Source organism: Triticum aestivum, chromosome 2B (assembly GCF_018294505.1).
Source record: "Triticum aestivum cultivar Chinese Spring chromosome 2B, IWGSC CS RefSeq v2.1, whole genome shotgun sequence".
NCBI lineage: Eukaryota > Viridiplantae > Streptophyta > Magnoliopsida > Poales > Poaceae > Triticum > Triticum aestivum.
The window spans coordinates 439,562,420-439,634,508 of NC_057798.1; positions in this window are offsets into that span (position 1 = coordinate 439,562,420).

Below are 72,089 nucleotides of genomic sequence, written 5' to 3' on the forward strand. Positions count from 1 at the left end.
AGCGTCGCCAGTACTTCAAAGGCTTCGCAAAGGACCAAGGCCTCAAGCTCCTCTTCCGAGCGTTCCAGAAGGAGAAGTGCATCATCAACCTGTTGCACGTCAAGTGTTTTCAGAAGCCACTCCTGCTGTGAATGTCTCTGCGTCTGAAGCACCTGCTGCTGAAGACAATCCGGCTGCATGAGCCGATGACGAACGACAAGAAGAACATACCTCTACACCCCCCATTCCTGAAGAAGTTGTTCATGATGTGAAAGTGTCTGTGCCTGACCCTCCAGCTCAGCAAGTGGAGGTTGAAAATCCTGAAGCTGCCACAACCAACGCAAGTGAAGCAGATGACATTGTCATGGCTGAAGCTAATGTGGAGCTTGCAACAACCAGTGTGCCTGAAGCTAATGCGGCCACTGCACCTGAAGCTAGTGAGGCTACTCCTTCTGAAGCACCTGTTGTGCAGCCTGAAGCCTCAGTTGCTGCCACTGCTCCTGTTCCACCACCAAGGCCCTATACAATTGAGCAAGCATATAACCATGGAGAGCTAACAACAGTCAGATGGCCCGTTCTGATCCCTCCGCCTAATGTCTCTGGTCCTCAATTTGACTATCATGTTGAGCATAGGCCTCAGGTCCAGAAGCCCAAGCCAAGACTGCTAAGGTTTCCTGGTACTGCCACCGCTGTCGGGTCCTTCAATGCTAATGGCTTCAAGAGCCACAACACATTCTTTGATAGCTCAAAGAACCCCTACACGAAGCCAAGAATTGCATCAGATCGGTTCTGGAGACATCAGCGGCGAAGCTATTACTCCTGTGTTCTGTATGATCAAGGGCGCATCTTCCCTCATATGCGCCTCGACACTGAAGCCATTACTGGACTCCCCTGCTTAGAAGAAGCACTTGACTGCTTTCGTGATGCTGGGCTGCTCAGTTTTGTCACAGATAAAGAACACTGGAATGAAGAACTATTGCTTCAATTCTATGCCACACTGCACATTCGCGGCTACAACAGAGATACGAAGACTTGGGTTCTCGAGTGGATGACCGGAAACGTTCATCATGAAGCCAAAGCTATGGATATCATCGAGCTTACAGGCCTGTCCACTCCCGGAGAACTCTATGAACCTGGCTGTCAACATCATCGCAATGCCCTGGAAAGCATCTTTCATAGGCCTGAACCCAATATGAGTCAGATGCTGAGCATGATGAAGCCTTTGCCCCGTGATGCTGAATATCCAACAGAGTTCTTTGTTGAAGACCTTGAGTATCTGCCACGCACCATATATCACATCATCAGGCGGACTCTATGGCCTATCAAAGGACATTCATCAGCGGCAAAGCTTGAAGGAGCTATGAAGACTTTGGTCTTCTACATTTTCAATGGCATCAGCTTCAATGCACAAGATTTCTTCATCAGACAACTTGCTGCCTCCGGCTCTGATCTCTTTGGTCTGAAGTTTTATGCTCCATGGGTCATGCGCCTCATAAAGCGACACTCTACTGTCAACTATCAACCTTCTGCTCGCAATCATGTGATTTTTCTACCTGAGGTTGATATGTCAGTTGAAGCTATATATCCTGACCCTGCCAAGAAGCCTCTTTGTCTTCAGAATGCCGAGCACCAAAGCTTCACTCAACCCATTGAAGGTGTTCAAGCAGCTACACGAATCTATCCATTGGCTGGAAATACTCGTCTGCCTCATCGAGCACCTACTGAAGCCACTGAAAGCACCATTGCCCAAAGGCCTCGGAAGCGTTCTCGCGTTCTCAATGATCGAGAACTTCTTGTGGCCCTTCATTAGAAACAGGATAAACATCACTTTTGGCTCAAGATACAGATGCAAAGCCTCTTGGTGGATGTCAATCGCATTCGCAACCTTGCCACCAAGAATGCCTTTGTTGCTCACGAAACTTGCCGGCGATCATGGAAGAGTTTGACCCTGCTTAGTGCTGAAGCAGATCTTCAAGACGATGGCTTCAATGAAAGATTTCAGTTTGACTCCACTCCTCCACGGAATGCTGTCTTACGAAGAACTCCATCTCTTGAAGACTCTGAATATTCTTCCTCCGCGGCAACGGTAAATGCCAGAGTGATCAATGATGAAGATGATGCTACTTCACCACCTCCAACTACTACTGCGCGCATCGACACTACACCAAGTTCATCTGCACCACCACCCAAAGACAACAACCCTGCTGCTTCACCTACTCATCAAGAAGACGAGTAGATGCTCTATGTCTTCAAACCTTTTTGGTCATTACTGACAAAAGGGGGAGAAGCGTATGAGTTGATCGTCTTCAAGCGGGTTCAAATGGGCCGTTGCGTTATATTTTTGCCTCAACTCTTGTGTTTTGAAACATTTGGTTCTCTGAGTTGTAACACTTAAACTTGATGGTCGTCTGCTACTTATTTGCATTTCCACGTGCGATGATAACTTCCGCACTTAAATCATCCTGCAGACGTCCATTTTTCATTATGCATGTCATCCTATATGCTATATCATTTCATGCATGATGAATTATCTTCATAAGTTGAAGTGGATCTCCACAAGTACAACCTGCCATGTGCATTTGCATTCCAAAAGCAAAATTATTTATATGCACATCTTCAGGGGGAGCCCTTGCTACTTATGAAGACAAATTCTTATCCTTTAAAACTTCACATACTTTATCTCCGTTGAAAACTTCAACCAGTTTGTCATCAATCACCAAAAGGGGGAGATTGTAAGTGCATCTAGTGCCACCCCTAGTTGGTTTTGGAGTATTGACGACAAAGTTGGTTGAGGGACTAATGCGTTTGTGAGAATTGCAGGATAACGCAGGTAGTGTCCCTCATTGATTCGGTTTACCTACCGGAGATGACCCCTAAAAATGTATGAAGACATTGACGACAATGGTGGTATGAGAAGATATTCATATTGAAGACTATGACATGAGAAGACATTGCGTGAAGACTATGAAGCACGAAGACTGTGTGGTTTCGTTGTTTCCTTTTCTTCTTTGTTGAGTCATAGGAACCACCGTACTGTTAAGTGGGGTCCAAGTGAACTAAGTCAGAGTGACTGAAGTGATGCTCAACCCAAATCCTATGTCTTCGAGCGAAGACAATGAGAGCAAATCTTATCCAGAGTTGGATGAGTCAGCTTTGCTTGTAGCCCAAGTAAAGTTGCCGTGTGTGTTTGAAATCTGACCGTTGGAACACGTGTCAGTTCCTTAGTGACCCAGGGTCATTTCGGACAAATCAGGTCGGGTTGCCTAGTGGCTATAAATAGCCCACCCCCTACACCATAAATTGGTGGCTGCTCAGAGTTAGTATACGGCTTTTGTCGTTTGAGAGCAACCCACCTCGAAGCATTTGAGAGAGAGAAATCCTTGCGAGGACAAAGCCCAAACACCCAGAGCCAAAGAGTGTTAGGCATCATTGAAGTCTTTCTGTCTGTGTGACCTGAAGACTTATTACACTTGAGGACTGTGTATCCTCCAGCCGGTTAGGCGTCTCGTTCTGAGCATCCAAGAGTCATTGTGGATTGCTGGGTGAACGGAGTCTGTGAAGGTTTGGAAGTCTACCTTGAAGACATACCAGAGTGATTGGGCGAGGACTAGGTGTCCTTAGCTCAAGGGGAATAAGGTGAAGACACGGTCTTCTAAGTTGAATCTCAGCCTCCCTAACCAGACGTACAGTTGTCACAGCAACTGGAACTGGTCCAACAAATCATGTGTCTTCAACAAGCAACTGGTTCTATCTCTTCCCTCCTTTACTTGAGTTTGTCTTCGTGCAGTCATTGCTTATCGTCTTATCTGATTGACTTCATTGGTTGACTACTATTGTTGATTGGCTTCATACTATCTTCCATCATGATCCTACTACCTAGCTGCTATTAATCTTCGAACGTTAATGCTATTGCATACTTGATTATGGCTTGCTTGTTGTAGTTTATCTTCTGCTGCATATCAATTAGGTTGTTTCTATTGTTTGTCTTCGAAACTTCCATGTTTTGAAGACTTTCATAAAAATCGCCTATTCACCCCCCCCCCTCTAGTCGATAACTAGCACTTTCAAATTAACTCGAACCTTGGGTGCTGGAACTCGAGGTGGGAGAGGTTGAGGAAAGGTTTCGCATAAGGAAATAGGACGAGTCTTAGCCCCTTCATAAAGGCGATGAATATCAAACGCCCCCTCGTAGGCCTTAAAACCTGCCTATTCCCAAGGAATCATGCCAACGAAACGGTTGGGTTACCCACACCCGTATTGATGAGAATCCCACAATAAGGGGACACAGTCTCTGCTTTGACAAGACGTGCCAATAGAACCGCATCTTGAAATATGGAGCGGCAGGCTAAAAAACGGTTCAAATAATGACCGAGCGACGGCGTGATGTCACGCTACAAAAAGTTGTCAGCAGATTGGACTCGTGAAATATTATACTCTCTACGGTTGTGTGTGGAATTTGTTTTGTAGAGCCGGACACGTTTCTTGTGTCCGAGGATTATTTTGGAGTATTCGGAGAAGGAACCCGCCTTGCAATGCCGAAGACAATCTGCACGCCGGACACCTCGTCATTGAAGCCTGGTTCAGGGGCTACTGAGGGAGTCCTGGATTAAGGGGTCCTCGGACAGCCGGACTACGTGACATGGGCCGGACTATTGGGCTATGAAGATACAAGACAGAAGACTTCGTCCCGTGTCCGGATGGGACTCTCCTTGGCGTGGAAGGCAAGCTTGGTGTTCAGATATGTAGATTGCTTTTCTATGTAACCGACTTTAGACAATCCTAGCCCCCTCCAGTGTCTATATAAACCGGAGGGTTTAGTCCATAGAGGCAACTATAATCACATAGGCTAGACTTCTAGGGTTTTAACCATTATCATGTCATGGTAGATCAACTCTTGTAATACTCATACTCATCAAGATCAATCAAGCAGGAAGTAGGGTATTACCTCCATAGAGAGGGCCTAAACCTGGGTAAACATTGTGTCCCCCGCCTCTTGTTACCATCAATCTTAGACGCATAGTTCGGGACCCCCTACCCGAGATCCGCCGGTTTTGGCACCGACACCCGTACCCGAGTTGACAAACCCGGATCATCCGGAAGTACTCCCGGATCATCCGTACCTCCTCCCGGATGTTCGGCTAACCCTGAAACTGACTCAGCTGAATTTTTGTTTTCACCATAACTAATTCATCCGGAGTCCGATTTTGACGTTCTTTAGCTCGTTTTGAAGCTCTTGACATCGCCCATCCCACAAAAATAATTCCAACATCATTTGACTCCATAAATTTTTTTGAAATGTGGCATCTTTGCCTAGGGCTTCCACCACATCATCTGCTACAACACCACCGACTTCTGCAACCTAAGCCATTTTGATCCATATAGCATTAGTGGTTGTTTGAGTTGTGATTCGAGTCTCCTAAGATGTTTCGGCTACTTAGGGATGGTTGCTTCTTCATCAATAACCACCACCATTTCCGCATAACCTTGTCCACCAAACATTTCCACCAACCCGACTTAACCCAATTTTGTTTGAACTTGTTTGAGTTGTGGCTTGTGTCTCCTAAGGTGTTTCGGCTACTTAGGGACGGTGACTTCAACTCCAACTCGCATATCCCATCATCCCACTTCCACATTGCGGAGTGCAAACCACCACCGCTTTTCCGCTACCACCATTTGACACTTTCCATTGGAGATTTTGAGTTTGCGGTTTTTCAGTTTCCTAGGGTGTTACGGCTAACTAGGAATGGGTCGACTTCGGCAACACCGCCTCTCATCATCGCCAAGAATGGTAACCTCGATGACACCATTGTATATTCCCCTTGCCATTGCATTGATAACCCCTAGCCCATTTTACATTACTTGCCTATCGAGACTAGCCATTGAGTATTGCCGGCAATGTTACTTGTGCACTGATACGTCTCCAACGTATCTATAATTTTTTATTGTTGCATGGTATTATATTACCCGTTTTGGATGTTTATGGGCTTTACTTTACACTTTTATATCATTTTTGGGACTAACCTACTAACCGGAGGCCCAACCCGAATTGCTGTTTTTTGTGTGCCTATTTAGTGTTTCGAAGAAAAGGAACATCAAACGGAGTCCAAACGGAATGAAACCTTTGGGAGTGATCTTTTTGGAACAAACGTGATCTAGAGGACTTCGGGTGGAAGTCAAGAAACAAGCGAGGCGGCCACGAGGGTTCCCGGCGTGCCCCCTACAGGTGGGCGCGCCCCCACCCTCGTGGGCCCCTCGAGCATCCACCGACCTACTTCTTCCTCCTATATATATCCATGGACCCTGAAAACATCCAGGAGAACCACGAAAAACTGTTTCCACCGCCGTAACCTTTTGTATCCGCGAGGTCCCACATTGGAGCCTTCGTCGGCGCTCCACCGGAGGGGGAATCGACCATGGAGGGCCTCTACATCATCTCCAAGGCCTCTTCGATGAGTTCTGAGTAGTTTAGCATAGACCTTCGGGTCCATAGTTATTAGCTAGATGGCTTCTTCTCTATCTTTGAATCTCAATACAAAGTTCTCCTCGATCTTCTTGGAGATCTATTCGATGTAACTCTTTTTGCGGTGTGTTTGTCGAGATTCGATGAATTGTGGGTTTATGATCAAGTTTATCTATGAGAAATATTTGAATCTCCTCTGAATTCTTTTATGTGTGATTAAGTTATCTTTGCAAGTCTCTTTGAATTATCAGTTTCGTTTGGCCTACTAGATTGATCTTCCTTGCAATGGGAGAAGTGCTTAGCTTTGGGTTCAATCTTGCAGTGTCCTTTCCTAGTGATAGCAGGGGCAGCAAGGCACGTATTGTATTGTTGCCATCAAGGATAAAAAGATGGGGTTTACATCATATTGCATGAGTTTATCCCTCTACACCATGTCATCTTTCTTAATGTGTTACTCTGTTCCTATGAACTTAATACTCTAGATGCATGCTGGATAGCGGTCGACGTGTGGAGTAATAGTAGTAGGTGTAGGAAGGAGTCGATCTACTTGTCACGGACGTGATGCCTATATACATGATCATGCCTACGTAATCTCATAATTATCGCTTTTCTATCAATTGCTCGACAGTAATTTGTTCACCCATCGTAATACTTATGCTGTCTTGAGAGAAGCCACTAGTGAAACCTATGAGCCCCTGGTCTATCTTTTATCATATAAACTTTCAATCTACTTTTATTTGCATCTTAGTTTTCCAATCTATATCATAAAATACCAAAAGTATATTTATCTTATCATATTATCTCTATCAGATCTCACTTTCGCAAGTGGCCGTGAAGGGATTGACAACCCCTTTATTGCGTTGGTTGCGAGTTCTTGTTTGTTTGTGTAGGTGCGTGGGACTTCTGAGGAGCCTCCTACTGGATTGATACCTTGGTTCTCAAAAACTGAGGGAAATACTTACGCTACTTTGCTGCATCACCCTTTCCTCTTCAAGGAAAACCAACGCAAGCTGAAGACGTAGCAAGAAGGATTTCTGGCGCTGTTCCCGGGAAGGTCTTTGTTCAAGTTAGGACATACCAAGTACCCATCACAAACTCATCTCCCTCGCATTACATTATTTGCCACTTGCCTCTCGCTTTCCTCTCCCCCACTTCAGCCTTGTCATTTTCTTCGCCCTTCTTCCGTTTGATCTTGTGTTACCATGTGCCTTCTATTTGCTTGCATCTTCGCTTGCTAAAAATCTATTGTTATGGATCCACTTAAAGTGTTCTACTTGGATCATCTTCGATCCTTATGTGCTCGTGCTGAAACCCCAACTAGCCTAGTTGATGGGAAATCTTTAGATGAGCATGCTCATTTTGTGCGTCACCATTTTTCTGAAAAAGGGAGACTCTTATGGGATCAAATAAACAGATTGTTGTGTTATGCTTGGAATATTTGTGAAATTTGTGATTTTACTTGTTGCTCTAAGAACCCTAAAAAACACCTTCCCTACCTATGTGAGTTTAATGATAATGAAATTTTATCTTCTTAAGAAAAGGGTGTTTATAGTTACTAAGATATCGAACAAATTGAAGAATTTATTGCTTTTAAGGGTGCTTATGAAGTTGCTTCTTTGATTGAAAAGTATGATATTACTCTCTACGAATCTAAATATTTTGACATACTTAAATATTGCTATGAAAACTATGCTCATAATGTCTGTGTCAAAGAATTTATTGAGAGAATAACTGTTTCTTTGGAAGAATATAATGGTATGCATGAATCTATAGATAATGATTCCAATGATTTGATTGAAATATCCCTTGATGAACATGATGCTTGCTATTGTTGTGTCCATGATGCCAATATTTATGAAGATGAATTTTCTATAGTTCCTTATGTTAAACATGAGATCGTTGCTATTGCACCCATACTTGGTAGTTCCTTCAATGAAAAGCATGATTGCAATGATGTTACAATAAATTCTTTTGATGTCAATTGTGCTAATAATATGCAAAACCCTAAGATTGGAGATGTTAGTTTTGTTATGTCTACTAGTTGCAATGATCATGATTGGGGTGATTCTTCTTATGATCTTGAAAATTTATTTAAGCCCCATGATGAATATGAGATTGATAATAGAGTTTGCTATATTATTGAAAGTGGGTTTGGATGAGTGTCAACTTTAGAACCCACATATTTGGAGAATGTTCAATCTTATGAAATTTTTGATAAAAGTGGGTTTGGAAGAGTGTCAACTTCGCATGCATGTGGATCGTGTCGAAAATATTTTATGTGATAGCTATTTTTTTGAATTTGCTTATGATCCTACATGTAATTATTATGAGAGAGGAAAATATGGTTGTAGGAATTTTCATGTTACTAAATTACCTCTCGTTATGTTGAGATTGCTATTATTTCTTTCCGCTTCCTTGCATATGCTAGTTTTTGGTTGCTATGATAATTTGTTTTCCTATAAGATGCCTATACATAGGAAGTATGTTAGACTTAGATGTGTTTGTCACGTGTTTCATGATGCTCTCTTTGTGCTTCAATTCTTGTCTTTCATGTGAGCATCATTGAAATTATCAATGCCTAGCTAGGGGCATTGAACGATAGCGCTAGTTGGGAGGCAACCCAATTTTATTTTTGTTTCTTACTTTTTTCTTCTGTTTAGTAAAAAATAATTCATCTATATTCTTTTTAGATGTGTTTTCATGTTTTAGTTAGTATTTGTGCCCAGTAAAACCTATAGGATAACCTACGGTGATAGTTAATTTGATTCTGCTGAAAAATAGAAACTTTTGCGTGCATGAAAATAATTTTAGTAATTCACAGGAACGTGATTTTTCATTGGTTCTTTTTGCTGTATATCAATAGACAAATTTCCCAGGACTTCCTATTTTTGTAGGATTTTTAGAGTTCCATAAGTGTTCGTGAGTTACAAATTGCTACAGACTGTTCTGGTTTTGACAGATTCTGTTTTTGGTGTGTTGTTTGATTATTTTGATGCATCTATGGCTAGTATTAAGTGGTATGAACCATAGAGAAGTTGGAATAGAGTAGGTTTAACACCAATATAAATAAAGAATGAGTTCATTATAGTAACTTATGTGGTGGTTTTTCTTTCTTGCACTAATGGAGCTTATGAGATTTGCTGTTGAGTTTTGTGTTGTGAAGTTTTCAAGTTTTGGGTAAAGATTTGATGGACTATGGAATAAGGAGTGGAAAGACCCTAAGCTTTGGGATGCCCATGGAACCCCAAGATATTCAAGGATAACCAAAATCCTAAGCTCGGGGATGCGCCGGAAGACATCCCCTCTTTCGTCTTCATATATCGGTAACTTTACTTGGTGCTATATTTTTATTCGCCACATGATATGTGTTATTAGTCTTTGCTTTTTAGTTTTCCACAATCATCCTTGCTGTACACAGCTTTTGGGAGAAGCCCACTTGATTAGAATTTATTAGAATACTCTATGTGCTTCACTTATATCTTTTGAGCTAGATAGTTTTGCTCTATGTGCTTCACTTATATTTTCTAGAGCACGACGGTGGCTTAATTTTGAAGAAATTGTTAATCTCTCATGTTTCACTTATATTATTTTGAGAGTCTTTTAGAACAGCATGGTATTTGCTATGGTTATAAATTTGGTCCTAAAATGATGAGAATCCAAGTTGGGTATAATAAAAACTATCATAGAAAGTGCATTAAAAACTAGGATCAATTTGATGCTTGATAATTGTTTTGAGATATAAAGGTGGTAATGTTAGAGTCATGCTAGTTGGGTAATTATGAAATTGAGAAATACTTGTGTTGAAGTTGGCGAGTCCCGTAGCATGCACGTATGGTAAAAGTTATGTGACAAATTTGTTGCATGGGGTGCTCTTTTAATTGTCTTCCTTATGAGTGGAGGTCGGGATCGCGCGATGGTTAACTCCTACCAACCCTTCCCCTAGGATCCTGCGTAGTAGTACTTTGCTTCGAGGGCAAGTAGACTTTTGCAATAAGTATATGAGTTCTTTATGACTAATGTGAGTCCATGGACATACGCACACTCACCCTTCCACTTTGCTAGCCTCTATTATGCCGCGCAACCTTTGCCGGTATCATGCACCCATTATTTACCTTCCTCAAAACCGCCACCATACCTACCTATTATGGCATTTCCATAGCCATTCTATATATATTTCCATGCAACTCTCCACCGTTCCGTTTATTATGACACGTTCCATCATTGTCATATTGCTCTTTGCATGATCATGTAGTTGACATCGTATTTGTGGCAATGCAACCTTCATAATTTTTCATACATGTCACTCTTGATCCATTGCATATCCCGGTACACCGCCAGAGGCATTCATATAGAGTCATATTTTGTTCTAAGTATAGAGTTATAATTTTTGAGTTGTAAATCAATAAAAGTGTGATGATCTTCATTATTAGAGCATTGTCCCAAGTGAGGAAAGGATGATGAAGACTATGATTCCCCCACAAGTCGGGATGAGACTTCGGACTTTAAAAAAGAGAGGCCAAAGAGCCCACCAAATAAAAAAAGAGGCCAAAGGGCCCACCAAATAAAAAAATGAGAGAAAAGAGAGAAGGGACAATGCTACTATCTCTTTTCCACACTTGTGCTTCAAAATAGCACCATGATCTTCATGATAGAGAGTCTCCTATGTTGTCACTTTCATATACTAGTGGGAATTTTTCATCATAGAACTTGGCTTGCATATTCCAATGATGGGCTTCCACAAAATGCCCTAGGTCTTCGTGAGCAACCAAGTTGGATGCACACCCACTTAGTTTATTTTGTTGAGCTTTCATATATTTATAGCTCAAGTGCATCCGTTGCATGGCAATCCCTACTCACTCACATTGATATCTATTAATGGGCATCTCCATAGCCCGTTGATATGCCTAGTTGATGTGAGACTATCTTCTCCCTTTTTGTCTTCACAACCACCATATACCACACATAGTGCTATGTCCATGGCTTGCGCTCACGTATTGCGTAAGAGTTGAAAAAGCTGAAGCGTGTTAAAAAGTATGAACCAATTAGTTGGTTGAAACCGGGGTTGTGCATGATGGGAGTATTTTGTGTAATAAAAATGAAGCATGGCCTAACTATATGATTTTGTAGGGATGAGCTTTCTTTGGCTATGCTATTTTGATAAGACATGATTATTTGTTAGTATGCTTCAAGTATTACTATTTTTATGTTTCATAAGATGTTATCCTGAATCATTTGGATCTGAACAATCATGCCACAATAAAGAAAATTACATTGAGAAATATGCTAGGTAGCATTCCACATCAAAAATTCTGTTTTATCATTTACCTACTCGAGGACGAGCAGGAATTAAGCTTGGGGATGCTTGATACGTCTCCAACGTATCTATAATGTTTTATTGTTCCATGATATTATATTACCCGTTTTGGATGTTTATGAGCTTTACTGTACACTTTTATATCATTTTTGGGACTAACCTACTAACCGGAGGCCCAACCCGAATTGCTGTTTTTTTGCCTATTCCAGTGTTTCGAAGAAAAGGAATATCAAACGGAGTCCAAACGGAATGAAACCTTCGGGAGTGATATTTTTGGAACAAACGTGATCCAGAGGACTTGGAGTGGAAGTCAAGAAACAAGTGAGGCGGCCACGAGGGTGCCCGGCGCGCCCCCTACAGGTGGGTGCGCCCCCCACCCTCATGGGCCCCTCGAGCGTCCACCGACCTACTTCTTCCTCCTATATATATATCCACAGACCCCGAAAGCACCCAGGAGCACCACGAAAAACTATTTCCACCGCCGTAACCTTCTGTATCCGCGAGATCCCATCTTGGATCCTCCGCCGGCGCTCCACCGGAGGGGGAATCGACCATGGAGGGCCTCTACATCATCTCCAAGGCCTCTCTGATGAGTTGTGAGTAGTTTACCACATACCTTCTCTCTCTTTGAATCTCAATACAAAGTTCTCCTCGATCTTCTTGGAGATCTATTCGATGTAATTCTTTTTTGAAGTGTGTTTGCCAAGATTCGATGAATTGTGGGTTTATGATCAACTTTATCTATGAGAAATATTTGAATCTCCTCTGAATTCTTTTATGTGTGATTAAGTTATCTTTGCAAGTCTCTTCGAATTATCAGTTTGGTTTGACCTACTAGATTGATTTTCTTGCAATGGGAGAAGTGCTTAGCTTTGGGATCAATCTTGTGGTGTCCTTTCCCAGTGATAGCAGGGGCAGCAAGGCACATATTGTATTGTTGCCATCGAGGATAAAAAGATGGGGTTTACATCATATTGCATGAGTTTATCCCTGTACATCATGTCATCTTTCTTAATGTGTTACTCTGTTCCTATGAACTTAATACTCTAGATGCATGTTGGATAGCGGTCGATGTGTGGAGTAATAGTAGTAGATGCAGGCAGGAGTCGATCTACTTGTCACGGACGTGATGCCTATATACATGATCATGCCTAGATAATCTCATAATTATTTGCTTTTCTATCAATTGCTCGACAGTAATTTGTTCACCCACCGTAGTACTTATGCTATCTTGAGAGAAGCCACTAGTGAAACCTATGGCCCCGGGGTCTATCTTTTATCATATAATCTTTCAATCTACTTTTATTTGCATCTTTACTTTTCCAATCTATATCATAAAATACCAAAAATATATTTATCTTATCATATTATCTCTATCAGATCTCACTTTCGCAAGTGGCCGTGAAGCGATTGACAACCCCTTTATTGCGTTGGTTGCAAGTTCTTGTTTGTTTGTGTAGGTGCATGGGACTTCTGAGAAGCCTCCTACTGGATTGATACCTTGGTTCTCAAAAACTAAGGGAAATACTTACACTACTTTGCTGCATCACCCTTTCCTCTTCAAGGAAAATCAACGCAAGCTCAAGACATAGCATGCACATTAGTGATCCGTACCTTCCATTGCATACATACCATATCATATCGGTATCATCATATCATCTCTTGTGTCACAAGATTGTTCCCGCATATACACAATTGCTATCTTGGTTTGTGTATTGTGCAAAAGTGGCCAAATCAAAGAAAAGAGAATAAGCTTTTAAACAAAGAAAAAGAGAGAGCAAAGAGCTTGTAAGCAAGTGCCATAGCAGCATATCACATTGCATATAAGATTGTCATATCCGATGATCTTGGATCATCTTGTGAGAAACACTGGGAACCATACATACATAGCATAATTGGGATAGAAGTTGCTACATTTTGCATCTTATAGATTGTGCACAAGTGTCGTATCCGCCTATTGAGCAATCGTGCTAGCGTCTCTCTTGAGTTGTGCAACACGAGCATTTTCCGTGGATTCCACATTTTGTGCTCATTCCTTGGTTGCACTGCCCCATTTATTTAGCCATGTGTGTGTTTCCGTGTGCCACATATTGCTATTGGTCTACTTGTTTCACTTGCGAATTTGTGAATCTCTTTCAACATTATTGACTCTTGCTAACATTTTGCATTCAATTTTTGTGCCACTATCCTCACCGAGCTCCACCATAAGCTTTACTTGATAGGTGTGAGTGAACAAGTCTGGTACCATTTCCACTATTCTTTCATTTCACATTGAGTGAAACAGGATACATCCTCAACTTTGGGAAAAGGTAACTTGGTATTGTTTATCTCATTTCCCACTCACCTCTACTTGAGTCTGGTGATGGATATGCAAGGCATTTCACCTTTGGTCTACAACAACAATGACGAGTTTGATGCCACGAACAACAACTCCGGCGCCAAGATGCAAGCTCAAATGGAGGAGATCAAAGCCCTAATCAAGTTCTACAAGCGATCTTCCTCATCTTCGAGAAGACGCTCAAGAGCACATGCTTCCGAGATACCATCTCCGGCAAGATCACATCGGCATCGACACCATCACCAACAGGAACGTGAAAGTCAAGAGCTCAACACCAACTACCGCTCAATGACATCACCATCTCCCTTGGCATCTTTGCCAAGCCACTTCAAGGCATCTTCGCCTACGGACATGCGACATCTTCGCCAACAAGCACCACAAGACTACGCTCAAGAGAAGCTCCCCACGATCAAGTCTGCGACTTCCTCGAGCTACTACGACCTCGACATCGACCATGAGATTCCTTTCTATGGGACTCAAGAACCCGAGGATTATCTCGAGTGGGAGCACTTAATGGACGACTACCTCAAGCTACATCAAGTTCCTCCCGAAGATCAAGTGAAGTTCGCAACAAGAAACTTCCACGACTACGCATCAACATGGTGGCTTCACACACCTTCGGAGAGCTACGACATGAGTTGGCCCAAGACGAAGAGAGCTGTGCAATGATAGTTTGTGCCTCCAACATACACGGAGCAACTTCGACGCCAATTGGAGAACACCATCCAAGGATCCAAGTCCATCGACAAGTACTTCAAGGAGATGAAGAATGCCTTGCAAAGAGCCGGCGTGGATGACCCCATTTCGATGTAGTTCCACTTCATGATGGGATTGAACAACGACATCTCCAAGACTATCTTCTTAGAGAACTACAAGTCCCTCGATGACCACTACATTGGTGCTCTCAAGGCAGAACAAGAACTCATGAAGGCCAAGGCTTCTCCACCCGAAGCACACTTCATAGCGACCAAGCTCTACGACAAGCATGAGGCTAGTACCACCACGATGTCCAAGCCCGACGAGCTCCAAGATGATGCTCCCAAGTTCGACTTCACTGCCATCCCTCTTTGTGGCATTGATGATGCCGAGTCTACCTCGACTCTTTTTCAAGACGGTGCAGCGACAAGTACGACTACGGAGACCCTCAAGGACCAAGCTTTGGAGGTGAGCGACAAGGTGGCGAGCAAGGATGATGTTTCCATCTTTGGAGGCGAGAGTGATGATGTGATATCTTTGGCCTTCATCCACGGCGACAATGACGATATGATCGAGCATGGGATTTTCCCTTCGGTCATGGAGAAGAGTGATGATGTGCCATATTCGGCCTTCATCCACGGTGACGGCAATGAGATGGTTGACCATGGGATTTTCCCTTTGACCACGACGACGTATGATGACTTGAGTGACTTGTGCCACAATATTAAGTGTGAGAGTGACTTCACCACTAGCCCCATCTATGATGAGTTTCCCCAATTCCCATGTGAGGAGAGACACAACCCCCACAACTTGAGTGAGACGAGTGACTCCACCATACGTGAGATTGAGTGCACCTAGTTTGAGGGAGTGAGTGAACCACCACATAGAGAGAGTATGATAGTTGATAGGTCTTGTGAGGCCATTTGCATTTCTAACAACTTGACCTCTACCTCTATTGTGTCTTCTCATTTGGTGCTAGGTCCTATATATGATGACGCGCTGATACACGACAACTTCGTCCTACCTTTGGACCAGACGATGGCCATGGTGGAATATGATGCACCCCCACATGGTTCCATCAAGATGTAGATGACCACCATTTGGTCTTTCCCACCTCACCTACACCACTTGAGTGGAATGAAAAAGGTAACATAGGTGAAGGTGATTCTCTAGTCCCACTACTGGACATTGTTAACATTGATTGCTTGCATGATGTTGATCCACCTAGTACCATGCTTCATGCTAGTATGATTTCCCCATGCGATGATTTTCCCATTTATGATGAGTATGATGATTCTCATGTGGAGTCTCTTAGTTGTGATGCTATGTTACATAGGATTTCTTGTGACAATTATTTAGGTCACGTCATGTTTGATAATCCGCTTGACATGTCCTAAGCTATGCATGAGATCAATCATATGTCATATTTGCAATCTCTTCGTAGTGACTATGCATATGCCATTAAAATAAACCCAATTTGCACATATGGCACAGATGACAAGACCATGGTTATTGGCATTTATTTTTCTTGTGATGATATTGATATGCTCCCTTTGCATCATTTATCTCATATGCCATGCCATGACCACCTAGCTTCGGATATGCATTGTTTTGGATGTTCTCCATTTTCTCCATATGATGTTTCCAATATTGCTCATAAGGAGAACCCCATAGTTTCCTCGTACATTTTAGGAGATTTTGATCCATCCCATTCATTGCATGATCCCAATACTTGTGTGCACCATATGCTCCCCATGAATGACAATGCTATTGTTGTTCCATATACTTGCATGCTCAATTTTTGTCCCCATCGTGTCATACAAATAACTATTCTTTCGTGATGGACGACATATTCTTATACCATGCATCAAATTTCTTTGAGCGATGCTTATCTGGTGCTAACTCACATGTGCACATACACATCATGATGGATGATGTGTACATTTACCACGTGCACAATTTCTTTTGTTTGTGTCTCTTTTGTGTAGGTACCCATGAATACTTGTCAACCTCTCAATCCCGTGAGTTGACAAAACGATCTCTAGAGAGCAACGATGACTTGGGATCACATGGATTGCCATTCCCACCGCTCTCTTCGCGCAAAGACTTCACGCATTTCTTCTACATGGCCCTCACTTGGCTATATATGGGTTATTGTCCATTATATATCCTTTGCCCATATTGCCATGTTCACTTTGCATGATATGCCCATTCCTATGCCTTTGCATGCATTTGTGACCCATGCTTTTCTTTACACGTGATGATTGATTCTCATACTTTTATGTGTATTTGCAAGCTTGGTGAAGATATCTCTTGTTATTTTTATTCCAATAATGATACTTTCATCTTGCTTTGTGCTCGTGCTTGCCATATGTCATGTGCATTGTCTATGCCTATTATTTGTTCACATGACATGATTGCCAACTAGTTTGCATGACTCGATTACTATGCTTGCTCATGTTGCATCACCCATGATTCATACTTGCTCATTTCATGCGGTTGATGACAACCATTACCATGATTTGCACATGATTCATATTGCTTCTTGTCATATATGTCCATGTGGTGCCTCTCTCATGCTAGTTTATTTGACATGTATTGAGTGCAATAATGCTTTTAGTCTTCCTAATGAGATTGCCCCCATAGCATTCTCGCGTATATTTGGAGATTTTGACATATTTCTTGTGAAGCATGCTTGTGTTCCTTCTTTGCACCATATACCTAGTGCCATGAATGTCGCCATTGTTGGATCATATTATTCATGCACTTGTTCTTCTAATGGTTATGTACAATAAAAGAGAACCATCATGATGGATGATGTGTTTATCTACCATGCTCATACGCTCTTTGTTTTGTTGTGTGCATGTGTAGGATACTTGGACTTTGGGTCGACTTCCACTTCACGTGAGTTGACCATTCGAGCTCTTTAGAGCGAGCCTCATACACTCGATCATGACTCTCTTCTACACCATACTTCCTACCACTTCGGCATTGTGATGAATGCACAATGACATGCTTTCAAGGTGACATCCTTCTTGAGCTTGGATATTGTGGATCATACTTCATGTGTTGCTTGCACCATTTGCACGCATGTTCGCGATATTGCTTTCACCCATGATAGCCACGTTTCCATGCCTCATGACATATATACCTTGTGTGTTGCATCCAATTCTTGGGCTACTTGCAACTATCATATGGTTGGTTGCAGCAATATTATTTCTTCACATATGTCATGTCCCATTGTTTGTCAATTGCTTGACTTGATTGCCTCACACATGATGAACAATTGCTCTTTCTATTGTGTTGAGTGCGACACTATTTTCACTACACCCTATGCACATTATGCTTTGATTGTCTTGCACTTAACCCATGTGTTTAGACACTTCATTTTATTTGGTGTTGTGAATCCTTCCTATGCCTACCATAGACCTTTCATTGAGCACATTAAGCATGATTGCTATGAACTTGAGGTAGATGCTTATTCTCTTGTCACTCATATTTGAATCTCTACCTCACATTTACATGCTTGTTTCCATCATGACCTTGATTTTGCTCACATTATGTGCTTTTATGCCATGCCACAATCCCATGTCACACCATCTGCTATGCTTGATGATGACACTTGTTTGGTGAATCACCACTTGAATGCTTGGTTTTGCACTAACGCTCATTTTGAAGGAATCCCAAGACGGTGAGACATTGGAGAGTGCCCATTGCGAGCTTGAAGATGACGAGTACTTGGTGAACGTCCACTTCTTCATGACAAAGCCATCTCTTTCCATGGTGATTTGGTTTTCGATCCGAGGTCGGATCTTTCCCAAGGGGGAGGGGATGATGGAGAGCATCCTACGGACATCACCATGTCAAGAGCCCATTTGGCAAGTGACACGTGCGACATCTACTTCACACACACAAAGGTGAATCATCTCCTTTACACGTGCTCACTTGACCCCTTCGAGGATGGTATACTACTTGACACTTCTCCCGTGTGCATGCATAGGTATTGTTGGAACTTTACGGATGGCGAGGAGGAGTGCAAGCACCAAGGAACGACTATACCGTCCGTGAGGGAAGCGTGGAAGAGAAGACGGAAGAAAGGAGAAGAAGACGGAGCGGCTGCTGGAGTCAGGCCGGACATCCAGACGTCCGTCCGGGTCATCTGGACCCAGCCGGATCATCCGTACCTTCCCCCGGATTGTCCGAATAAGTGCACCGAAGACACCCGAAGGCTTTCACCAAAGCCGGATCATGCGGGACTCTGTCCGGATCATCCGGACCCCCGATGCCCGGATCATCAGGGACCCCGTCCGGATCATCCAGCCTTTCCTGTGCGCATGACTTGGGCTGAGGCCCGTGTACCCATTCGCCCCTCACTTACCCCTTCGCCCCTTGTGCTATAAATAGACCTCCTCCACCTCCTTTCTAGGGTTAGCACAGGTTTAGCTCATTTGAGATAGAGCTTTGCTCATCCATACGGATCTACTCCTCGTGAGAGACCGCGGCCTCTTCGGAGAAGATCCATCTTGGATTCAAGACCTCCTCGTGGGAAGATCCGTCTAGGATACCATCAAGACCTCCTCTTGGAGATGAACCTTACCTTGTATCTTTCCCTTGGTTGTTCATGTACCTTGTGGATCTTGTGTGTTTGATTGTCTAGTGGATGTGTGATTGGACTTGTTCTTGAGTGTTTCCCCTTGTGATTTCACTCTGTTCCCCGTGTTCTTCGAGTTCCTTGTAGGGATCTGCTCCAATCGTGAAAGATCGGCCTCTAGGGTTCTACCTTAAATCAGTTCTTTATGACTAATATGAGTCCCTGGATTATATGCACTCTTACCTTTCCGCAATTTGCTAGCCTCTTCGATACTGTGCATTTACCTTTCTCACCTCGAGAGTTGGTGCAAACTTCGCCGGTGCATCCAAACCCCATTTTATGATACGCTCTATCACACATGAGCCTCATTATATCTTGCTCAAAATAGCCACCATACCTACCTATTATGGCATTTCCATAGCCATCCCGAGATATATTGCCATGTAGCTTCCATCATCATATACATGACTTGAGCATTCATTTTCATATTGCTTTGCATGATCGTAAGATAGCTAGCATGATATTTATATGGCTTGTTCATTTTGTGATATTCTAGCTATGCTAGATCATTGCACATCCTGGCACACTACCAGAGGCATTCACATAGAGTCATATTGTTCTAGGATCGATTTATAATTTTTTTGAGTTGTAAGTAAATAGAAGTGTGATTATCATCATTATTCATTATTAGAGCATGTCCCAGTGAGGAAAGGATGATGGAGATTATGATTCCCCCACAAGTCGGGATGAGACTCCTTACAAAATAAAAAAATAAAAACAGAGAAGCCAAAAAGAGCCCAAGAAAAGAAAAAAAAATGAGAGAAAAGGAGAGTAGAGGCATTGTTACTACCCTTTACCACACTTTTGCCTCAAAGGAGCACCATGTTTTTCATATATAGAGTCTCCTATGCTTTTACTTTCATATAACTAGTGGGAATTTTTCATTATAGAACTTGTCTTGTATTTTTCGATGATGGGCTTCCTCAAATGCCCGAGGTCTTTGGGAAAGCAAGTTGGATGCATGCCCACTTAGTTTTCAGTTTGAGCTTTCATACACTTATAGCTCTTAGTGCATCCGTTGCATGGCAATCCCTACTCCTTGCATTGATATCAATTGATGGGCATCTCCATAGCTTGTTGATTAGCGGCGTCGATGTGATACTATCTTCCTTTTTGTCTTCTCCATATTAATCTCTGTCATTGTATTCTATTCCACCCATAGTGCTATATCCATGGCTTGCGCTCATGTATGGCGTGGGATTTGAAAAATCTGAAGCGTGTTCAAAATTATGAACCAATTGCTTGGTTGACACCGGGGGAGTACATGATAAATACTTTGTGTTAAGAAGATGGAGCATGACAAGACTATATGATTTTGTAGGGATAACGTTCTTTAGCATTGATATTTTGAAAGACACGATTGTTTATTGGGATGCCTGAGTATTGATGTCTTTGTGTCAAATTACAGACTATTGCTTTGAATCACTCGTGTCTTAATATTCATGACATGATTAGATTATATGATCAAGATTATGCTAGGTAGCATTCCACATCAAAAATTATCTTTTTCTCATTTACCTACTCAAGGACAAGCAAGAATTAAGCTTGGGATGCCGATACGTCTCCGTCGTATCTATATTTTTTTATTGTTTCATGCCAATATTCTACAACTTTCATATACTTTCGGCAATATTTTATATTTTTGGGTCTAACATGTTGATCCAGTGCCCAGTTCAAGTTCTTGATTGTTGCATTTGTTTCATAGAATATACATATCAAATGAAGTCCAAACGCGATAAAAATTTACGGAGAATTATTTTGTAATATATGTGATTTTTGGGAAGAAGAATCAATGCAAGATGGTGCACGAGGTAGCCACAAGGCACTAGGGCACCCAGGGGGTGGCTGTGCCCTGGTGGCTTGTGATCACCTCGTAGGTCAGTTGCTGCCCTTCTTTCACCGCAAGAAAAATAATATCTGGAAAAAATCCGTGTTAAGTTTCAGCCCAATCAGTGTGACGGATCTCCAGGAATTTAAGAAACGGTTTTCGGCCAGAAAACGGGAACATGAAATAGAAGAGAATAGAGAGAGATCCAATCTAGGAGGGGCTCCTGCCTCTCCGCCGCCATGGAAACAATGGACCAGAGGGGCAACTTTCCTCCCATCTAGGGAGAGGCCAAGGAAGAAGAAGGAGGGGGCTCTCTCCCCTCTCTCCCGATGGCGCCGAAATGCCGGCAGGGTAATAATGGTGACTGTGATCTGCACGAATAACTTCGCCGCCATCATTACCAACTCTCTCCCCCTCTATGCAACGGTGTAACACCTCTTCTCCCCACCATAATCTCTACTTAAACATGGTGCTTAATGCTATATATTATTATCCAATGATGTATTGCCACCCTATGATGTTTGAGTAGATTCGTTTTGTCCTATGGGTTGATTGATGATCGTGATTGGTTTGAGTTGTATGTTTTATTTTGGTGATGTCCTACGGTGCCCTCCATGTTGCGCAAGTGTGTGGGATTCCCGCAATAGGGTGTTGCAATACGTTCATAATTTGCTTATAGTAGGTGGCGAGAGTGATAGAAGCTTATCCCCGAGTAAGGGGGTTGTTGCGCATGGGAGTAAAGAGGACTTGATACTTAAAGCTATGGTTAGGTTTTACCTTAATGATCTTTGGTAGTTGTGGATGCTTGCTAGAGTTCCTATCATAAGTGCATATGATCCAAGTAGGAAAATTTTGTTAGCTCATGTCTTTCCCTCATAAAAAATTGCAATAATAATTAATAGTCTAGTAATCGATTGCCTATGGACAAAATACTTCTCTTGTGTTATAAAAATCTTTCTACTAAACAACTAACTATTATTATATCGCAAAGTACTCCTAGTTTTATTCTTGCAAAGTTGTTCTAGCATCACACCTAGAAAATAGTTTCATACTAGTTCTAGGTAAAGCGAACACTAAGTGTGCGTAGAGTTGTATCGGAGGTTGATAGAACTTGAAGGGAATATAAATCGTACCTTTAGCTTCTCGTTGGGTTCGACACTCTTATTTATCTAAAGAACAACAATTTATCCCCTAAACTTTTGGGCTGTCAGCCAACGGGTCTCTGTGGGGACTTCTCCTTGCTGTGATCTGGCAGCAGCGGCCTAGATCATCCAGATCCCGGCAAGGATGGAGGCGGTCCATGCACGAGATATGGAGGTTCTTCGAAAAGATCTGGGTGAAAACTTGCTATTGGCTATTGCCAAGGCCGGCGGTGGTGGCATTGTCTATGTTGTTCCCTTCCTGAAGGCATCGTTGTAAAGAGGTTCAGGGCCATTCTTTTCTACCCCCGGGGGAAACTCGAGATCAGTAGATCGGATGACGGCGACTCTCTGGTGTCGCTTCCCCCTTAGGGGCGTCATTCTTGGAGGTGCACGCGGGCTCGAGGGACTAGAGGATGGCTTATTTGGTGGAGCGGTGTTGTGGACACATTGAGGGCAGCGGATCTTGGTGGCATGGTACTGTGGAGACTCGGTGTCTGATGCATGGAGATGGACACATGCATGAGGAGGATGTTGTCTGGCGTCATGCTGGCGTCGATGGCAAAGAAGCCTGGCAAGGTCGGTGTGTTAGTTTGCTCTAAAGATGGATTGGTAGAAGACGGCGATGATGACACATGAGAGTGTGTAGGACCGGTTTGTGCCCCAAACCATGTATGTCGCTTGCACTACAAAAAGAAGACACATCCATGACATTTTGGGCCGAACGAAATTTTTTCTGTCATACATATGACACTTCTATGACGATAATTGTGACAAAACCCGGTATCATCATAGATGTGGTGGGCTCCTACTTCTATGACAAAAAATCATGACATAAAATGGGCTTTTTGTCCTGGGCGGGCCGGAGACGCAGCTGCATGACATTCTTTGGGCCATCCATGACAGAAAAAACCATGGTAGAAGGGAGGGGGAGGAAAATTTAGGGGAGTTTCCGGTTACGGTGGGAGGTCGGGGGCCGAGCAATGCGCGTTTCTCTCGTATATGTACGCGCGTGTGTGCGAGGTGTTGGCTCTAACTGAACCTGAGCGAGGCGTTGGGCTCTAACTGGACCCGAGCGATTGCACTGCAGGCTATGCGTTACTGAACCCGAGCGATCGATCGATGGCTGTTAACTGAACCCAATCGAACGATTCCTTCACTACTGCTGCTAACTGAAGCCGATCGATTGGATGAACAGTGAGCGTTGCGGGAGGGGGGGTGGATTAATAGTGAGCGGTGGCGTTGCCTCTGGATGAAGAGGACCCCGTGGTGTGGAGGGCTGGATGAACAGTAGACGGTGGAGGGGTGCCCGTGGAAGGGTGGTTGAACAGGACCCCGTGGTGTGGAGGGCTGGATGAACAGTAGACGGTGGAGGGGTGCCCGTGGAGGGGTGGTTGAACAGCAGCCGATGGAGTAGCGCGCGGTGGAGGCTGGATGAACAGGAGCCCGTGGAGGCTGGAGGAGGTCGACGGTAGCCCATGGAGGCTGGAGGAGGCTGACTGTGGAGATGAACAGTATCCCGTGGAGTCCCGTTTTGCGGTACGCCACACCCCTCCCGATGAACAGGACCCCTGTTTCGACCGTAGCGCACCAACACAAGTTCGTTTCGTCCGTTTTGCGGTATGCCACACCCCTCCCGATCAACAAGACCCCCATTTCGACCGTAGGAGGTCCGTTTCATCCGTTTTGCGGTACGCCACACCCCTCCCGATCAACAGGACCCCCGTTTTGACCGTAGGAGGTCTGTTTCCTCCGTTTTGCGGTACGCCACACCCCCCCCCGATCAACAGGACCCTGTTCCGAACGTAGGAGGTCCGTTTCCTCCGTTGTGCGGTACGCCAGGCCTCGTTCTCATCGGCTGTTCCGTCCAAGCCCTCCCGATGAACACGACCACTCATTCTGTTCCGACCCTGCCGGTTGGCTCCCACGCGTTACGTTGCCTCCCGATGAACACGACGCATTCCGTTGCCTCCCCATGAACACGGCGCATTCAGTTGCCTCCCCATGAACACGACGACAACGTTGTTTCTTCGTTCCGACCCAGCCATGTACACGAGCCCTGGCCGTACATATGCGCGAGTAGGCATTGGAGACCCCGCCCGTATGTACACATACGTGGCCGTATTTGCTTTCTTGCACCCTGGCCGCTGTACGTACGTGTACATGCTACGTGCGCGCCTCTACTACGACACGTGCGCGCATCTACATCCACCAGTATATATGTACGTACACGTTCGCGACCAGAATGACAACACTACGTATGCTTCGACCAGGTGGGTCCCGACTGTTAGGCACTTCCTTGGGTGCGAAGATGTTGCTGGTGGGTCCCAGCAGTCAGGGGGGCGAATCGTTTTTTTTTTGCCCGGACGCACTTCCTTGCGTGCGAAGATGTAGCTGGTGGGTCCCAGCAGTCAGGGGGAATCATTTTTTTGCCCGGACGCACTTCCTTTTCGTACGAAGATGTAGCTGGTGGGTCACAGCAGTCAGGGGGGCGAATCGTTTTTTTTGCTCGGACGCACTTCCTTGCGTGCGAAGATGTAGCTGGTGGGTCCCAGCAGTTAGGGGGGCGAATCATTTTTTTTGCCCGGACGCACTTCCTTGCGTGCGAAGATGTAGCCGGTGGGTCCCAGCAGTCAAGGGGGTGAATCGGTTTTTTTTGCCCGGATGCACTTCCTTGCGTGCGAAGGTGTAGCTGGTGGGTCCCAGCAGTCAGGGGGCGAATCGTTTTTTTCGGACGCACTTCCTTGCGTGCGAAGATGAAGCTGGTGGGTCCCAACAGTCAGGGGGAAATGTTTTTTCCGTGAAATACAGTGGCCCGTCTGGTGGGTCCCAGTTTTCAGGTGGAGGAATCATTATTTTCTGTGTAATAAGGAGGCATTTCCTTGCTGCAGCCGTGGACCCAGCTGTCAGCCTCTCCACGTATAGTCCACGTCCGATGGAAGTCGTTCCTTGACCACGTTGACCAGGCCGCGCCAAGAGCACCAAGGCGGTGGACGACAGCGAGGCCTGGGAAGGGGATGACACGGAGCTGGGGAAGACGCGACAGCGGAAGCCCGCGCGGAGAGGAGTACGACGGTCTGGCCAGTGGTAGGAATAATAGGGGGCGGTGAGGCCTCCACGGCAGCACAGCCGGCCACGGGAGGCAGGAGCATGCTGCACGACTGGCGCTGCTTTGGCAGGCTGGAGCAAGAAGACAAGAGGTTGAAGAAGCACTATGGCTATTGGATGGACATCGTACGGTCACTTGAGCTAGAATCGTTCATATTGACTAAGTTGACAAAGCCCTCCGTCCCCGTCAACTTAGTTGGCCCACAAGTCATCCTCCCACTATGGTGGGTCCCTCTAGCAGGGGGTATTCATTTTTTTGTGCGTAATAAGTAGGCACTTCCTTGCTTGCGAAGATATAGCTGGTGGGTCCAACATGTCAGCGGGGGGAACGTTTTTTCGTGAAATACAGAGGCCCTTCCGGTGGGTCCGAGCTGTCAGATGGAGGAATCATTATTTTGCGCGTACAGTCCGAGGCCAATGGATGTCATTCGTTGACCATGTTGACCAGGCCGTGCCGAGAGCACCATGGTGGTGGACGACGGCGAGGCCTAGGAAGGGAATGACACGGAGCGGAAGACTCGGCAATGGTTGCCCACGCGGTGGGGAGTACGAGGGTTTACTGGTCCGTCTGCCGTCGCCGGAAAATAACAGGAGGTGTGGGTGAGTACAGGAATGGCCTGGCCAGCAATGAAGTAGGGTGGGGCGGTGCGGCCTGTGCGGCAGCACAGCCGACCACGGGAGGCGGGAGCAGGCAGTCCCGCCAGAGCTGGTTTGGGCGGCTGGAGCAAGAGGATCAGATATTGAAGAAGCAGCACGGCCGTTGGATTAACATCCAACGGTCACTGCTGCTAAAATCGTTCGTGGACTAAGTTGACAAAGCCAAAGTACACATCAACCTAGTAGACCCACAAGTCAGCCTCCAAAATCTGTCCCAAACAGCATACAGCCCGGAATTTCTAGCCAGATTCAAATTAATTTTAAATCTAAATATACCTTAATTTAAATTCAATGAAATTTAACCCGCACAAAAACAATGAAATTTAAAATATCAAAATCTGAAAGAAAACAGTATTTTGGAACTAATTGCCTGTTTGTTGTATTTTTCCGTTTTACAGCCCATTTATTATTACTTATAGCCCATTTCTTATTACTTATAGCCCATTTTCTGGGCAAAATACATCCCTCCTCGTCTTGAAAGATTTCCGGCCCAGCAGGCCATAGAAAAGCAAGTAGGCCTATGTTGGTTATTCTGCAAAAAACAAAATAGCTGGCTAGCCATTTTTCAGAAAGGAAAAAAACAAACTCGACTAGTCATGTGCTAAACATATGAAATAAAATCCTGGGCTATACAGGCCACGGCGCACAACCCAGTTGATACCCTTCTCCATCCCGAAAAAACAAAATTATTGCGCGTGCTGCTGGGTCCCTACTGTCATCCTCACCATGTACAGTCATCTCCTTATTCCTCTTGGTTGTTGACCATATTGACAACACCGGAGGGCGGCGCCGCGGCGAGCGAACCAAGGCGGAGGACGATGGTGAGGCCTCGGACGGGAACGAACAAGAGCCGGGGAAGATCACAGTCAGTCGTGGGAGGCGGGAGCAGGCGGCCCCGCCGGCGCTGGTTTGGCTTTGGCGGCTCGAGGAAGAAGAGACTGAAGAAACGTGACAGACGTTGAATGTCAATCCAACGGTCAAGGTTAGCACAATCGTTTATTGACTAAGCAGACACCAAGTAGCATACTTTTTTATATATAAGAAAAAACTGCGAGGAAAATGCGTTTGTCTGCCATCCTCCTCACAGGGAACGTTCGCCACATAAGTGACTAGCACCCTTGGTTTTCAACCGAGAGGTCTTGGGTTAGAGTCCCAGAAACTCTCAATTTTTTCCTCCTTCCTTCCTTGCAAAAAAGGGAAATAAAATCAAAGACTTGGGAAGGCGTACAGAACAAACTAGTGTACCAGTAAAGAGACATTGCCGAGTTTTAGAAAAAAGAAAGACGTGCTCCTGTAGCTGGTTCGAATCCAAACCTAGACTATGACTATATATGGTGCTATGCTACTCTGCAAGTAATGAAACTGACATATCCAACATTCGCTTCTCCTCTTCTCTACTTACTCTGCCTAGCATCAGAAGCTCTGGCCGCAGCAACCATGTCCGCTGGCTGCTCGTCCACCTCCTCTTCAGCAGGCAACAACCAGATATGCGCCAAGTCGCCACCCGTACCATCGCTTGTGGGTCTAATCATACCCCCGCCGGCACGCGCACCGCAGCCGATTGCTCATCGCAACCCGCTGCCGTTGGTGTGGTGCCACTGCTGCAAATCATGCAGAGTCATTCGTCGCGTCTCAACCACAATCCGCAACCCTAGCCGAGTCTTCTACAAATGCCCGAATCATGGGGTAATAATATGTTTAAGTGTTGTTCTGCTGCTTTCAGTTGTTGATTTCTTTAATAGCTTGGTTGATGGTCTTCTAATTTGATTCATGCAGAAAAGGAAAGATTCGTGTGATTTGTATTTTTGGAAAGTTGCTGATGTAGGGGAATGCAACTACGCTGATTATTTGGTTAGCCGAGGAATCCCAATACCAGCAGGTTGGGGTGTTGGACAAGTAACTGAAGGAACGACAGAAGAGGAAGATGCAGAGCAGAAGGTTAAAGATGCAGTTCCTCTGATCATGGGCAAGCAATAGCTGCTGAATAGCCTTGACAGCAATGAGGAGATGAAAGAGCTTGTGAAGATAATGGGCAAAATCGACGTGCTCTGTAGGATGACTGTCTCTTTATTTGCAGTGTATGTAGCACTCGTGATATATTCAGTGGCTACGACATGAGCACTTTGCTGAAACTAGTAATGAATGAAACATGTGTAGCAGGCTGGGCGTAGTGTTGTGAACATCTAATGATTTCTATTAACAGAAATCAGGGGGTATCCCCTTTTTCTCATATGAATAAATAAATAGCATAGGCCATGCCGGGTCAGCTTTGTTCTCATTTGAAGATGTCGAGCAAATTGCAGTCCAACAGCAAACTATGTCATCAAATTCAAGTTTCATAGCCAAATATGAGTACAACTAAACAACAATGTCATACAATCACCAAACACAAATCAGCATACATGACAAGTGCTGTTCTCACAGCAAAATACTAAACAACATGTTCATCAGGTTTCAGTTGTCATAGCAAACACAATTTCACATAGTAGATAAAAAACGTCTTCTGATGGGCAAATACGACAAAAGCAATGTAATCATCATCCGCAGCAACAGCGTCAACATCTTCGCCATGTGTATCAGTCTGAATCGTAATTCCCCACGGTGTCATCTTCTTCTTCGTCCTCAACGTCCTTGAACGTTGGCTTCTTCTTGATCAACTCTTGTATGTCCACAACACGACAGGAAATCTTTTCGCCGGTGTCATTGACGTGATGGTTCTCAAAGATATTAGGAACATGTGTGTTATCTTGTACATCAGGAGCAGTGTAAGCATCATCTTGTTGTGCAACTTCATTAAACGAATTCCTCTGCTCAAACCTTTGCAATACTCTCCAGTCATCGCTACATGCAAATGTGTCTTCCAAGAAAAATATCTATGTTGCTTGATTTGCCAAAATAAAAGTCTCATTGGTCTGGTACGCCGCCTTGACATTGATGGATTTGAAATAATCATCAGCTCTGGGTTTTGCGATCCTGGAAAACAGGTTATACCAACGACAACACAACAGAACCACACACCGATGATCCTCGAAACTGGAGATATACTGCAACTGAACAATGTCTGTTATGTTAGCATACATTTCAGTTGTCTCTTTGTCATACGTATCCGTGCTCATGATGGCACTGTTTTGTGTCTTCCTGCCTTCGTCTCGTGCAAGGGTGTTGTAGCGCACATCTCCAACAACGCAAGATTCATAATGTCTTACCCGAGTATCAGGACCCATTGCTAGTGAGTAAAGGGCATCATCAACTGCCTGCCCATCCTCCCACATCTTCTTAACCTATGGTTAGAAAATAGACAAGCTGATCATCTTATGTACTCAATATATTAAAAAAACTGACAATGCACTTCAAAAGCTTACATGGTTCTTGAACCATTTCGCAAATCCTGCCATAACCAGTTTGTCAATGTTTCTTGGATTTCGCGGCAGTAACTCCTCTTTGTAGATGCTACACAACATAGTGATCGCGTCAAACATCTAAATATATTAGAATGTGCTGCAAGTTTAGTAGATTACGATGTATAAGCTGCAGTACTGCACTTACTTGATATAAGGTAGTATCTCGGGACATTTATTCAACACATAGCAAACCATTTTGTCCAAATCTTTAGGTTTGTCCTTTTGTCGACTCTTCCCTGTAAGTCGAACAGAATAATTGAAAACATTGAGCCCGGGATTGTCTTCACCCACCTCTTTGCTAAGCTGATTAGCTGTTTCAATGTATTTTGAGCAGAATGTCAATGCTTCTGTAGCAATGTAGGCCTCTGCAATGGAACCCTCGGGTCTAGCTCTGTTCCTAACATAGCCCTTGAAAGTTCCTAGCCGCCTTTAAATAGGGTACATCCAGCCATACTGTACTGGACCTCTAAGTAGTGCCTCATCAGGTAGATGAACAGCCAAATGCACCATCACATCAAAGAAGGCTGGAGGATATATCTTCTCAAGGTCGCATAGGATAGTTGGTATCTTGTCTCTAAGACGCTCCAAAGCATCTATCCTGATATTTCTACTGCAGAGTTCCCTGAAGAATTGTCCCAACTCTGCAACTGCTCTGTATAAGTCAGGGCGGCCCAATCCTCTAAGGATAACAGGTAAAACCCTTTGAAGTAGGACGTGGCAGTCATGAGTTTTCAACCCTTGTACCTTGTTTCCATCTGCACTGACTCTCCTTTCAGGGTTGGAAGCAAATCCATGTGGGAATCTCACACGTGACAGGACCTCGCAGAATTCTTTTCTTTTTACCTTGTCCAAGACGTACACAGCTGGTGCCATATCCCGTGGTTTACCTTCATCTTGCACCTGCAAATCCTTTCTGATACCCAGGTGTGTCAAATCAATCCTAGATTTTAAGGTATCTTTCGTCTTGCCTTCAATATTAAGAAGTGTGCCGATAATGCTGTCACATATATTTTTCTCGATGTGCATCACATCAAGATTATGCCGCAGATCCAAATCTTTCCAATACTCCAAGTCCCACAAAGTGGACCTGCGGGTAAACAATAATCTCTCTTCTACCCTGCCACGCTTCCTTTTCCCGCTACCATTACCAGGATGGTTTCCTGGTGTAATATGCCTGACCTTCTCTAATTCCACTTGCAACTCATCGGCGGTGAGCCTCTTTGGCGCATCACGGTTTTCATGCTTTGCATTGAACACATGTCTTCGGTATTTTCTAGGATGCGGCTTGTCCTTGGCAAGGAAACGGCGGTGTCCAATGTAACAGATCTTGCTAAGTATTGCGTATGACAGCGGATTCCTGTCACAGCGAACACATGCATTGTAACCATGTGTCGTTCGCCCTGACATAGTGCCCAAAGCCGGATAATCATGGATGCACCAAATTATAACAGCACGCAGAAAGAAATCAGCTGGTGGGCTGCTATATAGGTCTCGAGTGAGAACACCCTTCCATAGCTGTTGAAGTTCCTCCACAAGAGGCTCCATGAACAAATCAAAATCCTTTCCAGGACTTTTTGGACCTGGGATGAGCAAGGCCATCATGTAGTTTGATTCTTTGGTGCAGACATTTGGAGGCATGTTGTAAGGGATAACAAGCACTGGCCACATGCTATATGTGGCGCTCTGGTGGCCAAATGGGTTAAATCCATCTGAAGCTAAGCCAAGTCTAATGTTTCTCGGGTCAGCAGCAAACTCTTTGTGTTTATCATTGAAGCTTTTCCACTCACTACCATGAGATGGATGGCTCATTACATTCTGATCTCTGTACTCCTGGTTCCTAGAATGCCACAGTACATCCTCTCTTGTTTCAGCATCATGAAACAACCTCTGCAATCTTGGTGTAATTGGAAAATGTCTCAGAACATTATGAGGAATCCTCTTCACAGCATCGCCATCTTTCCATCTTGATGATTTGCATTTCGGGCATTCACTTAAGTTGGCATAATCCTTCCGGAACAGAACACAATTATTCTTACAAACATGGATCATATCATATCCAATTCCAACTGCACGAAGGAAATTCTTCATTTTACTGTAGGTGTGTGGCAGCTCAGACGCATCTGGGAAAGATTTGCGGAAAGCAGCCAACATCGCATCGAATGATTTGTTGGTCATCCGCTCAGATGTCTTCACCTGAAGAAAGGTGACCATAGCTGAGAATACTGACAGCTTATTTCCTGGGGTGACAGCAACGTTGCATTGTTCCAACATGCGGGCCCACCATTTTTCTTCTGCAGGTGAAAGTTCACGGAATGCACGAGCATTTCGTAGCATTGTTTCAATGTTGGTCAAACTCACTGGCTCCGCCACCACCACCTCCTCCTCCTCTTCCACCTGAGCATCAGGCAGATCAAGATGGTGATCTGCTGCTTCCACGTAGTCAATAACATTGACGTTCACAGCTTCACCATGATGAACCCACCTAGTATATGTGACCGACATCCCATACAAGTGTAGATGATTTTGCACAGTTGACTGGGGTCTTGTAACTGAATTCATACAACTGCTACACGGGCAGAGCACATCTGATTTCGGACCACCGTACTCAGCTCTGATAAAGTTCATGAAGTTTTCAACCCCCTCGACATATGCAGCGGAGAATCTTCGAGCAGAAGTTATCCAAGTCCTGTCCATCTGTTAGACATACAAATTAGTTCTTCTACTAGATATTACAGGAAAAACATATATGCTTTTTTATGAAGTCCAGAAAAAAATACCTAGGTCGATGTCTAAAGCTATGGCAAGATATTTGGACGAGCAGATCTAAGTAACGAAATATATGTAAAGCTAATTCAGCAAACAGATTTGAGTGCTAAATTATGGCAGGCTATTTCAGCAGTCAATGAGGCCGAGCACACAGCCATCAAACTATCGAAGGCCATCGCAGCAACAAAGATCGAGTATAAAACGGTGTAGAGCTATTTCACCTAACAGATTGGCTACTAGACCATGGCAATCTACATCACAATAAATATATGGCAGGATATTTTAGCAACTAATCGGCCTTTGCATGCCATCTCAGCTAAGAAGATTGAGTGCAGAACAGGGCAAGGAAGCTTCTTAAGCAGAGCATATTGACAGTAAACTACTTCGGCAAACAGTGAGATTAACAGCGTCTATCAGCTAACATTCAGCGCTACACCGACATGAACGGGGCCTCAGTCTAGAATGCGCGTACCGTGGGAGAAGCTGACCGCCGTGCGTCTCCACACAAACGTCGCCAGCGGTGGCGGTGCTAACCGCCGTGCGCCTCCACAAGAACGTAGCCAGAGGTGGCGGTGAGGCTAGAGGACGGCAATCTACAAGAGCGTACTGTGGGAGCGAGAGGATCGCCGTGCGTCCCCTCGACGAACTACGGCGCCGATGTATCGGCACGGCGGGGAGGGCGGCTTTGGCGGAGCGAATGGAGTGGAGGGGGATGGGGGGAGGGGGGTTTGGGGAATATTATTGGCTAGTTGGCCGAAGGGCGGTTGAATCGGATTTAGGGGGGATTTTTGTGTGTGTGGGGGGGGAGGATTTTCGCGCAGTGGGCGGGGGGAGTTTGGCGCATGGTCGGTTTCTCCAAGTGCAGTCCCACGTGTCAGTGAAGAGGCAAGCCTAAGCGCGTTCCGTTTGCTTGAGCCGTGTGCAGGACCGAACGTGTGTGGGGTGCAATGCGACCGCGACAGGAGTGCTGTGAGTGTACCGCCTTTTTTCCTTTTAAACTAGGTGCTTCGCCCCCTCAAAAAAAAATGTTGCTTCGCGCGATCCGTCGATACTACTACTAGTAGGTAATACCGACTAAAATGGCACGGCCGGGTCTTTTCCCGCGCGATATGCTGGGAGGTTGGCTTAGTTGGGTTTTTAGGACGAGTAATGCTACACCTACGTAATCCCAGTTACGTAATTAACGTAATGTGAAACGTGTGAGCTGTTGATTGTAGATTGGGGGGAGGGAGGGGCCCACCACCATGAAAATCAGGGGAGGAGAGAGAGAGGCAATTTACGTTAACCCTTTCGTAGGTTCCCGTAGATGTAGAAAGATGTGAAATGCGTGAATGTGTAGTGGACGTACTATTGGAGTGCCTAAGATAATTTGTGTATGTATAGACCCTATGTGTTTATTTTACTTCGCATGTTAGATTTGTCTCGGTTCAATAAAAAGCAGAGTTGGTGATGATGGTGTGCCTGTCATCCTGCAATATAGGCCGTCCGATCTATATCTAACGGATAGGAAGGAAACTATGACAATTTACCCGCACTCCTCTCCACATTTGCAGATAAGGCTTTCCCTCGTTCATCCTTTTCTCCCACAAGATCTTGATCTTCTGTACAACGCACGGGCATCTTGCTAGTACTCCTACAATATGTATATTATTGTGAAAGTTCATATACACCGGCCGAGATTAATGCAAACACGGCAAATTTTCATTACATTTCGAACTTTTATAGGACAGAAAAATAAAAGAAACCCGACCCTAAACCTATTCTACGGTGGCAACCGACGTCCTCCATCTGCGATCTCTATGTACGGGGGCGGGGTTCAAGACCCGTGAAGTGAAGGCGCAGTCTCCGGCGAGGAAGAGTAGAACACGGGATACGGACCGGCCAGTTGCACGCCATGCCCTGCCGCCTCCCATGCCCTACTCATCCTCGGAGGAGTCCCCGACCTCGGCGGTGTCGGACGTTGGACAGCGGCAAGTAGGACGCGTGGCTGACGGTGCTCCCGTCGTCGCCTGCCAGCGTAGCCACCGCTTGTGCGGCCGCGTCCGCGTCCGGCTACGCCGCTATTGCGTCGCAACAGGCGACTTGAGTGAGGGCGGCGACCTCGAGCTTCGTCCCCGAAGACAAGCTGTCTCGCAAAGCGTTCGCACTTGCGGTCATGGCGGATGTGGTGCCAGGTAGGAGGACGATGCTCTATGGTGTGGAGGTTAGCTGTGCGTTGCCGCTTTAACTAGCGCATTCCGGTGAGGCCAAGTGTCCGGGTGCGTCATTAAGTCGCCGAAGTTGGTTCCTCGGGCACCGAGCCTCTTAACGATGACATACGAATGGACGACATGAATGCGGGCAACTGGCGCCGGCTGGGAACGCACCGCATGACGGCGCGAGGGACGAGGGTTTTGGTGTGCCAGGGTAGTCAGCTGTGGTCGTGGCAATGTTGGAGATGCCCTTTGGTCACATGCGATCCCCGCATGTCATTGAAAAAGAAGGACGACCCGGCATGGTCTCAGGTCCAGAGGATGCAATTGGCCGTGCTACACGACTCCGCGGATGCGTCGCGGTGCCCCGTGCATCCTCGACGAGCCGGGTGTTGGGGTGTGTTTGTATTGTGGCCAAAGTGCACCTTACGAAAATATTGGTCATGACCCAAAGATTGGTCTTTGTTTGGATGGTTGCCATTTTTTGGCATGCCAATGAACTCTAGACAACTCTAGTACATTTTTCTTGCCAATGTCGGCCAAATCATGGGCAACCAATATATACCTCAACCAAAATTTTGGTCATGACCCAAAGATTGGTCTTTGTTTGGATGGTTGCCATTTCTTTGGCATGCCAATGAACTCTAGCCAACTCTAGTTCATTTTTCTTGCCAATGTCGGCCAAATCATGGGCAACCAATACCTCAACCAAAATTTTGGCTACCCAATGCTTTGATGGGGCAACCTTGGGCACAAACCAAACATACCGTTGGTCGTGCCACAGCACTAACGCCACCCTCGGCACACTGAAACCGACCGTGTCTAGCGACGATATGAGCGTGTCGCTCACCGCGGTCGCCGTGTCCAGAGGCGGTGCTGGAGCTGCGCCCCGTTGTTGGCCCCAACGACCCACATGAACGGTTGTCGGTGGCGAGGAGGTCGTGGGCCAGCTCCTCCATTGGACTAGTCTGCGCTACGTCGTCCCGACGGGTGTGCCCCACATGTCGGTTTCCCTGTTTTCCCGGCCATATTCGAGCGTCAGTGCTCCGCGTTGCGCATTAGGCCTTTCACTATGTAGGCCAAGCGAGACAACTTATTGTTTATTTGAGCCGTTCAAGTATAATCATGTGGCGTTTGCTTATTTCTCATTCCTCTCCAACCCTCTTCTCCATCGATCATGTCGCCCTCCAGTCGAGTCCATCCTCCCGCATGCCTCATTTGAACATTCCGCCGAGTATCATTCGCATGTACCCACCCTAGTCCTCTTTCAATAGATCTCCGGACCCCGAGATGAAATCGAGAGGGAACGAGTGGGGGCACGTGATACCTAAGGCGGATTCAAAATTTTGAACCGGTGATCATAGCATCCGCAAATCATATATAAAGGGTATTCAATGTTCGTTTCGTTTTTGAACGTACAATATACTCCCTCCTATCCTTTCTAGTTTACATATAAGTTTTATGTGTAGTCAAAGTATCTCTACTTTGATCAAAAAGGTATCAACATTCAACAACGCCCAATCAATATTGTTAGATTCGTACGTACTCCTAGATTTGTACTCGAGATGGTTTCCAATTTGACTATTGACAAGATTAATAGTACATGAGATGTATAATGTGAAAATTATATCATTGGAAACTCCTTTCACATACGAATTTGACCGTATGCTTTGTGTAAGTTGCATGTCATATATTATTACTCTAACATTTGGTCAAAGTTAGCCTCGAAAAACGCATTAGACCCTGTATGCTTTGTGTAAGTTGCATGTCATATATTATTACTCTAACATTTGTGTAAGTTGCATGTCATATATTATTACTCTAACATTTGGTCAAAGTAGTATAGTGGAAGTGGATCCTCTGACGTAGGTATCCCTGCCTTACCCTCCCTTTCGGTCACTTACTGGCGGACCCCATGCTTGCTAGGCCCCGCATGTCAGTTACTCAATGGGTTCGGCCACGTCAGGGGATCCTCATCCGTAGTATACTCCCTCTGTTTTTATTTACTCCGCATAAAACGGAGGGAGTGGTGGTATAATAAATGACGCGGGCGGGGGAGGGGGAGGGACGTCGGTTTGCTCTCAACTGCGGTCCCACAAGCGAGCGAAAACGCAAGACGAAGCGCGTTCCATTCGGTGAGCGACGTGGAGGGTCCAGCGTGCCGGGCTGCAACGCGAACGCGACAAGAGCGATGTACAGTCAAAACCGATTGACCGGTCGTCACCGGAACCACTATTCACACCAGAACCTTCACTGCTCGGCCTACGCCAGCCACTGCCCTAAAACCACACCAAATCTCCAACCCGTTCCCCCACCTTTCGATCCCCTCGCCCACATCAAGCGTCCCCTAGTTCGCCGGAAAGCCATGGTGCGCCGCAAGATCACTTACTACAAGATGCTGACGCCGGAGCGCCGCGCAGAAATCGCGGCGGCGGTCGGCGCCACAGACCTCCGTTCCCAAGCTCGCTTTGCGGCGGGCCAATCCCCGAGTTCTCTGGAGCCAAGCTACAAGGAGGAGGAAGCCGATCCAATGTTCATGGCGGAGGTCGCGGTGCAGAAGGCCCCCGATGGGTATGAAACGGTGGACGTCGACTTCGTGCCGGTGTCCGAGTCCCCCATGGTGCAGGCGGACCAGCGGTTCAACATGGCGATACTAAAGGACGACTGGAAGGCAGAGGCTCAACTCGACATGGAGTGCGCGCATGCCCTGCCATCGAGGCTCTCCTGCAGGCGGAACCGGATGTCTTGGATGTGAACCGGGCGGCGGAGGCTCAACTTGAGGGGGAGCGCCCGGATGCCGCTACCATCGAGGCCCTCCTGCAGGCGGAACCCGACGTCCTGGACATGAAACGGGCGGCAGAGGCTCGACTCGACATAGAGTGCGTGGATGCCGCTCTCATCAACGCCCTCCTGCAGGCGGAACCGGACGTCCAGGACTTGAACCGGGCGGCGGAGGCTCGACTCGACGTGGAGCGCGCGGATGCCGCTGCCATCGAGGCCCTCCTGCAGGCGGAACTGCATGTCCTCGACTTGTACCGTGCTATGCTCTCGTCCATGCAGAGCGCCCACACACTCCGCTTCAACGAGTAGCTGGAGGCCGAGGACAACCACGGTGCAGAGACACATGTCGGCAGTGACAGCTGGTTCGCGCCGGAAACCAAAGACGACAAGGTCGTCTCTTTCCGTGAGCAGTGATAGTTTTTCTTTATGTTGTTGTTTTTATGGATCTTTTGCTGTGTAAAAACATATATTTGTTATGCAAGTCGCCTGACTTGGGTCATTCTACCATTTCAGGTGGTTGGATGAATATCCTACATCTCCTAACCCTTCTTTCCTTCTTCCTCATCTCTTCTTCTTCCCCAACAGACCACCGCATGGGCCGTACGAATACTCCCCAACATGCGGTTGGATAAACATACTCTATGAACGAAAATTATGTGTCAGCGATAGGATCGCTGAGTTTGGTTTGTTCACATGCGACAGCAGGTGTCAGTGAGGGTGCGTTCCCTTGGTTGGGTTTGCGGTGTGCAGGAGCGACTGTGTGAGGATGCGGTGCAACCGCGGCGTGCAGGAGCGACCGTGTGAGGGTGCGGTGCGACCACGACAGCCATGCGCATGTGTACCTCCTTCTCATTTTGAAAACTTTAGGCAAGCTTGGCAAAAATGTGTGGCGAAGTTTGGCAATGCAAGGCCTAGACCCAAACAGGATAAGTACGTACGTACTAGGAGTACTAGTGTTAAAAAAGAAAGGCGGGGTTTTCCTTCGCGGGATTTAATCGATACAAATCCTCGTTTCACGTGTCAATTAATGCGTATTTTTTTCTCCAAAGACCAAAGAGCTAACCATCTCACTCCTCATCGCTTGATTAATGCAGCGCCATGCAAACCAACCTTCTCACTTCCGCATGCATGCAGGGGATATTAATGTCCTTGGTTGCTAACCCCATCAATTTTGCCTCGATTAGTGTTAGTGGCCCTTTGCAAATTGTAATTTTGATATACTGGCCTTGTGTACAAAAAAATGGAGGTAGTAACTATATTTGACTTCCTTCCCCATTGCGGTGACGTCGACGATATCTTTTTTTGGTGGTTTGGCGAAGTGCGTTCGACGGAGAACACCATTGAGGGAGACCACGGTAAGTCGTTCGCAAGTGCCGCCTGCAAGCCGAGACAACCGCCTTATTTGCATCCAGGAAGTCCTTTACTAGTACTACTAGGAGTACTAGTGCGGTGAGATGGTTTCTCGAAGAAGACGATGGAGAAGCGGAGTCAGCGAAGAGTGAAATGATGGTTGCTTCGTCCGTGCTTTTGTGATTTGACGCCTCACTGCTTTGTGATTTGTGATAGAAGGGACAGGGGAGTAGACTCTGTGCTCTATACTGTACTACATGCGTCCAAGCATGGGAGAAAGAGGAGAGACGTTGCATTTTTCTATTCCTTCAATCAATCAATCAGGGAGCTTCGGTTCCATCTTTTTGGCTTTGGCAACACCGTCCACAATGGTTCCCACGATGCCAAAAGCTATTTTCACATTTGGCTACACATTGTGGATGCCCTTAACCGTACCACTTGGTTTTGCTCCTGTGTGCTATCTATACAAATCTCAATTATATTGATCTAAAAAATTATAGAATCAAGATTAGTAAAAAGGAGGTGATTTTGCCGCGCGGATGGCGGGGGAGGTTTCTTATTTGAGCAATGCTACATCCACGTAATGGTTTACGTAAAGTTACGAACTGATGTGATGTGGGACTATTTGATTGGATTAAAGGAGAGGATTAGGCCCACCCCACCTGAAAATCAGGGGGGCATATATAGATTAGATGGAAAGTATACGTAGCAGATACGTAGCCCTTTGTAAGTCTAGGATTAGGCTTCTTATTTTCGGAGGACGTTGTCCTGGCGGTTTGCTAACATGCGGTCCCACGTGTCAGTGCTTTACCAAGCCGATCCGCGTCCCACATGAGGCAGAACAACGGCAGAAGCAACACGTGGTTAAGTTGAAGAAGATGAGGGAGAAGCGGATTCAGCAACGAGTGAAATGATGGTTGCTTCGTCCTCCAACTTTTTTTAGCATTATTACTTCGTCCCTCCAACTTAACCGCGGGAAAGGTGCAGCTTTGTGATTTGACGCCTCATTGCTCATTACTACGCCGGCGCCATGACTGGGGTGCTTCACCCCGGCTGCTCTGCACTGTATTCCGGTATGGCACGTGGACCCGGTAGCTTGATGTCCCACATGTCGGCGAAAGGGACTAGAAGATTTATGAAAGCGAGCGCTCCACTCTTACGACGGAGGAGTAGACGACACGACGGCCCAGTGAACTGTCACTTGTACTGTATAGTACTATAGTTTTGCTGTTTCGCACGATCCATCGATACAAACCCGATTAAACAGGAAAGGGCGGGATTTTTCCCGCGCGGTAGATGATACTGGCCATACATTTCAAAGGCAATTTTAATGTATGCAAACTGAATAATTATAAGTAACAATATGATATCTAGTAAAACTAAAAACACATATGATTTATTGTGTTAGAGTGTAGTAGTAGTGCTGTATTGCATAGTTGTTAGATGTAACATGCGAGAACGTGTAGAGATGTAGTTTTGGAGGGCCTACAGAGAGAAAAGCGTAATACGGTCACCGAACTTCAGAATAAGCTGATTACGGTCACTATATACGTTTTGCGGTGATTATACGGTCACTTGCTCACAGTTCAGCATCGGATTGCACTCTGTTGACCGGCCAAATAGTCTGCGTGGCGCCATGTTGACTAGTTAAATTGACCACGTTCCTTGTGGGTCCCACCTGTCAGTTCGCATAGGAAAAGGTCAGATAAACACAAATTTACGCAGGCGCGACAAGGCTCCAACCCGTGCGCGGGAATCACCTGGTTGTGTATGTGTCTGTCAGGGCCTGATGTGTGCGCATGCACGTGTAGGTTGAGCACTTGAGCGTGAGAGTGTGTGTTGGTCGTGTGGTGTACTGGTGTGTGCATGCATGCGTGCGTGTGTGCGTGTGAGTGTTGCGTGCGTGCGTGGCTGCGTGTGTACGTGTGAGTGTTGCGTGCGTGCGTGGGTGCATGTGTTTGTGTGAGTGTTGCGTGGATGCAGTTCGTGTGCATGCGTGCGTGTGTGTATAATCACCACACCAGCTCCTGTGTGTTAAAACAGACGGCTCAGCATACCAATACAAGGCCACCTTGTCCGCTGTGCCCGCGGTCATGACTTCGAACCACCGTCCAAATATTTTTTTGTCGTTTGTTTTCATTCTTACTAGCAAGATGCCCGTGCGTTGCACGTAACATCAAGATGCATTTGTATGACTTGTTTATCTTGTGAGAGAAAAGGATGAACGAGGGAAGGCCTTATTTGCAAATGTGGAGAGGTGTGTGGGTACCTTTTTGCAAAATTGCCATAGTTTCTTTCCTATCCGTCAGATATAAATCGGACGGCCTATATTGCAGGATGGCAGGCACACCATCATCACCAACTCTGTTTTTTATAAGAGTGTATTTTATGTATTTTATAAGAGTGTAGATGTAGAGTAGATACAAGTCGACAGGTGGGCACGATGGTAGTGAGATAATGTGATGCAACACTAGAGGTGCCACGTGGAGCGTTTAACTGGTCAACTAGTCATGTCATGAGCAAATACAGAGTTGTACGGTGAGCCCGTGACTGTATAATAACCACTAAACGTAAATGGTGACCGTAATGAGTGGATTCTGAAGTCCAATGTACGTATCGTGCTTTCGCTTCAAATACAATGATCGTCATTGCATATATCGCGAGAGAAAGATGAAACATGCGTGAATTTTCTGGGGGCTTACTTTTAGAGGACCTGGAGATAGTTTTGTGTGCATACGTGAAAGGGGCGTACAGGGGGGTATGCGATGGAGAGAGAGATGCTCTTCGTTTCTCTTTATTATGACTAACTTTGTATATAGTATAAAAATATACAAATTCACAGTGCGGAATAAATATCATTGTGGGCACCATGCAATGCAAATTAGCGTTCGTACTCCTCCATATAACTTTGTAATGTTGTATATATGTAGAAACTCTAAAATAATTTTTTGGCCACACTTTATTCAAAAGGAATGTTGTATGCGAAATAAACGTGAAGAGAGGGCTTTTTAGATCAATGGGGTACGTGATGTAACATGTGTGAATGTGTAGTTGATGCATTTGGCGGGGCCTAGAGAGGTATGTGTGTGTATTACGTATTCGAGAGAGGCATGGATAGAGGGGCCGACGGGGGGGGCGTGGGAGAGATAGCACGAGAAATGAGAGTGGTCTAGAGAGAGAGAGACGAATATGACGTCACGACAAGAGATTCCATTCCCTTGAGTGTGTATATGCAAGGGGGGAGGGAATAGAGGCACCAGGAGAAATTTTCTGTGTGTGTGGTGTTTGTGTTGGTATGTGTGGGTGTGAGAAGATAATGAGACGTGGGGGCAGAGGGTGTGTCACCGCGTGAGGTCCGGTGGGTCGAGGTGAGGCCCTTCGTTCGGTTCCGTCCTGCGCCACATTGGTCGGCCCGTGACGCATTTAGGAAGACCCATGGATGACTAGTCGTACAAGACAAAGATAGCAGAATTGTGAAGGACTCTGTGTCCACTGACAAAGCCGGCTAGGATTTGTAACCCTAGGTTCTCGGACTAAGGTAACCCCTTTATCTCTGATATTACTATTCATCCAACCTAACTTTAAGGGGCATCCTACAGAATGCTCTGCTAGAATCATACTCGTCGATTAGGAAGAGAGGTGTGAGACAATGCGTGAGAGACAGGCGTAAAGATAATGTGCGTACATGAGACACGTAGGCAGGTCCATGTATATAGAAAGGGTCGATGAGGATTGTGCGTGTGTATGTTTGCGAGAGGAAGAGTGCTTGTGATAAAGGTTAGTGAAAACAGTTGTAAATGGTTACGAGAGGGAGGGAGGGTTATATCTAGAGCATGTGTGCGAGAAAGACACCTCGGGAGAGAGTGTGTGAGCATGTGTGAGAGACCACCGATGGAGAGTGAAACTACACGTAAAAGACTGCTCTACACATTGATTAAAGATATAAATTGTATCCAAATATTAGGATGGGATCATGATATTTGCAATTCGCGTAAGGAGCGGTCATTGATCCATCAGGCATCTAGATTCTATCGAATTTGAGCATGTCTATGTTATTATTCGACACAATTGATCCACATAGTTAGTATTTTGAACTCTAGACAATGCATCGCTTTAGCAATCGAATATAAACATGAGTATAGTTCATGTTGTGTGTGTAAAGCACATTATACATACGAAAGTTACACAATGGACATTATAAATAGCTACCTATGAACTAGCATACATTTGAATTCAACTTAAGGTGGTTTAAAAAAATCGAATTCAACATGAAGTCCATTCAATTATTTAAATTTGATCTCATGGCATTTGTAAACCATACCTAAATTATGGGGGCACCAATCTTTGCTCTGATTTTGTACATAATAGCATATGTAGTCATGTACAAAATAGATTCAAATTTTAGCTCCACCATTCCAAAATAATCGTAGTTATAGGATTTTGAAGTGTCAAAATTTCAAAAAGAAGCGGATAAGTTAAAGAGGTTTTCGAACATACAAGGTCAAATATAAAGTTGTCTATTTAGGTCAATCCTCATAGTTCAAGAGTACTCTAAACGTGAATGCTTGTGTTTCAAAATTTTGAATAAAGCACCAAAAGAGCCTCTACTCGCCCGAAACCACGTGAGACCAATGTTTGGTAGTACAAGGAAATTAATTTTCTAATAACTCTGACCCGTGAAACCTATCGGCCCGACGTACAAAGCTCTAAATCGGGGTAGGTTTGTAGCTTCATCTAGACGCCACGCAACCGCCTCCGAAAAACATTCATACACAATGGCCGCCTAAGCACACATTGCTACGTCTCGAGCTTGCGTTGGTTTTCCCGGAAGAGGAGAGGATGATGCAGCACAGTAGCGTAAGTATTTCCCTCAGTTTTTGAGAATCAAGGTATCAATCCAGTAGGAGGTCACGCACAAGTCCGTCGTACCTGCACAAAACGATAGCTACTCGCAACCAACGCGATTAGGGGTTGTCAATCCCTTCACGGTCACTTACGAGAGTGAGATCTGATAGAGATAATATTTTTGGTATTTTTGGTATAAAGATGCAAAGTAAAAAGTAAAAGCAAAGCAAGTAAATAAAGTGATGGAGATTGATATGATGAGAATAGACCCGGGGGCCATAGGTTTCACTAGTGGCTTCTCTCAAGAGCATAAATATTCTAAGGTGGGTGAACAAATTACTGTTGAGCAATTGATAGAATTGAGCATAGTTATGAGGTTATCTAGGTATGATCATGTATATAGGCATCACGTCCGTGACAAGTAGATAGAAACGATTCTGCATCTACTACTATTACTCCACTCATCGACCGCTATCCAGCATGCATCTAGAGTATTAAGTTAAAAACAGAGTAACGCCTTAAGCAAGATGACATGATGTAGAGGAATAAATTCATGCAATATGATAAATACCCCATCTTGTTATCCTCGATGGCAACAATAAAATACGTGCCTTGCAACCCTTTCTGTCACTGGGTAAGGACACCGCAAGATTGAACCCAAAGCCATGCACTTCTCCTATTGCAAGAACTACCAATCTAGTTGGCCAAACCAAACGGATAATTCGAAGAGACTTGCAAAGATAACTCAATCAGACATAAAAGAATTCAGAAAAGATTCAAATACTATTCATAGATAAGGTGGATCATAAACCCACAATTCATCGGTCTCAACAAACACACCGCAAAAAGAAGATTACATCGTATAGATCTCCATGAGTGAGGGGGAGAACATTGTATTCAGATCCAAAAAGAGAGAAGAAGCCATATAGCTACTAGCTATGGACCCGAAGGTCTGAAGTAAACTACTCACACTTCATCGGAAGGGCTATGGTGTTGATGTAGAAGCCCTCCGTGGTGGATGCCCTCTCCGGCGGAGCTCCGGAACAGGCCCCAAGATGGGATCTCATGGATACAGAAAGTTGCGGCAGGTGGAATTAGGTTTTTGGCTCCTCTCTGGTCTATTGGGGGTATGTAGGTATATATAGGAGGAAGGAGTACGTCGGTGGAGCGTCAGGGGGCCCATGAGGTAGGGGCGCGCCCAGGGGGGCGCCCTCCACCCTCGTGACCGCCTCTGGTGCTTCTTGGAGTAGGGTCCAAGTCTCCTGGATCACGTTCGGTGAGAAGATCACGTTCCCGAAGGTTTCATTCCGTTTGGACTCCGTTTGATATTCTGTTTCTTCGAAATACTGAAATAGGCAAAAAATAGCAATTCTGGGTTGGGCCTCCGGTTAATAGGTTAGTCCCAAAAATAATATAAAAGTGGAAAATAAAGCCCATTATAGTCCAAAACAATAGATAAAGTAGCATGGATCAATCAAAAATTATAGATACGTTGGAGACGTATCACACATGCGCGCGGCCGAAATCGCTCTTGCCCACTATTTGGGACACCTGGGATTACCATCCTACCCCCGACCCGCAGTAGGTCCGAAATTTAAGAGGGGGGCAAAGTTTGTACTTTCCCCAAATTTCAAACAAGCGCGTCCCATCTTCTGTTCAAAAAAGCCAAAAACAAGCGCGTCCTAGACCGAAACATGGTTCCCCCCCCCCCACCCGTCTGATTCCCCATTCGTACTCCGTGCACGCCAAAACTACCTCTCCACCAGCCGCGAAACCCCGGCGTCCTCCATCTGCCACCCCATACCACCCATCAACCGCCGCCCTCCTCCATCACGCCGGAGCCGATACCCCGACGTCGTCGTCCACCGCAACCCCAACCACAACGCCTCCACGGCTAGTAGTTGAAGCCGAGGCTGAGCCGTCCGTACCCAAGCCAGTTCAACCACGCCGTCCTGCGCCGCACCGCTGCCACTCCAAGTTCGCCACCCTTCACCGCACCAGAGATGTCCCTGCTACGCCGTCCTTCGCCGCCTCAGATCTGCTTCCCCTCCGCCGACATACGGCCATAGAAAGACAGTCAACAATTTGGCCATGGGTTCGTCCAAGCCTGCACCCTCCAGAACGTCGGTTTCCCCGGTAAAAAGAAGAAGATCGGCGCGACATGTGGAGGTGACCACACCGTCAACCGAAAAAGGTACTCCTCTTCCCTTATTCGTGAAAATCTTACGTCTCTGCTTGCACGGTATTCATCCCACAGAAGACACTAGTTGACCGCTTCTTCTTGATACTAGATGTTCCTATTAACCCGCGATGCACAAGGTTTCTCCTCATATACTATTTCACCTTAGCTAGAGGTCCGTCACCCCCCTGAATTTCAATTTCTGGCCAGTTGATTCACAATTAACGGAAGCATTCCCCGGTGTAACAGGCGCTAGTACGCCTGTTACGCCGGGTAAGCAGCGCCTTGGTGTTTATCTTAGGGGCGTGTATGGCCTAGAGCTACTGGCGCCCGATCTGGAGGTTGGCCGGGATTAAAGGGATGGCCTGGGGGCGCTGCCAAGCACGACGATGGTGTGAGGTCGATGGGAGGGCGGGGTGGCGGAGGCAGGGGTCTGGGCCGGTGGTCGCTGGCGGTTCGAGAAAGATCGTCAACAGTGACTGGCGGGAGGTAGACGATGGCCATCTGCCCGTTCCTTATAGATCGGACGGTTCATTAAAAAAATCGACTAGCCTATTTATTTTTAGTCGACTGTTATCTTAGATATGACCACATGTGGTGATGTGCTGGAGGAGTACCTGCATTTCCTGTGCTCATATATTACAAAATCATACGGAGTAGAATCTAATTTTGTTTGTCATGCAATGTTGTAGAGCTATCATATGTCTCCTGTCATTTATTTTTCAGCCACCTGCTATCTGCTACTTTTACAGTGCACTAGTTCTGCACATACTTCACCCATACTCTCACTATTGTGTTTTTATGCAAGGGTATTTCAGACTCGCCTGCCATGAGAGAAGACAAAAAGAAAAGAGATAAGTCGCTCCAGCTTCGTATGCGGGTAGGCAAGACACGTTACAGCGTTATAAAGGGTGCAGTGTCAGCAGATGGAGACGGTAAACGTAGCTCTGGAGTTGATGACATCGCTCGCAATGAACCACCATCCCAGGTGCTTGCTTTAACTTCTCGGTGTCATATGTGGTTGCATGTTCCATATGGTGTCTAGCTTGTATTCGAAAGGCCGAAGTTGGTATAAGGAAAGATATTTTTTTACATGAACCACCATCCCGTGAGCACCAGAAGACAAATAGCTAGTCAGGGCACTGGCCAAGCCAGTGACAAGCCCAGCAAAGATAGGCATCACCTGGAAGCCAACTAAAAAGCTGCGATGGTGGCAAAGCGGCCCACCTCCCACCAGGCTCTCAAGTCCTAGATGATCATGCTCACCACTCCAGTCGGATGTCTAGCTTGTATTGCTTCCAATTTGGTTAAATTGCATTTGCTTAGCTTACACATTATACCTTTGAATATGACATGCCTTTCTGTTTTTGGTACATACTAGTACATCTGTGTATTAACCATGTTCTTACATCAAACTAATGTTCTTGTGTATCCCTCATCAATCACTTATGATGAGGCAGGTAGGCAAGGGGACTACTCCTCATTTAAGGAATGCAGCGTCAGCCTCCCAACATGATTCTCAAGAAACAGAAACGATAGATGAAGATAGTGAACGTAGCTCTGTAGTTGATTACAACATTTCCCCTAAACTAGCATCGCAGGTGCTTGCACTAACTTGGCAGCGTGATATGTGGTTGCATGTTGCATATGGTGTCTAGACTGTAATTCTTCCAATCTGGTTAAACTGCATGTGCTAGTCTGCTTAGCTTATACATTATACCTGTTAATGTGACATGCCTTCCTGTATTTAGTACATAGTACATCTGTCTATTAAGAATGTCCTTACATAAAACTATTGTTTTTTATGTGTCCCGCATCAATCAATATGACGAGACACCTTTAGTATATGCAGTGCAATATTAGTTGCATCTTTCATATGACTTATAGCATGCACTGCTTCTAATTTGTTGAAATTCCATTTATGATGGGACGCTTTTAACTTGGCAGAGTCATATTGGTTGCATCTTTCATGTGGTGTCTAGCTTGCATTGCTTCTTATTTGCTGAAATGGTTTCTGCTTAGTTTACACAAACAGTTGTGAACATGCCATGCCATCCTGTTTTTTTATATATTCCATCCTGGTATCATGTGTTTGGCTTACATCAAAGTAGTGATTGTTAGTATCATGCATGAATGAGTTCTGAAGAGAGAATTTTATTGCTTTTTCTTGTCGGTTTTACTTGACAATTCAAAATCAATAAAGTGGAAGGAAGTTAACAAGGCAGCGGATAAAGGTGCTCCTTCCAAACGGAGGGCCTCTACAGTTTCTACTCCTCCACACCCCCAAGATGATTTCCAAGACAACACATGCATAAACACTCAACAAAGTTGTGTTTATGATGAGCACATCTCCCCTAGTGCAGCGTCACCGGTGCTCCCTCTAACTTGCCACTGTTATATGTGGTTGCATGTTATGTGTGATGTCTAGCTTATATTGCTTCTAATTTTGTTGAATTCCATCTGCTTACTTTACACATTATACTTGAATAAGGCACGTGTTCCTGTTTCTAGAACATACAATATCTGTCTATCACACCATGTTCTTACATCAAATTACTACTGTTGTGTAACCTGCAACAATCACTTATCATAAGACACGTTTGACTTCGAGTGTGATATAGGTTACATCTCACATTCTTTTCTAGCTTGTACTACTAATTTGTTGAAATGGCACTTATGACGAGACAGTTTTAACTTGGTTGAGTGATATTCGTTGCATCTTTCATATGGTGTCTAGCTTTCATTGCTTCTAATTTGTTGAAATGCCTTCTCCTTAGTTTACACATCATAAGCTATGAATATGCAATGCTGTGAATATGCAATGGCACTAATGATGAGAGACCTCTAACATGGTAGTGTGATGTTGTTTGCATCTTGCATATGATTTATTTCTTGTACTGCTTCACATTTGTTTAAACGCCATTTATGATGAGACATTGTTAACTTGGCAGAGCGATATTTGTAGCATCTTTCATATGGTGTCTACCTTCCATTGCACTGTTTCTAATTTGGTGAAATGTCTTCTTCTTAGTTTACACAGCATACATATTACATCCTCCTATCATGTGGTTATCTAACATAAAAGTTCAGTTCGTCTGCATCATGCATCAATTTGTTCTGAAGAACTAAATTGTTATTCGTTTTTCTTGTTGGCTTGACTTAACATGGCACAGAGAAAGAGGAAGAAACACAGAATGGCAGGGAATGAGAAGCGGATGAATCCTATAGATTCTGCTGGTACTGATGGTGCAATAGAAGGTCAAAGTCCAGCAGAAAATTCTACAAACACGACATCACATGCTACACGAGTTGCAAAAAAAGCCAACAGAAACAAATAGCTGCCACCAAAGAAGCACAGATAGCCCTAGTTCTTGCAACACCTACCACAGTACTACCAGCTGCATGACTTACTCGTGCGTCAACTGAGCTAGCAGCACGTTCCCAAGCTCCCTTGCCACCTGACACTACTTCCCAAGCACTCTTGAGACAAGACGAGTTGGCAATATCAGATGAACCTTGTGAGCTTCAACAAAAAGAAGGTAGTTGCTGGAGTCAAGTTACAGTTGCATGCTTATTTATATGTAGTCTCACAGTTTTATGTACACTAACACTTCCTATGTTCGTTGTTGGACTAGCACCTAGGCTCAAGAGGAATAAAACATCAGGGATAATGCTCGATAGGTTAACTAAATCTAGAGGAGGAAGAATGGAGATCCGTTTTGAGGAAGGTTTAAAAAGGCCACGTGATGCTACAGTGTTAGCCAAGTTAGTATCAGAGGCAGCGGTTGCCGTTAGGTGTCATGTACGTATCCTCCCAACATGGATTCAGTACAGGAATGACAAAGACGAAACCCAGTTCAACACCTTCCTCAACCATTTATCTGTAAGTATGGTTATGTATGGAAACTAGTTATATCATCTTGCTCTGTCCCATACTTTCTAGGTTGCTGATAATGAGACTCCCATAATTTTCAACACATGAGGTTCAAGTTGGATAGCCAAGATGATAGAACCAGACAAGCTTGCACCCATGTTTTCAAGTATGCTCTGCGACAGTGTCGGTATAACTTGAGGAAAACTCACTTTGAAGGCAAGGCTAATAGTGAACTTTCCCAAACATCTCCAGTGGAAAATATATCGGATGAAGACTGGAGGGGCCTTGTTAAACACTGGTCTGATCCAAAGTATTAGGTACATTATATATATGTGATCCGATCACATGTTGAAGTCCTATTTGTCGGATTTCGGGTTCTGGCAGACCCTTGAGGTTCGAACTCTGGGGTGCGCACGAAGATCTTTCCCCTACCAGCTCACGTATCAAAGTCTCGCAAAGGATCTAGGCTAGAAATAAGAACACACAAGGGACACGAGATTTATACTAGTTCGGGCCACCATTGTGGTGTAATACCCTACTCCAGTGTGTGGTGTGGTGGATTGCCCAGGGGCTGATGATGAACAGTACAAAGGGAGAACAGCCTCGTGAGGGCTGTTCTTGAGCTGGTGCGATGAACTGCTTGGGTGAGTTCAGTCGCCTCTCTAGTCTATGCGTGATCTAGATTCTCGATTCCTCTACTCTGTGGTGGCTAGTCCTATTTATAGAGGGAGGCTCTAACGATAACACCGTCCTGGGCTCCACGATGACCTCTGTCCTGCCGTTCTACTGGTCTTGGTCTTGTTGCACCGAAACGGTAACCTTTGCCTAATGCATTGGCTTGTGCTTGCCCCCTTTGCACCGAAGGGGAAACAAGGACACTGCACAGGCTGTCGCCCGCCTGGTCTCGATCGTCATGGCTTGCGTCACGGGCTCCTCGCGAGGTGCCCTTTCCTTGATCTCTCTGCCTCCTCGCGAGCCTGCCTGACGAGGCTGCTCCTGAGGAAGCTTCCTGTGGTTCACCCCGCGAGGCGTGGCCCCTCGCGAGGGTCTTGAGCTTGAGCTGATGAAGCTGGGCTGCAGTGGGCCCCCACTTGAGCCACGCCGTAGGCCGCAAGCAGACAAGTTTGGGGAACCCCGTTCCCAGAACGCCAACAGTAGCCCCCGGGCCCAATGCGCGCCCGGTCTTGGCTTAGCAGAGAAGCGAAGGGGCAAGTGCGAAGCGCCACGGGCCCCAACAGTCTGCGGCCTTGGGCGCCGCATGGCGATTGATTGGACGTGGGCGTCTCCGCTTCCCCATGATGCCTCGGCAACTGTCCTTCTAACAAAAGGAGGTGCCCGGGCCAGACTTACTTGCTTCGTTCTCGCTTGCCTTCCTCCAGATCCCCTTTCTCTCTCTTCTCCTTCCTGCTCTCGAAATCCTCCAGATCTGTCTCAATCCCTTCCATCTAGTGAGCCATGGCGCCCCGGAAGACCCCGACCGAGGCCTGGTACTCGCCGGCTCTGGATCCCCCAAATGTGTCGGAGAAGAATCTCGCCCTCATGCGCCTGAGGACGGTGGTGCAGGGCAACGAGGGAGCGACTGTGCTCAAGGCCGGCTCCGACCAGCCTGAAAGCAAGGGGAGCACCTTCTACCCGCTCTTTCTAAGCGCCATCATCGCCGGTCTGGTGCCTCCTTTTTCCGTGTTCTTCTTTGTTGTTCTTCGCTAGTACAACTTGCAAGCTCTGTACCTCCACCCCAACTCTGTTATTCTCCTGGCGATTCTTGCCTACTACTGTGAGGCTCACGTTGGGGTGAAGCCCTCAGTGGCCTTGATGCGTCATTACTTTTACCTCCGGGTTTCTCGTGGCCCCATCACCGCATGCACGAGCTTTATCACATACTCCAGCTCCAACGCCATCTCGAAGCCCGGGAAGAGGATCGAAGGCTTCCGGAGCAAGTGGGTCATGGTGGATGTCGGGCGCCTGGAGCTAGCTTCTGGCTGGGCCCGTTCTGCCGCCTCCGTGCGAGCGGCGCTGAGCCAGGCTGCGTCTGCCTCCGATGAGGATAAGCAAGCCGCCTCCCAGGCCAAGGCCGCTCGCGATGCTGCCCAGGGCGACGCTGCGGATGCCCGGGGCCACTGCAAGGCACTGGAGGTCGAGCTGCAAGACCTGCGCGACAAGCTCGCAAAGGAGGTCCGCATCCGCCAGGAGAAGGAGGAGGAGATGAAGGCTCGGGAAGCTACCGTCAGGGACTAGAACACCGAGCTTGACGACTGTCGCGGCCAGTTGGATACGCTGGAGCTGGCGCTGAAGGCGAGGAGGACCGAGCTCGACGGCAAGGCGAAGGTCTTGGCCGAGGATCAAGTGGCCTTCACCAAGCTGGAGGAGAAAGCTCGCGCTCCGATGAAGATGCTCTATAAGGGCGGCTTAGAGAAGCCGTTGGCTGGTGCAGAGGACGGCCCTGCCGAGAAGCTTCCCTTCCTGGTCCGTGCGCTTGAAGATGTCGCGGATGGCCTTGGCCCTACGGCCGAGGCCGAGGCGCGTGCCCTGTCATCTGCAGCACTGACGCGCGTCCTCAGCCACGTCTACCGTCGTGACCCCAACGTCGACCTTGACAGCCTGCTGGAACCTGTGAGCGGCGACTTCGCCGCCGCTGCTGCTGAGGCCGTGAAAGGCCGAGCCGAGGCTTTGCTAGGGAGGTTCCGTGCCTTTAGCACCTTGCCCAGGCGCGACGCCGCAAGTTCCACGGCTTCAAGAGGCGGGGCCGCCCAGCGCGACTCCACCACAGGCGGCGGCGCCACTAGAAAGTGATCCCTTTCTGGCTTCTGTCCTGTTTTAATTCCTGCAACATGCACCATGCCTCGTGGAGGCATTTAAACTTGTGTTTGGTGTTTGTGAAACAATCTATGGCTTGTAATATTTTCTTTTGAATTCCCTGAGTTTGCATTTTCCCCTCCTATTTGCTTGTGTTCTACGTCGGCAGAGCCCGGCCCCGCGCATACCTCAGCCGCCGTTAGCCCCGACCGGAAACCAGGACGGGACTAAGGAGTGAGAGGCTACAGGACAAGTTAAGCTCCTGATTCGCGATGCTCAGGAGTCCCCCTTGACGCGCGAACAGCAAGTAGGGAAGGAAGGCGTAGGAGTGGATTTGTCGTTCTACGTCGGCAGGGCCCGGCCCCGCGCATACCTCAGCCGCCGTTAGCCCCGACCGGAAACCAGGACGGGACCAAGGAGTGAGGGGCTATGTGACCAGTTAGGCTCCTGAGTCACGATGCTCAGGAGTCCCCCTTGACGTGCAAATGAGTCTTCATACCTTGGCTCCACTCGGGGAGGAACGCGCGACAACCAGGTCTCAGGGACCTGGCTGGGTGGCATGCGCTCGGGCGTGGCCCGGGCGCAACCCCCGTGTCGCTCTGGGCTCCCTAAGGTTGATACGGCCGTGGGCCGCCCTCAGTTGTTTATCACCAGCGCGGAGCATAGCGCTTCCGTATGTGTACGGGAATAGCCGCTCCTCGGCAGTGTCGTCGGCCAGCACGGAGCATGGTGCTTCCACTGGTACATGGGAGGGGGATCCCCTCCGGGAGGAGCCCCCGGGGCATGTACAGCCCCGCCCTGACACGTGGCCGGCACGGTAGGGCTAGGAGAGGTGTATCTAGGCACCCGTGAGCCAGCGCGGGACTCACGAGGCCCTACCTCGAGGCGGGTTGCGCCTGGCTCTGGGCCTTTATCAATGGTGTGTTCCTGCTGGGTGGTTAGAATGCAAATCCTCTACGTCCTCAGGTCTCGGCCCTTGAGCGAGCTCAGCCGCCGCTGGTATGACAGGTCGCGATGCCGTGGGTCAAGGCCAGGGGGTGAGGCTGGAGAGCCAGTAAGAGCCCATGAGTCGCGATGCTCAGGCGCCCCCCTTTTAACGTGCAAGCGCTTTGCATGAGAGCGGAGAGGTCCGTGATAAGCAGCAGATGATAACCATGGGAATCAGGTTAAGCGCAGAGGAGCGAATCCATTTAGATAGATGCAGAAAAACCAAACGCCACTGGGTCAGGCCCGAGCGGCTTGGGGACAATGCAGCCCGAGGAGCGCCCCCAACAAGGAAAGTAAAGAGCATAAGCAAAACGGATACATGCCGCAGGGATGGACCCACGCGACCTGGGAATGATGCAGCCCTGAGGGCGCTCCCATTTGAAACGAAACTTGGAAAGAAGTCACCTGCTACCATTGCAGAGCGAGTGTCGGAGTAGCTGACGACGCGTGGTGAGGAAGCCAATCCTCACGAGCCTTCGGAGCCCTGAGCCTCGGGAGGCTCTAGGGGTCCGGGCGGCTCCTCAAGGTCCAACTTCATCTCCTCCAGGAACGCGCGGTGCCTGGCCACCTGAGCTTCCAGGATGCTCCTCATCAGGCGCTAGTGGGCAACAGCCGCGTTCAGCAGACCGAAAGGCATGCGAACGTAGCTGTGAGGTGGACCCTCACAACGCCCCACGCGCGAAGGCCAGAGGCGCTCCTGAGACGCGGCTCAGTTATGCCCTGGTACGTCGATGCAGACGCGCAGCCCTCCATCCTCGCCTGGATGTGGGGCTATGGCGGGTAGGCGGCAGCTGCCGCGGATGACTCTTGACTCCTGTAGCTCCTGAATGTTCCTCGCGATGAACTCCTAAGGGTTTGGCACTCCTTGCCTCACGCCTTCCTGAGGGAAACACGCCTTGAAGCACGCCTCCAAGTGGTGCCCGAGTGCCTCCCTCGTGACCTCGGCAAAGTCGGTGGCTCTCCAAGAAAGAGCCCCCGAGCCCTGCCTGAGGAGGGCGCCGGGCACGCCTTCCTATGCGATAGAGGGTGGCGTGCCCTGAACGGGTGCGGCTCCTGATGCAACGCCTCTAGAGGTGCCTGCCTTGTGAGGGTTTGGTCCAGGTGAAGCCTTCTTCTTCTTAGGGACCGCCTCGGGAAGTCTTCTGCTCCTGTGATCTGGGTCTTCAATTGCTGCGGCCTGGAAGGCACGCTCAAGAGAACACACTGCATCCCTTTCCTCACAAGGCACTGTGATGACTCCGCCACTTCCTGGCATCTTGAGGACATTGTAGCCATGGTGAGTCACTGGCATGAACTTGGCCAGGGCTGGATACCCGAGGATGGCATTGTATGGCAGGCGAATGTTGGCGACGTCGAAGTCAATGAGCTCGGTGCGGTAGTTGTTGCGCTGCCCAAAGGTGACAGGAAGGCAAACTTGCCCTATCGGAATGGTGGAACCATCAGTGACTCTTGAGAAAGGCTTGGTTGGCTGAAGCTGATCATATGGCACTTGGAGATTGTTGAATGTCTCGACGGACAGGACGTTGAGTCCTGCTCCACCATCGATGAGGGTCGTGGTGACTTGTACATTGCTGATGACTAGGGAGCAAAGCATTGGGAGGACTCCGGCCGTTGCTGCGCACTTCAGCTGATCCGCTGAGCTGAACGTGATAGCGCATGCTGAGCACCTAAGAGGGTGTGTGGCCTCAAGCTTGGGGAGGACTGCATTCACCTCACGAGCAAACTACTTGAAGATGCGCTGAGAGGCTGGGGCCTGAGCGCCGCCCAGGATGCAAGCGATTGCGCGAGGCTCCTGGAAGCCCCCAGCCCCCTCGTCCTCATGATGGTCTTCATTCCTCCTTGGCGGTGGTGGCAGAGGAGGGAGGCCTGCGTTGCCTTGAGGGAGATCCTCACAAGGCTGATCCCTCCAACCTCCCTCACGAGGCTGGTCCGGCCAACGGTCCTCGCGAGGTCGGTCACGCCACCCTTGGCGAGGGCCACGGTCTTCCCATCGTCCTTCGCGTATTCCTCCTCCTCGGCCATAGCCCTGGTCGTTGCGCTCAGGGCGTCGGCCGATACGCCCATCTCGCACAGCCCTGAGCTCTTGGCATTCATTGGTGTTGTGAGTGTGGAGGTCGTGGTACACGCAGCACCGACTGCCCTTGGATGACTCAGGCTGATCCCTGCCTCGCTTGGTGTCTGCCTCCACTACGAGCACAGCAGCCCCCTTGCGCTTCACGTCCTTGACCTGTGCTTCTTCTCTTCTCGATCGGCAGCCAGAAGCTCAAGAAGGGAGAGGCACCCTTCCTCAGCCTTGGCGCACTTGGTCGCCAAGTTGAACAGCTCCAGGGATGTGCACACGTCTTCATGGATTGCTAGCTCCTCTTTCATCTTGATGTCACGCACGCCATCGGAGAAGGCTGAGATGATGGCTTCCTCAGTCACCCTGGGGATCTTGAGGCGAGCGTTGTTGAAGCGCTGGATGTACTTCTGCAGGGTCTTTCCTAGTTGTTGCTTGATGCGGCTTAGGTTGCTCATGGCTGGGGGCCGGTCGCGAGTGCCTTAGAAGTTGGTGATGAAGCAGGTGCGCATCTCGTCCCAGGAGGAGATCGTGCCAGGAGCCAGGTTTAGGAGCCAGGTGCGGGCACCGTCCTTGAGCGCCATGGGAAACCAGTTCGCCATGACCCTTTCGTCCCTGTTGGCGGCTTCGATGCCTAGCTTGTAGAGCTAGAGGAACTCCGCGGGGTCTGCAATGCCGTCGTAGCAAGGAGGCAGGTCCGACTTGAACTTGCCGGGCCATGCGATGCTACGCAGCTCGGCGGTGAAGGCGCGGCAGCCTGCACTGGCCACTGGAGCTCTCTGCGGATACGGGATTTGCTCCTGGGGATTACCGCGCGCCGCCTCCTGGAGCAGCGCGGGGTCTTGACGTTGCGGCGCAGGGATGCGGTCATGGCGCACCGGTGCTGGGAGAACACGAGCACCTCCTTGGGGACGAGGGATTTCTTGGCAGCTCCTTTCTTGTCGCGCAGGCGCCGGATGCGGAGGGTCTCGTCCTGGGGCCGCGCGCCTTGGGGCCAGGGCGCCTTCTTGGGGAGGAGGTTGTGGAGGCACCTCCTGATCCTCTCCTCCCGTGCAGGATGGAGGGCGAGGCAGCGAGAGAGAGGGCATAAGAGAGCCCCCTGCGGCGCTGACGAGCTCGGTGATGCGGGCGAGCCAGTCCTCATAGAGGTCATCGATGGGACGGTAGTGCTGGAGTTCACGTGCCAGGAGTAGCGCAGCGTGCGCGTCCGTGGGGGCGCGACGGGCGTGGGACGACGAACCGGCTGGAGTCAGCGATGGGGTGGCGGTGCGGCCTTCCCGCCGCACCGAAGGATGTAGGGACGAGTGCTGCTGCTCGTTCCCCGCCGGGCCAGTGGCGTCGTTGGTGGCAGGCGACGGGGAACGATGGGGGCGTCCGCCGACAGGAGCCGTCTGGGCGACTCGAGCGGCGAGAGCAGCCCGACGCTCGGCGCGGGCTCGGCGAGCGTCAGACATGGACATGACGGAAGATCACACGCGACCTGCGGGAGAAAGATTTTGGCGCACCCCTACCTGGCGCGCCAAATGTCGGATTTCGGGTTCCAGCAGACCCTTGAGGTTCGAACTCTGGGGTGCGCACGAAGATCTTTCCCCTACCAGCTCACGTATCGAAGTCTCGCAAAGGATCTAGGCTAGAAAGAAGAACACGCAAGGGACATGAGATTTATACTAGTTCGGGCCACCATTGTGGTGTAACACCCTACTCTAGTGTGTGGTGTGGTGGATTGCCCAGGGGCTGATGATGAACAGTACAAAGGGAGAACAGCCTCGCGAGGGCTGTTCTTGAGCTGGTGCGATGAACTGCTTGGGTGAGTTCAGTCGCCTCTCTAGTCTATGCGTGATCTAGATTCTCGATGCCTCTACTCTGTGGTGGCTAGTCCTATTTATAGAGGGAGGCCCTGGGCCTCTTCCGAAATAATGAGCGGGAAGGGCGCCAACAATTGGTCATTCTGAAGGGGAACATCTAGTACACTTATCCTAACTAAAGTTGGTGTTCGGCTGCCAAAGGCTCTGACGATGACGCCGTCCTGGGCTCCACGATGACCTCCGTCCTGCCGTTCTGCTGGTCTTGGTCTTGTTGCACCGAAACGGTAACATTTGCCTGATGCCTTGGCCTGTGCTTGCCCCCTTTGCACCAAAGGGGAAACAAGGACACTGCACAGACCGGCGCCCGCCTGGTCTTGATCATCATGGCTTGCGTCATGGGCTCCTCGCGAGGTGCCCTTGCCTTGATCTCTCCGCCTCCTCGTGAGCCTGCCTGACGAGGCTGTTCCTGAGGAAGCTTCCTGTCGTCCGCCCCGTGAGGCTTGGCCCCTCGCGAGGGTCTTGAGCTTGAGCTGATGAAGCTGGGCTGCGCTGGGCCCCCACTTGAGCCACGCCGCAGGCCGCTGGCAGGCAAGTCCGGGGACCCCCGTTCCTAGAACAGCGACACTATTTACGCATGTGCCACACAAATCTATCTTCTTGTAGGTGAACTGTTCAAAGAACAAGGCCGACCGTACGAAAGTGAAATTCCAACAGACGATAGGATCTCGTAGCTATATTGCACACTACGAGGCTCTTGTAAGCTGTTGTTTCACTCTTTTCGCTGTACCATATTATCAGATCTATATTGACTTGTTCGAAATGCAGAGGAAAGCCCGCAAGGACCAAAAAGTACCTGAACCAAATGGTGTGGAAATCTTCAAGGACTGTCACACCAGCAAAAAGAAGGGCATGACTACACCAGTCAAAGACGCTGTTGTAAGTCCTTAATCCTCGTGCCTTTTAACTACTACTTACTCTGACTTGTGCCTTGAACTACATGGTTTGTAGCCAATGTCTATTACTCTTTTCAATTTTATACGCAATTGTCTTGGCGTATCATTGCACCTTACAAGGTTTAAAAGAGAGGAGTGATGTTCCTTTGATCTTGACCCATAATCTAGTTCCGTGCTGGACTTGCCCACACAACATTACAATTGCATGTTTGTCTGTTCTCAGTTGTTTTGTGATATGAATGATGTCATACTATGCTTACCGTATTATAAACTTCGTCTCTTTATCCTTAGCCCTCAATACAATGTGAAGAAATAGACAATACATTAGCGATGGTACATGGTCATATGTTTGGAACCTGGTTTTATTATGTACTTTGCAATAAAATACAACTAATATTTTACATGGGTTTACTAGAATAAGTTCTGTATATAGACCAAAGCTATTTTGTTTGGTTTTGCTGCCTCCTTAATATCTTCTGTTCTGGTACTACTAATGTAAAACCTCAACTTTTCAGTGAGCTATGGAAAAAATGGTGGAACCGCCACCTTGTGAAGGTGGTGAGGCAACTATAACCGCAATGTCAGTTCTTGCTGCAGTGGGTCAGTACCTGTCCACTAACAGTGCCAAAAGCACGTTCCTGCGTAATACTGGGTTGGTTGTTAAGGCAATATCGTCCAAACTGAGTCATGATCAAGATATGGAAGGTCAAAGCAATGTTGTATCTACGCTCCAGACACAAGTCCATTCCCTAACAGAGACCCTTTGTGAAACAAGGAGAAACATTGCTCAATGTCGTCAAGATATGCATGGTTTTCAAACCAGACTATCAGACATTTGCTATGTTGTTCAGGAGCCTAGGGGAAATGAAGGCGAGGGTTATGGTACTCCATCGGGCAATACAACATGAAAATGTAACAGTCAGGTCAAATGAACTGAGCTTCTGAACTTCTGGTGGTGCATTTATCTACTAGACTGTTAAGTTTTATGCGAACCTTCCTTTTGTTATATAGTTGTAATTTGTTTTGGTGCGATACAAAATTTATTCTTAACATGCAGCCACCGGCTGAAGAAAACAGCAAGCCATTTTTGTATAGTGTAGGGTGTTCCCTATATTTGCACTGGTGGCGATCTTTGATGCCGAGTGGATGTAATCTGTGCAATCGCCTTAATAGCCTAGCGTTAGTTTTGGCCTTATTTATTTCCTAGTCTTCTTTTTCCCTGGTTTGCTAGTGGCCGCAACTACCATGGGCCATATACGGGCCGTCGGATCCATGGGTCTCCTATGGGCCGTTGATAAATGGGTCTGTAATTGGTGGGCCTCGGGCCGTTGATAAATGGGCCTGTAATCGGTGGGCCTCGGCCGTCGTATAAATGGGTCTACATGGGTTGTAATCGGGCGTAATTGGTATCGGCCCAGCACAGTAACGGGTCGTTAACAGGCCGTAGGACAGCAAAGGCTTAATTCTGTCACAGGCATAACGAGTCGTTAATGGGCCAGAATATAGGACGGGCTGGAAACGGCGCAACGGGTTAACAGGCCAGAAACGGGCCGACTCTTGCCATGGGCCGAATTTGGCCCATTAGGGTAACATGCCAGTAACGGGCCGACTCTTGCCATGGGCCGAATTTGGCCCATTAGGGGAACATGCCAGTAACGGGCCGACTCTTGCCATGGGCCGAATTTGGCTCATTAGGGGAACAGGCTAGTAATGGAACGGAAGTAATCGAGGGCCGAAAAGAAGCCCAAGAACGTATGGGCCGTCAATAGGCCGAAAGCTAACATGGGCTGGAAACGGCCCATGTAAATCACGGGCCGTTAACGGGTACAAAGAAAATTACTGTTCATTATGGGCTAGAGTCACCGTGGGCCTGTAAAGGGCCGAAAGATAAGAAGGCCCCATATGGGCCGAAAGACATCGTCGTGGGCCATATATGGGCTGAAAGTGAAATGGGCTGGTGTAATATTCAACGGCCCACATGACGTTGTTGGGCTGCTTTCCTTTAGGGCCTAACGGGCCGTGAGTTAACGGGCCGTAAAATGGGCTATTTGCAAAGAGACCGTTAACAGGCTTTTCATGGGCCAGCCCGTTAACTTTTGACCAAGTCAAATGGGCTGGCTTTGTAAGCTAAATGGGCCAGTGGTGGGCTGTGGCACGTGTCGACATATCGTAGGCGCCTATCTGACCCACTGACGAGCTGACACATGTTTCGTCCGGCTAATAAGAATTTTACACGTGGAAATATCCCATTGGTCGGGGCTGTTAACGGGTTATTGGATCCAAAACCCGACCCAATAGCTTAACGGCGTTCCATTACGGTGGATGCCACGTGTCGGTCACCCTTGACGAAAGCACTTCTGTGACACGCGATTTATCGTCATGGAAGTGGACACTTCCGTGATGATAATTTTGGTAATGTCATGGAACACTTCTACGACAGCACAGGTATGACTATCTTGATTCTGTCATAAAATCGTCATGGATGTACATGCATGACAAAAAACGCGACCTACTGTGACAAACACGTATCATCACGGAAGTGTATTTTTTTGTAGTCTTGGTTGGGGGCCTCTGGCTTTAGATGTTTGGCATTTGTGCGATGTCAGTTTGGTACTAGAGGTTGGGGAGCGCCATTGGGGCGCCGCTTGAGTTGTGGCTGGGCGGTGCTAGGTTGGTACACTGCCCTTTTCTCGTTGTTGTTTGCCATTTGTATAACAAATCTGCATGTAAGAAATGCTAGCCAGCTGAACATATTTTTATTATTTCAAACCGCTCCTCAATGATTATATTATGAAACAGCTTAATCTCATCAGAGCTTATAGCTATAACGTGCAAACATCTTTCAAAATGCCCTCTTGTCAGACTACTTGACTACTAGTACACTTTCAATGAGAGTACTTGACTGCTTGTAGATTTTCAGGCACGCGATGTTGACTTCAGCGGATTTTTCATGTCAAATAAAGCATCAGAAAATAACACTTACACCCTCTTGTGAGAATAAGAATCACCTCATCTTGCTAGAGTTACAATACCTGCCCCTAGGTATTATTTGTTCATTTCCTCCCAAATTATCCTTTTCTACTATGTATTTTCCTCATTCTGAAGATACCCATGAACCTACAAAATTAATGGAGAATTGGAGATAATGAATAACCTACCTGGTCCTTTTTTCCGGCTCAAACATGTTCAAAGTGTTGGGGAACACAGTAATTTCAAAAAAATTCCTACGATCACGCAAGATCTATCTAGGTGATGCATAGCAACGAGAGGGGAGAGTGTGTCCACGTACCCTCGTAGACCAAGAGCGGAAGTGTTTGGTTCAAGCGGTTGATGTAGTCGAACGTCTTTGCGATCCAACCGATCCAAGCACCGAACGTATGGCACCTCCACGTTCAGCACACGTTCAGCTCAGAGACATCCCTTGTACTCTTGATCTAGTTGAGGCCGAGGGAGAGTTTCCTCAGCACCACGACATGGTGACAGTGATGATGAAGTTACCGGCGTAGGGCCTTGCCTAAGCACTATGACGATATGACCGAGGTGTGTAACTGTGGAGGGGGGCACCACAACGGCTAAACAATTGTCAACTTGTGCGTTCTAGGGTGCCCCCTGCCCCCGTATATAAAGGAGCAAGGGGGAGGCCAGCCGGCCCCTGCTGGGCGCGCCCCAAGTAGGATTCCTACTGGGAATCCTATTCCTAGCACTACAAAAAAAGACACATCCATGACATTTTGGGCCGAACGAAATTTTTTTCTGTCATACTTATGACACTTCTATGACGATAATTGTGACAAAACCCGATATCATCATAGATGTGGTGGGCTCCTACTTCTATGACAAAAAAACATGAGAGAAAATCTGTTTTTTGTCCTGGGCGGGCCGGAGACGCGGCTGCATGACATTCTTTGGGCCGTCCATGACGGAAAAAACCGTGGTAGAAGCGAGGGCGCGGAAAATTTTGGCGAGTTCCCAGTTACGGTGGGAGGTCGGGGGCTAAGCGATGCGTGTTTATCTCATACACGTACGCACGTGTGGGCGAGGCGTTGGCTCTAACTGAACCCGAGCGAGGCGTTGGGCTCTAACTGAACCCGAGCGATTGCACTGTAGGCTGTTAACCCGATCGAACGATTCCTTCGCTACTGCTGCTAACTGAAGCCGATCGATGTTGCCTCTGGATGAACAGTGAGTGTTGAGGGGGGGTTTGGATGAACAGTGAGCGGTAGGGGTGGATGAACAGGACCCCGTGGTGTTGCCTCTAGATGAACAGGACCCCGATCGATCGGCCCGGTTGAGGCTGGATGAACAGGACCCCGTGGAGGGCTGGATGAACAGGATGACCCTGTGGAGGGCTGGATGAACAGGACGACCCCGTGGAGGGCTGGATGAACAGTAGCCCATGGAGGGGTGTTTGAACATGAGCCCGTGGAGAGGGGTGGTTGAACAGTAGCCGGTGGAGTAGCGCATGGTGGAGGTTGGATGAACAGGAGCCCGTGGATGAACAGTCGCAGGTGGAGGCTGGAGGAGGTCGATGGTGGATGAACAGTAGCCCGTGGAGGCTGGAGGAGGTCAACGGTGGAGATGAACAATATCCCGTGGAGTCTCGTTTTGCGGTATGCCACAACCCTCCCGATGAACAGGACCCTTGTTTTGACCGTAGCGCTCCAACAGAAGTCCGTTTTGTCCGTTTTGCGGTACGCCACACCCCTCCCGATCAACAGAACCCTGTTTCAACCGTAGGAGGTCCAACACAAGTCCGTTTCCTCCGTTTTGAGCTACGCCAGACCCCTCCCGATGAACAGGATCCCGTTTCGAACGTGGTCGGTCGAACACAAGGCCGTTTCCTTCGTTCTGCGGTACGCTAGGCCTTGTTTCCATCGCCTGTTCCATCCAAGCCCTCCTGATGAACACGATGACGCATTCCATTCTAACCCAGCCGGTTGGCTCCCCATGAACACGACGACGATGATGTTTCTCCGTTCCGACCCAGCCATGTACACGAGCCCTGGCCGTACGTATGCGCGAGTAGGCGTTCGAGACCCCGCCTGTATGTACGTACATGGCCGTATTTTCTTTCTTGCACACTAGCCGCTGTACATACGTGTACATGCTACGTGTGCGCCTCTACTACGACACATGTGCGCCACTACATCCACCAGTATGTGCGTACACGTTCGCGACCAGAATGACAAAGCTACATACGCTTCGACCAAGTGGGTCCCGACTATTAGGAACTTCCTTGCGTGCGAAGATGTAGCTGGTGGGTCCCAGCAGTTAGGGGGGGCGATCCATTTTTTTTTGCCCGGACGCACTTCCTTGCGTGCGAAGGTGTAGCTGGTGGGTTCCAGCAGTCAGGGGGAAACGTTTTTTTTTGCAAAATACGGTGGCCCGTCCAGTGGGTCCCTGCTGTCAGGTGGAGGAATAATTATTTTCCATGTAATAAGGAGGCACTTCCTTGCGGCCGCCGTGGACCCAGCTGTCAGCCTCTCCACGTACATTACTCTTCAGATGGAAGTCGTACCTTGACCACGTTGACCAGGCCGCACGGAGAGCACCAGGGCGGTGGACGACGGCGAGGCCTAGGAAGGGGACGACGCGGAGCCGGGGAAGACATGGCAGGGGAAGCCCGCGCGAAGAGGAGTACGAGGGTTCACTGGTTCGGCTGTGGTGTGAGGTTGCCATCGCCGCAGGGCCTGGCCAGCGGTGGGAATAGTAGAGGGCGTTGAGGCCTCTGCGGCAGCACAGCCGGCCACGGGAGGCAGGAGCATGTGGCACGACCGGTGCTGCTTTGGGCGGCTGGAGCAAGAAGACCAGAGGTTGAAGAAGCAGTACGGCCGTTGGATGGACATCGTACGGTCACTAGAGCTAGAATCGTTCATATTGACTAAGTTGACAAAGCCCTCCGGCCCCGTCAACTTAGTAGGCCCAAAATTCAGCCTCCCACCAAGGTGGGTCCCAGCTAGCAGGGGGAGTATTCATTTTTTGCGTAATAAGGAGGCACTTCCGGTGGGTCCGAGCTGACAGCGGGGGCAACGTTTTTTCGTGAAATACGGTGGCCCATCCGGTGGGTCCCAGCAGTCAGGGGGAAATGTTTTTTTCGCGAAATACTGGTGGCCCGTCCGGTGGGTCCCTGCTGTCAGTTGGAGGAATAATTATTTTCAGCGTAATAAGGAGGCACTTCCTTGCGGCTGCCGTGGACCCAGCTGTCAGCCTCTCCAAGTACAGTACTTTTCCGATGGAAGTCTGTCGTTGACCACATTGACCATGCTGCGTTGAGAGCACCACGGCGGTGGACGACGGCGAGGCCTAGGAAGGGGACGACACGGAGTTAGGGAAGACGCATCAGTGGATGCCCATGCGAAGAGGAGTACGAGCGTTCACTGGTCCGGCTGTGGTGTGAGGCTGCCATCGCCATAGAATAACAGGGCGTGTGGGTGAGTGGAGGGATGGCCTGGCCAGTGGTGGGAGTACTTTGGGGGCAGTGAGGCTTCCGCGGTAGCACAGCCGGCCAAGGGAGGCAGGAGCAGGCGGCATGACCGGCGCTCCTTTGGGCGGCTGGAGCAAGAAGACCAGAGGTTGAAGAAGCACTATGGCCGTTGGATGGACATCATAAGGTCACTAGAGTATTGACTAAGTTGACAAAGCCCTCCGTCCCCGTCAATTTAGTAGGCCCACAAGTCAGCGCAACAATATGGTGGGTCCCAGCTAGTAGGGGGTATTCATTTTTTGGGCGTAATAGAGGCACTTCCTTGCGTGCGAAGATATAGCTGGTGGGTCCGACCTGTCAGCGGGGGTGATAACCCATAAGTGTAGGGGATCGCAACAGCTTTTGAGGGTAAATTATTCAACCCAGATTTATTGATTCGACACAAGGGGAGCCAAAGAATATTCGTGAGTATTAGCAGTTGAGTTGTCAATTCAACCACACCTGGATAACTTACTATCTGCAGGAAAATATTTAGTAGCAAAAGTGGTCTGATAATAAAGGTAACAATGGCAAAAGTAAAGATAATAGTTTTTGGGTTTTTGTAGTAGTTGTAACAGTAGCAATGGAAAAGTAAATAAGCGTAGAACAATATGTGAAAAGCTCGTAGGCAATGGATCAGTGATGGATAATTATGCCGGATGCGATTCCTCATGTAATAGCTATAACATAGGGTGACACGGAACTAGCTCCAATTCATCAATGTAATGTAGGCATGTATTCCGTAAATAGTCATACGTGCTTATGGAAAAGAACTTGCATGACATCTTTTGTCCTACCCTCCCGTGGCAGCGGGGTCCTAGCGGAAACTAAGGGATATTAAGGCCTCCTTTTAATAGAGAACCGGAACAAAGCATTAGCACATAGTGAATACATGAACTCCTCAAACTACGGTCATCACCGAGAAGTATCCCGATTATTGTCACTTCGGGGTTGTCGGATCATAACACATAATAGGTGACTATAGACTTGCAAGATAGGATCAAGAACACACATATATTCCTGAAAACATAATAGGTTCAGATCTGAAATCATGGCACTCGGGCCCTAGTGACAAGCATTAAGCATAGCAAAGTCATGGCAACATCAATCTCAGAACATAGTGGATACTAGGGATCAAACCCTAACAAAACTAACTTGATTACATGGTAAATCTCATCCAACCCATCACCGTCCAGCAAGCGTATGATGGAATTACTCACGCACGGCGGTGAGCATCATGAAATTGGTGATGGAGGATGGTTGATGATGGCGACGACGACGAATCCCCCTCTTCGGAGCCCCGAACGGACTCCAGATTAGCCCTCCTGAGAGAGATTAGGGCTTGGCGGCGGCTCCGTGTCGTAAAACGCGATGAAACTTTCTCTCTGATTTTTTTCTCCCCGAATGTGAATATATGGAGTTGGAGTTGTGGTCGGTGGAGGTCCAGGGGGGCCACGAGATAGGGGGCGCGCCCTATAGGGGGGGGGCGCCCCCCTGGCTCGCGGACAGGTCGTGGGCCCCCTGGTGTATTTCTTTCGCCCAGAAATTCTTGTTAATTCCAAAAAGTGCCTCCGTGGATTTTTAGGACATTCCGATAACTTTTCTTTTCTACACATAAAACAACATCATGGCAGTTCTGTTGAAAACAGCGTCAGTCCGGGTTAGTTTCATTCAAATCGTGCAAGTTAGAGTCCAAAACAAGGGCAAAAGTGTTTGGAAAAGTAGATACGTTGGAGACGTATCAACTCCCCCAAGCTTAAACATTTGCTTGTCCTTGAGCAATTCAGTTGATAAACTGAAAGTGATAAAGAAAAAAAAATTACAAACTCTGTTTGCTCTTGTTGTTGTAAACATGAAAAGCCATCATTCAGGTTCCACAAATATTATGAACTAACCATACTCACAATAACACTTAGGTCTCACAATTACTCATATCAATAGCATAATCAGCTAGCGAGCCATAATAATATAACTCGGATGACAACACTTTCTCAAAATAATCATCACATGATATAACAAAATGGTATCTCGCTAGCCCTTTCTGAGACTGCAAAACATAAATGCAAAGCACCTTTAAAGATCAAGGACTGACTAAACATTGTAATTCATGGTAAAAGAGATCCAGTCAAGTCATACCCAATATAAACCAATAGTAATGAATGCAAATGACAGTGTGCTCTCTAGCGGGTGCTTTTAATAAGAAGGGTGATGACTCAACATAAAAGTAAATAGATAGGCCCTTCGCAGAGGGAAGCAGGGATTTGTAGAGGTGCCAGAGCTCGATTTCAAAATAGAGATTGAATAACATTTTGAGTGGCATATTTTCGCAGTCAACGCAACAAATATGAGATGGCTGTATCTTCCATACTACATGCATTATAGGCAGTTCCCAAACAAAATGGTAAAGGTTTATACTCCCCCAACCACCAACAAGCATCAATCCATGGCTTGCTCGAAACAACGAGTGCCTCCAACTAACAACAGCCCTGGGGGAGTTTTGTTTAATTATTTTGATTTGCTTTGATCTTTTTGGATCATGGGACTGGGCATCCCGGTTACCGGCCCTTTCTCGTAAATGAGGAGCGGAGTCCACTCCTCTTGAGAATAACCCACCTAGCATGGAAGATATAGGCAGGCCTAGTTGTAACATGAGCTACTTGGTCTTACAAAACAGAATTTCATTTGAAGGTTTGGAGTTTGGCACATACAAATTTACTTGGAACGACAGGTAAATACCGCATATAGGAAGGTATAGTGGACTCATATGGAACAACTTTGGGGTTTATGGAGTTTGGATGCACAAGCAGTATTCCCGCTTAGTACAGGTGAAGGCTAGCAAAAGACTGGGAAGCGACCAACTGAGAGAGAGACAACATTCATAAACATGCATTAAAATTAATTCACACCGAATACAAGCATGAGTAGGATATAATCCACCATGAAAATAAATATCATGAAGGCTATGTTGATTTGATTCAACTACATGCATGAACATGTGCCAAGTCGAGTCACTCAATTCATTCAAAGGAGGATACCATCCCAACATACCACATCATAATCATTCTAATAGCATGTTGGCACGCAAGGTAAACCATTATAACTCATAGCTAATCAAGCATGGCATAAGCAATGTTATTGCAAATATGTTTACTTCATAATAAGCTAAATCAGAAACGATGAACTGATCATATTTACAAAAACAAGAGAGGTCGAGTTCATACCATCTTTTCTCATCTCAATAAGTTCATCATATATCGTCATTATTGCCTTTCACTTGCACGATCGAACGATGTGTATAATAATAAGAGTGCACGTGCATTGGACTAAGCTGGAATCTGCAAGCATTCAACTCAAGAGAGAAGACAAGTAATATGGGATCTAAGTTAAATAAAAAATCATGCATATAAGAGCCACTAAGCATTTTCAATATGGTCCTCTTGACCCCCAAAGGAAAGAAAAGAAAAGAAAATTATTTACACGGGAAAGCTCCCAACAAGTAAGAAGAAGAACTAGAAATCTTTTTGGGTTTTCATTTTAATTTCTACTACAAGCATAGAATTTTAAACTAACTATTTTTTTGGTTTTTCTAAAGGTTTATCAAACAAACAAGAAGAAAGCGAGAAAAAGAAATTTAAACAAGCATGGATAATACAATGAAAGAGTATGAGCACCGACGACTAGTGTGTGAACATGAATGTAAAGTCGGTGAGAAATACGTACTCCCCAAAGCTTAGGCTTTTGGCCTAAGTTAGTCTAATACCAAGGACAGCCGCTACTCTCCCCGGTGTACTGAGAGGTGTAATCAGGATACCACTGGCTGGCCATCTCCGGATCCCACTGGACAGATGATGCACGATAAGGGTCCAGTTCAGGTTCCGGCTCAGGTTCAGGTTCTGGAGTAAAAGCTTGGGCTCGATGATTGTTCACCGCTTCTGGTGTGACAAGAAAATTTTCTGCAAGAAAATCAAACAATAGAGGCGCAGGCAAAATAATAATCTCAATGTGTTTCTCATTGAATCTAAGTTTATACAGGAGCATCTTTTCTTCGTTGTCAATAATAAACTTGTGTGCTACCATGCTCTTGTAATCTAAAATGTGAGGAGGTAATTTTATCTCCTCCTTCTCATGGTGCCTAATAGGTATCTGAAAATGTCTAGCAAGACGTGAAACATAGATACCTCCAAATATGGGGCCTTTTGTACGATTAAGGGCTAGCCATTTAGCAACGACGACACCCATACTAAAAGTATTGTCTCCAAGCAAGGCATGTTGAAGGATGATAATATCAGGAACGCTCAAGTTTCCACTATTTCCACGACCAATCAAGCATCTACTAGCAAATATGGCAAAGTAGCATAAAACAAGAAAGTGTATGCTAGAGACTTTTGCCTCAGAGCCCTTCTTTGGCTCCTCTACAGCTATAGTATTAACAAAGCCACCCACATCTTCACGATGGGGTTCCTCTAATTCTCCCTCATAAGGTATCCTACACACCGCACAATAATTACGTAAAGACATTTCTTTGAATTCATTATATAAATGAAATGATACTGCAGGCGGTGACTTCTTAGGATAATAATAAAAGTTTTGCACGAAAGTATTGGTGAGTAAGAGATACTGATCGATTCGGTTGTTGATGAAACCGGTGAGGCCTGCAGTCTTGATCAAAGAATAAAAATCTTCATGAATTCCAGTTTCTTTCAAGAAATCCTCACATGGCCATTCACACGACCGTACTTCCGCTAAGCGAGGAAGATTATACTTGGCTTTTTCCTTCTCTTTGGCTTGTTTTTCCTGAGAGCCTTTGGCTAGAAGAGTCCCTCAAAAGCTTCCTTCACATTTTCTGAATTTTTTTGAAATTTTAGTAACTTCAAAATAAAAGTGAATAAAACTAAACAAGATTGGTAGCAACTACTCCTACAAGTGCCTAGAGCCTATATCATGCATTAGAATTGCTTGGGACCTCATAAATTTAACATGCAAGCTCAAGAACATGGTCGCCTATGCAGCAAAAATTTGCAATGAATAAAGCACTAGAACAAAAACTAATTGGACCAATGGAGGAGTCACATACCAAGCAACAATCTCCCAAAGCAGATTTGTGAATGGAGCTTTGAGCAAGGAGATCGAAAATCGCAGCAAAATGAGCTAGAACTCGTGCTTGAGCTGGATGGGGATTTTTTGGGTAGAAGATGAAGTGTGTGGGTGCTGGCATAAGTGGAGGGGGGCCACCAGGGGCCCACGAGACACGGGGCGCGCCCTATAGGGGGGGGCGCCCTCCACTCTCGTGTCCTGGTGCTTGCCCCTCCTGCAGTGTTTTCAGTGCCTAAAATCCTCAAATATTCCATAAAAAATCATACTAAATTTGCAGGGCATTTGGAGCACTTTTATTTTTGGGATATTTTTTTAATGCATAGATAATTCAGAAAATAGATGGACAATACTATTTTTGCTTTATTTATTCTAAATAACACAAAGTAAAAAGAGGGTACGGAAGGTTGTGCCTTCTAGTTTCATCCATCTCATGATCATCAAAATGAATCCACTAACAAGGTTGATCAAGTCTTGTTAACAAACTCATTCCGAATAACACGGAACCGGAGAAATTTTGAATAACACTAAGTTACCTTGATGGGGATATGAAAATCCCCAACAATAATAATATCATACTTTTTCTTGACAATAGGGAGAGGAAATTCAAAACCTCCAATAATAACAGTTGGAACTTTTCCAATAGAATTGATGCTATGAACTTGAGATTGTTTCCTCGGAAAGTGTATCGTATGCTCATTACCATTAACATGAAAAGTGACATTGCCTTTATTGAAATCAATAACAGCCCCTACAGTATTAAGAAAAGGTCTACCAAGGATAATAGACATACTATCGTCCTCGGGAATATCAAGAATAACAAAGTCCGTTAAGATAGTGACATTTGCAACCACAACAGGCACATCCTCACAAATACCGACAGGTATAGCAGTTGATTTATCAGCCATTTGCAAAGATATTTTAGTAGGTGTCAACTTATTCATTTCAAGTCTACGATATAAAGAGAGAGGCATAACACTAACACCGGCTCCAAGATCACATAAAGCAGTTCTAACATAATTTCTTTTAATGGAGCACGGTATAGTTGGTACCCTGGGATCTCCAAGTTTCTTTGGTATTCCACCCTTAAAAGTTTAATTAACAAGCATGGTGGAAATTTCAGCTTCCGGTATCTTTCTTTTATTTGTAATGATATCCTTCATATACTTAGCATAAGGATTTACTTTGAGCATATCAGTTAAGCGCATACGTAAGAAAATAGGTCTAATCATTTCAGCGAAGCGCTCAAAATCATCATCATCCTTTGATTTGGATGGTTTAGAAGGAAAGGTCACGGGTTTCTGAACCCATGGTTCTCTTTCTCTACCGTGCTTCCTAGCAACAAAATCTCTCTTGTCATAACATTGATTCTTTGATTGTGGGTTATCAAGATCAACAGCAGGTTCAATCTCTACATCATTATTTTTTCTAGGTTGAGCATCAACATGAACATTATCATTAACATTATCACTAGGTTCATGTTCATCACCTGATTGTGTTTCAGCATCATAAATAGCAATATCATTGGGATTCTCAGGTGTGTCTACAGTAGGTTCACTAGAAGCATGCAAAGCTCTCTCGTTTTTCTTTTTCTTTTTCTAGAAGAACTAGGTGCCTCTAGATTGTTTTTCTGAGAGTCCAGCTTGCTTCTCTTAGGGTGGCCTTCAGGATACAAAGGTTCCTGAGTCATTCTACTAGTTCTAGTAGCCACTCTAACATCAAAGTCATTTTTATTATTCAATTCCTCAAGCAAATCATTTTGAGCTTTAAGTACTTGCTCAGCTTGAGTAGCAACCATAGAAGCATATTTGCTAACGAGTTTGAGTTCACCTTTAACTCTAGCCATGTTATCGCTTACGCGTCCTATCTCGAAAGCATTATTCTTTAACTCTCTACCAACATAAGCATTAAAACTTTCTTGTCTAGCCATAAAATCATCAAATTCATCTAAGCATGGGCTATGAAATTTAGTAGAGGGGATTTCAACTTTATCATATCTATAGAGAGAATTTACCTTTACTACATGTGTCGGGTTATCAAGACAATGTGGTTCTTCAATAGGCGGTATATTAAGACCATGTATTTCTTCAATAGGAGGTAAATTCTTAACATCTTTAGCTTTAATACCTCTTTATTTCATTGATTTCTTTGCCTCTTGCATATCTTTAGGACTGAGAAATAAAACACCTCTCTTCTTCGGAGTGGGTTTAGGAATAGACTCAGGAGTTGGCTCAATTGGTTCAGGAATTGCCTCAGGAATTGGCTCAGGAAGAGTCCGATTATTTTCATTAGTCAACATATTATTCAATAATATTTCAGCTTCGTCGACTGTTCTTTCCCTGAAAACATAACCAGCACAACTATCCAAGTAGTCCTTGGA